Source organism: Bidens hawaiensis, unplaced genomic scaffold (assembly GCF_021521415.1).
Source record: "Bidens hawaiensis isolate Kalapana, Puna unplaced genomic scaffold, B.hawaiensis_p1.1 tig00023990_1, whole genome shotgun sequence".
In the NCBI taxonomy this organism is placed as follows: Eukaryota; Viridiplantae; Streptophyta; class Magnoliopsida; order Asterales; family Asteraceae; genus Bidens; species Bidens hawaiensis.
In genome coordinates, this window is record NW_027493771.1 from 141,844 (window position 1) to 213,932 (window position 72,089).

General features: G+C 38.4%; 2 protein-coding genes across 3 annotated transcripts; both read right to left on the bottom strand.

Annotated features, from left to right (window-relative positions):
- Positions 1-13,236: 13,236 nt before the first annotated feature.
- LOC143568436 (putative calcium-transporting ATPase 11, plasma membrane-type) lies at positions 13,237-25,307 on the bottom strand. Of its 2 annotated transcripts, XM_077054594.1 has the most exons (7): positions 25,131-25,307; positions 20,041-20,095; positions 16,922-18,840; positions 16,110-16,265; positions 15,849-16,020; positions 14,180-14,478; positions 13,237-13,660 (listed from the first exon to the last, which is right to left on the bottom strand). In XM_077054594.1, exons 1-7 carry the CDS (start codon positions 25,305-25,307, stop codon positions 13,364-13,366), a joined length of 3,075 nt encoding a protein of 1,024 aa, XP_076910709.1. In that variant the 3' UTR covers positions 13,237-13,363. The 2 variants fall into 2 exon arrangements, with proteins under 2 accessions (XP_076910709.1, XP_076910710.1); XM_077054595.1 differs by lacking the exon at positions 20,041-20,095 and having other exon boundaries at positions 13,240-13,660; positions 25,131-25,258.
- A 25,882-nt stretch (positions 25,308-51,189) lies between these two features.
- Positions 51,190-52,580, bottom strand: LOC143568434 (zeatin O-glucosyltransferase-like). The gene has a single exon (XM_077054592.1). The coding sequence runs from the start codon at positions 52,576-52,578 to the stop codon at positions 51,190-51,192; it is 1,389 nt and encodes a 462-aa protein (XP_076910707.1). The 5' UTR covers positions 52,579-52,580.
- Positions 52,581-72,089: the final 19,509 nt, after the last annotated feature.

Below are 72,089 nucleotides of genomic sequence, written 5' to 3' on the forward strand. Positions count from 1 at the left end.
TAGTTTACTCATATATGGGTTTCGGGCGTGTTGTGGGAACCTTCACATCGTCGGAAATACCCGGCGGCTTCATCCTCCGACAAAATGGTTGGTTGTAGGGAACCGTCGTGGTCAGTGGTTGCAGCTGCGGCAGTACGGTGGTGAATATGTGGTGCAGAGAGAAAGATGGAGTGGAGAGAAGGGGTTGTTGTTGGTGGTTTAGAGAGAGAGAGGGAAAGAGAGAGAGAGAGAGAGAGAGTTAAAAGAGTTTTTGGGTTTTATTTTACTTTTATTTATTAAATAACGTGTAAAATGACAATACTACCCTCATGTGCTTTGCACATGTTCAGATTTAACAAGAAAAATTAACTGGGTTAGTGACAAAGGACATAACGTGAAACAAATTTGAAACATGATGTATGTATTTTGTTATTTCTTTCATTAAAGGACGTCTAATGAAAATCAGGTCAAACGTAAATGACGTATTTTGCCATTTTGTCTAATATTAATATTTTAATATTATTATAATCTCAATACTAAACTGGGCTATATATATAATCTGGGTATAGCTGGAACGCCTAGAAAGTGTCAATAGGCTTAGGTTGTGATGTTGCTCAATGTCTAATACTTAAAACCGAACTTGGCTCGGTTTCCCCGTTTTCCCAACTGGGCCAAGTTGTTCGTTTATGCGTTCAGAAAACAGTTATGGGGAAGTAAGCTTGTGTAAATGTGTTGGTCGATAAAATGATTAAGTTATAAAGAAAGATCACATATTGGGGTTCTGGATTCGCTATGGGCCCGTTTCCGTTTATTCAGTTTGATTTGAGGAGAAACGCGCACAATCTATCCAGATTGTCCAGGTTTCTCATAAAAAAGTTCGTTTTCACTTAATTAATCCAAAAATATGATTTTTTATCACTCCCGGTGTTCTGATAATACTGCAGATTCGTTAATCACGAACTTGCCGGTTTTTATCAGAATTGAGTTTGTTTAATATTCAAATTAGCATAATTAATTAACCGTTAATCATTAAATTATGAAAATTTAGTCACTTATCAAATAAAATATGTATATTTTTATAAAAATATTTCTGGAATTAATTATTGATTTATTAATTTATAAAAATTCATTTTATCAGCTATATTTAGCCTGAAAATCGTCCGTTTATCCCAAACGATTTCCAAAATTTCCACAAAAATTCCTGAATGCTCAAATTATATCCCAAAAGCATCTGCGTCAATTACAGAATGTAACAACCTTGTCCAATATTCTTTTCGGGCCAAATTCGGCTATAAAACTCATACGAACGCATATGCACAAAACACACTTAGACTTTTCCAAATGCTTCCAAATTTCATATGTGATAATATACCAAATCTGAGTTCTCAACAAAATTTCATATTTTTTGAATCATTTTAACTATTTTTCCCAATTAAACGGCCCAGTTCGGTAATAAATTCGCCAAATATTCTCGGATGGTCGAAAAAATACCAAATTTGAACAGGGACTCAATGATATTGTCCCTGAAAAATTTCAAGACCTAACAATATGCACATCACAACCTTAACCTAAACATCCCGTAATCACGTGTTTCGGTATTACCTTAGCGGGTTTAGCTCGTTTTTGCCTTTCTAATCAAGGTTTCAAGCTCTTGTGCTTCTATACAGGCTAAATACAAGTCCTATATCATAAACCAAGCAAATTTTCATCAACATAACAGCCCTTGACTTAGGGTTTCGGCTAGGATGTAAAAACGAACTTTTGAACCGTAAAAATGCCGTTTCAACCCTCTAATCCGTGTTTATGGCCAAAAAAACTATCAGACCAGGTTCCTAACCATGTGTATGATCAAAACATGTTTTTGGACCATTTTTAGGATTTTTGCATGGTTAGGAATGATTTTTGGTAATCAAACTATGTTTATATGATATTAAACATAATCAAAACAAGTTAAAAATAATAAAATACCTAAGGATGCTTGAAAGTTTGCTGAAGAAATTAGATGAGGAATTCCAGATTTGTGAGAATGAGTGTGTAAAAAGATCTTGTGGTTATTAAATAATAAACTAACTTAAGGGTGAAGTTTCCCCTATGTTGCGGCCGGACAAAAATTGGGCCCTCCTTGGGCCCATTTTGGCCCAATCATCTGGTTTTACATGCCCACAAGCCCAAGTCCAATTTTATTTCGGGTTCGGTTTTTGGCGCGAAAATTATATCGGGTACGAAAAACAGAGCGAAAATATTGGTGCATGATGTCAGTAGTTCAGTGTCGAGTGTCTGTAATCGTGTTAGTTAGATTTGAGTTTTGTATGTAAGCGAAGTTACTAACAAGTTCGCTTATATAGGCGAACTTGTTAGTCAAGCGAAGTTAGGGACAACTTCGCCTGAACATGCCAGGCGAAATTGTCGTGTCTATATAAGCCATTTGTATACGGCTTATTCATAGAAGTTAATACAATCAGAGTTTATTCGTGTATTTCGAGTCAGAGAGTTTTATCCAGTGATCATAGTATCACGTGTTTACGGTTGGAATACAACGTGTGTTTGGTTATCGTATCGTGTGTTAGTTCGTATTGTTTTCTATACTCGTATCGTCTTACGTAGGGATTCCGCACCTACGTAGTACGCGATATCTCGTGTAGATCCGGCTGGGAACCTACAATTGGTATCAGAGCTTTTGCTCGATTGTGTGGTTCGGGATTATCACGCGGGTATAGAAATCGTTCCGTTCGACTATTCGCGGGACGAGTTTTCTGAGCTTTTGTGCTATACTCTCCTCCTACAATCTTAAACAACCCATAACACCTTCACAAACCTCGAAAAACCCAGAAATCTAATCTGCAGAAACTTCGTGTTCATCAGGCGAAGTTGCCGTCACTGTTAGTAGGGTTTCGGTGAAGATATAAGGTTAAGCGAAGTTATCCACAACTTCGCCTACCTCTTCAAGTTCGCTTACCTCAAGCGAAGTTACCCACAACTTCGCCTACCTCCCAAGTTCGCTCAACTTAGGCGAAGTTATTCTCAAGTTCGCCAATCAGGCGAATTTAAAAAAGTGAGCGAAGTTACAAATTCACGCGAAGTTAAGTCTTAAGCGAAGTTATTCACAACTTCGCCTACAGAGCTGTTTGAAAATAAAATTTTTGATTTTCGGATTTCTTTGAGTTTTGAGAAAGATGTCTTCGATAAACATTACTGAACTGGTAAAGATGGAATTAGAAGCGGGGTCGGCTACAAAGGCACCTAAGATGCTTAAGAAAACTGATTATGTAGCATGGAAAGATCGTTTTGAACAATATGTCAAGTATCAAGATGCCAAGATGTGGGTGTGCATACAAGATGGTTACATTCCACCTACTGCTGAGTATGAGGGTCGTGATCAAATCAAGAAATACAAAGAGATGGAAGAAGAGGAGAAGAAAATGTATGAGGCAGAAAGCAAAGCTCATGCAGCAATTACAATGGCTCTTCCACAAGAGATACTCCACACCTTCCGAAAGTATAAAACTGCTAGAGAGCTTTGGGAAGCACTTGAGAACCGGTTTGAGGGCAATGTGGGAATCCGTGCATCGAAAATTAAACTTCTAAAAACCCAATTCTCGGTCTTCAAGTATCTGAAAAATGAATCACTTGATGATATCATCACTAGATATTATCATCTGATGACTGAACTCAGCAACTATTCAATTGCTTACAAAGAAGATGAGATAGTTGAAAAGCTTCTTGATGCTCTCCCACCGAAATGGGAGATGTATACTGTGTTGATGAGAGAAGATAAAGACTTTGCTGACTATGACCTGGAGACAGCAGTTAACAAGCTAAGAACGTTTGAACTGAATATGGTACGAAAGGAGACACCTACCGATCAGGTTCAAGATCCGGGTATGTATGGTGCAAAGGTTAACTCTGGATCAAGTTTGAAAACTGAATCATTTGCTTATTACTCTAAGGGAGAGTCAGGCGCTAGCTCAACACATGAAGGACATGTATCTCTCAACATGAACGGTGATGTGTGCTTTGTAGCTGGAGGATCAAATGCTTCTCAACCTCAAGCGAATAAGAGTAGTTTTAACCCAAGTGTTTCAAACAACAACTACTCGAAGATGCCCATGAGTGTTAAATCTGCTGAACAGCAGTTTGCTCTCTATGCATCTTTTATTGCTTCGTATGAGAACTACATTCAGGGTAAGATTGTTGATCCTGCAATTTTGGATGAAGATTATGATCAGATCGATGCTGATGATCTGGAGGAGATGGATATGCAGTGGCAGATGGCTATGATTGTCAGAAGGGTGAAAAGGTTCATGAAGAAGACTGGCAGGAAGTTTGTCGGAGAGAGGCCAGGGTTTGATAAGTCGAAGGTACGCTGTTACAACTGTCAGCAGAATGGCCACTTTGCAAAAGAATGCAAAAATGAACGTGTAGAACGCAGTCAAAACAGATCTACACAGCAAACTGGTAGTGGTAATGACGATAGAGCCATGATTTCCAGACAGAATGAGGAGTATAACTGGAATCTGCATGTTGAAGAAGTATTTGAACAGACAAATTTGGCAAAAATCGAAACTGCAGATAGTGAGAAGGGAACTGGCGAAAATGAAGCTTACATGGCAGATGTAGCAGACCAGCTCTCCGAGGTAAGTATCGAACTCCCTTGTACTAAGTGTGAACATCTGTCTAAACAACTGACAACTATAACTGATCAGTTTGTTAGTTTGGATGCGCAATTTAAAACTTTAAAAGAAGATCATCATTTCACTAAAGCTAGAGAAAATAGTTACAAAGTAAAAATTAAAGCTAGTGAGAAAGATATTAAAAGTCTTAAAGCAAAGCTTGCTGAAAAAATTCAAGTGATTGATCTTAGCTATGAGGTTCTAGAAGAGAAAACCAAACTAATAGCTGAAAGGGGAAAACAGATAGCTGATCACCAGGTAAAAGTGGTGGAACTTAACAGGAAACTGGAGCAATTCAGAAATTCCTCCGCTATACTTGATCACCTCGTTAGTGATCAAGGTTCCCCAAAAAGGGGAGGAATTGGTTATCATGAAGTTCCACCACCTTTCAATCATAATTACACTTATGACCCTAGTAATCAGAAATCTGTTGATGTTGACTATGGTCAGACAGTTCCAGTTCAAGTTACTACTAAAGAACCAGAAGTTAGTAAGCCTGTTGCAAGTATTAAGATTTCTGCTCCGAGTCCTGTCTCATCTAACTCAGAAAAGTCCTCTGAGTCGTGTGAGACAAAACAAGAGGAAGTGTTACCGAAAAGTGGAGAGAAAAATAAAACACCTGAAAAGAAGTCTCCACTAAACCCGTATGTCCCACCATATGTGAGACAAACGGGCAGTAATACAGCCTCAACATCAAAGACAACTATTGATAATAAAATTGAACACAGGAGTTGTTTTAGATGTAATCAAATAGGACACCTTGTTGCTGATTGCCCTCTGAAGCAGAAATTCAGAGGTGTGAGGACTTCAAAATCTGAGAAAAGAACTAACGGTAATCAATAAAATGGTAAAAATGAAAACCCATCAAATTTCAGAAAATGGACTAATTCAGGTTTTCAAAAAAATAGATCTCAGTTTTACACTGCTAATAACCAAACCTTAAATAATAATTCTTTTAATTCACGAAGGTTTGGATGGCCTCATAGTCAATCCACAAGAAGGTATCCTGTTATGACTCACATAAATTATTATGATACTAACTTTGGACAGCCAAGGTACGGAATGTATCGACCCAAGACCAATCGGTCTTGGGTCCCCAGATTTTAATCATCTGCTTTAATCGTGCAGGAACAGTTGAACAGGGCTGCCAACAATCAATGGGTTGTGGGTTATGGTCTGAATTTCTCACTTACTCCTATTTGCATTGATAACACTGCTGCTATCTCAGTAACTAACAATCCCGTGAAGCACAGTAAAACTAAACATATTGACATACGTCATCATTTTATACGGGATTGTGCTGAGAAGAAGCTGATTGAGCTCGAAAAGGTTGACACGTTAGATAATTTCACTGACTTGTTCACGAAAGCTTTTGACAAGACTAGATTTCAAAACCTTGTTGAGCTGAATGGGATGATCAATCCTGAGTAACCAAGTCATATGTTTGTGTTTAAAAAAAAAAAAAACGTCACTATCGTTTAGAATTATGTCGGTTGCCTCAGTTTGAAGGACATGTCTTCAGATATGTTTGGTCCTCATTTCTACTTGTAGAATATGAGGATAGCCATTAACCAGATGACTGGAAGTGACCGGGGCGGTTTATGATGAGTTTTCATTCTTTCGCTGAAAATTAGTCGATCATACTTAGTTAGAAGGACACATACTAGTATGTGGTCGGTCCAGCTGATCCATTGGATCTTCGGGATAGCCGTTTCCCTGAAGACTTTGATTTGGTCGGGGCGAGTGATGTTAAAATTTTTCTTTAAGAGAGATGAAATTATTTTTCAAGTCTACTACTTCGTAAGAAGTTACTTTACTATGATTAACAGAAAATTGATCCAACCTTGGAAAATGATAGATATACTGATTCTGTGTGCTTAACTAGTGAAGTTATTAGGCCTAAAAGACTTTAGAACAGTCATTGTATGTCATGGTAGCTTTTTATGGTGCGTAAAAGTAGAAGTGATACTAACTAAATCTACTCGATTTTATGTGGAAACTCCTTAAGAGTTGTGCATGTCTTCATACATATCTTTCCGAATGATAGGCAGAAAAGCGATTACCCAGTCATACACGAGCCCGTGAGTGTTCTGATTCCCGTGAAGATAGAGTGTCAAGACGCTGCAGTGATCCAGATTCGGGACTTGCAGTTATTTTCTACTTGAAGTTGTGTATATACATGTTTGGTTAAAAAAAAAAAAATTCTAGAGTTCATAATGATAATGATTATCAATCAAGACACAAGAAGGTGAACGGGAAACAGAGTCTAAGATCGAAGAGCAATTACTACTTAATCAGACACTACGGGTCGAGGTCAATTCGGGGTGACTTGGGGAAAGCCAAATACGCCTTGAGAATAGATAGGAGGCATCATAATCTCTGAGTTGTTGCCCACTTAAGTTTTTGAGCTTAATTGAACCTAACTCGTATCACAGAAACGATGAAAACCATTTTAAGTAGATTACCTGCTTACAACCTGTTTCTTTATGTCATAATACAGCTGAACACGGATCTGTGTGACAGTTACGGAATTAGTATGATTCCTATTCGGATCTTTTCTAAAACATGGTAGTCCCTGTCGAGACTGAAATTTGATCCCGTGTACTTTAATTTTTCAAATTTTTGTTACTTTTGTATTTGTTTGATTTTATACCTGGTTACTTGGTCTTGATCGTATCATTTAACGCTTTAAAGGATGTTTTTTAAAACTTTATTGAAAATTGTTAAAAGTGTAGGGGTTTGTTTTGTAAATACAGGCGAACTTGTTCATAACTTCGCCTGGAATAGGCGAAGTTATCGATAACTTCGCATGTACTAACTTTGACCCTATATAAAGGAATTTAAAGGTCAAACAGTTTCATTATTTCAAAATCTCAGCGAACTTATCCCCTGAACTTCAGCGAACTTATCGATATCACAAATCTGTTTTTGTTACTTCGATTCTAATCAGATTAAAGGTGTGTAGGGTTTATAGTATCGTATAATCAATGTTTTTGAGGTTGATCATCGGTCTTTTCGACTCGATTCTCGACCTCGTCTTTCGTAACCTTAAACACCCGATTTCAAACTTGTTTTTACGTGATAGTAAACTACTTGAACGTCTAAAACTTCATAAAATCATGTATTTCGGAGTCCTCGATCTCCGAAATCATCATCTACACGTCGTTCAAAATCCCTAACTGTTGCCGATTCAAATTCGGCGAAGTTACAGTTTAGGCGAAGTTATCCGTAACTTCGCCTGAGGTTTAACTTCGCCTGATTATTGATTTTGAAACAGTTTATGAGGTGATGTTGTGATTAGGCGAAGTTATCAGTAACTTCGCCTGGACCATTTTACTTAACTATTATCAGACGAAGTTCAAGTTGAAGCGAAGTTGTTTCCCAACTTCGCCCCACCTTTAACTTCGCCTATACAGAATTGATCACAACTTCGCTCATGGTAACAGGCGAACTTGTGATTCGCTTTGACGTTTATCTAACTTAACCTGTTTGTTGCAGATATGGCTGCTGTTGCTGGAGCAGGTGGTGCAGGCGGTGATGACGGAGGTGATCACCAGAGACAGTTCTTCCCGGGTCACAACATGTACATAACATTAGACCCGGAGGCGAGCGGAGTTGATGATTTCCGCGAAATCATCACATTTCTTTTACGCTCGAGGATATTCCACGCGATTACAACAACTCTGCCAATATCCTTGCCCAATATTGAGGATTTCTGGCAGACAGTGGAATACGACTGTAGAGTCGAGCCCCCGGTGATGCGCGCAACAGTCAACAATCAGATTGTTCAGTTCTCTTCTGAACAAATCCGGGCGGCTTTACGATTTGGGAACGAGACAAGGGATGACCCAACCGAGTTTGTAGCTCCTTTCTGTGATGGAGCGTTTTTGAGGATGGGATACTCTGGTCCCTTGGGGGATACGCAGAGGAGGAAAGGCTTTTTACTTGACCAGTGGCGCTTTCTCATGCATGTTATGATCGTTTGCATGTCAGGGAGAAAGGCGGGCACTGATGGCATGGGCGCGACCATGCAGTCAGCGATGACTGCTCTGATATACAACAAGCGATTCAGCTTTAGTCAGATGGTCTTTTATGAGATTGATCGTCAACGAAGAGCGATGGCGCGTGAGCGATTCATCATGTATCCAAGATTCCTTCAAATGATCTTGAATCATGTTGCTCCAACACTTCCTCAGCGCCGTCCGATCCGATATGTAGAGAGTGTGAACAAACGGATCTTCGCCCAATGTAGATCCTCCAGTGCGAGGAGCAAACCTGAGCTCCGTCCTCGACATACTCCACTCTTTGGGTACTTAATCAACCCGGGGTATGTGCCTGCTCGAGGGGACGAGTTTAGGGACCCGGCACCACAATAGGCAGGAGCACCTCAAGCTATACCTGCTGCTCCTGTTGTGTCACCGGAGGAGAACGTGGACCTTGATGCAGAATTTGGTGGTCAAGGCTTCTTTGATATGGATCGGGTGGATCCAGAGGAAAACATACAGGTCTCGGTAGCCCAAGTGTCGACTGTGAATGTTACTAGGACAGCTGCTACGGTGGCTGGTTCTGATTCTGATGATGAAGTGGCAGAGGCAAGAAGGATTATGGTAACTCGAGAAAGACTACATGGGAAAAGAAAGAGAACAGATAATGACAGCGAGTCAGATTATGAGGAAGAGGTACAACAGTTGATCCGGAGGTCAAGAAGGGAACGGATAGGTGCAGGATCAGGAGCCGGTGAGAGCTCTAGGGTGGTACGTTTCACTCCACCAGCACTATCCGGTATGACAATGGTTCCCTCATCCCTACAGGTTACAAGGCCAAGCGCTACGGGTGTTCCCGTGGTGGCTTCCTCGTCTACTTTTGGCCTCCCACCCACTACCTTCCAACTTTCGACTCCTGAGATCGTTTCATTGCCGCCTCCGACCGTTACTCCATCGGAGGTCGTGGCACAATTTATAGAGTCGACTGTTGTGGCCACTGCAGGGCTATCGGTGACGATACCACCTGCGGTTACGTCTATTTCTACTTCTGAGGTCCCGGTGACATCGGAAATCCCTCCTCAGTACACTCAAGATTTATCGCATATGAGGTTCGATTTCGATGCAACCCTATCAGACTCTGAACGAATAGCAGCACTGGAACGGGTCGTGGCAGAGCAGTCAAGGATTAATCTTATCCAGACCCAGGCTATTCAGCGCCTAGTTACAGAGAATCAGATGCAGTCGTCCCTGCTGGTACAACATGGTAAAATCATAGATGCTTTCAAGGAGTTCTTGGCATCTCAGGGGGAGACGAGCTGTAAAGGCGACGAGTTGAGGACCAAGAGACGAAATGATAGAGACGATGATCCCAATGCATCGAAAGATGCAGGTGGTGAGTTGCCAAGAACTGATCAAGCTCTTGGAACTTCCACAACTCAGGGGGAGTCGACATCTGCAGCTGGTGGTGATGATGTGGTGGTGGTGGACATAGAGGAGATGGATGATGTTTTGGTTGGTGACGATGATGTACTACCGAGTGATGTGATAGAGAAAATTGGTGAAGAGATTGTGATTGATACAGAGATAGAATAGGGAGAGATAGTAGAGGAGAATGTGGAGCATGAGATACCGCAAGTCGAGAACGTAGATATGAGTCAACAGATTGGGAATGATGAGTCTGAATGGGAAGAGCAGCCTAGATGGAAGGAAGGCTATGCTCAGTGGTTCGTCAAAACGAAGAAACCGGCGGTTCCTACAATGTTTAAGAAGAGTTACAACATTAAAGGCTATGCTGAAGCGAAGAAAGGAATTATTTGCTGGATATATGATGAGCAGTTGAGGCTCTTCGTGATTAAAAGGTATGACGGTGTTCAGTACTTTAGAAGGATGTTAAGATCGTTGAATACACTGTCAGAATGTGAAGTGAAAGATTTAGCCAGATTGGGATTGATAAACAGAAGTGACGATAATATGGCTAGAGTCATTGGGAAAATTGTGTGGAAAGAGAGTATAAAAGAGAAGAAATTTGAGCTGTTGAAGCCACAAAAGGGAAAACTTGTTGAAGACAAGGATAGAGGTTTGAGAGCTGATGGAAAGCCTTGGATGATTATGAAGTATAAACCGATCCGGTGTTTGAAAGAAGTACCGATGAAGCTAATGCCCAAGGATGTGCTTAATGACCTGAAGTGGTGGTTTGTAGATTGTGAGACAGCTGAGGCAGTGATGGAAGACGAAGATGAACAAGAGCTGCTTAGAGTGTACGATCCGATGCACTTGGTAAACTTATCGCAAGCTGATTTGCAGGTGTTGAATGACAAGAATATATTTTATATTCCTGCTTGGAAAGACGAAGCAATGAAATATCAAAGAGTTGTCTCGGTTTGTGTTCGAGAAGGAGTGCATGCTTGAGGATAGAATATTGAAGATTACAAGACACGTGTTTGAAGCTAAAGAGATGAAGCTACTGCCAAGGGGGAGTCTGTTGGTGCATGATGTCAGTATTTCAGTGTCGAGTGTCTGTAATCGTGTTAGTTAGATTTGAGTTTTGTATGTAAGCGAAGTTACTAACAAGTTCGCTTATATAGGCGAACTTGTTAGTCAAGCGAAGTTAGGGACAACTTCGCCTGAACATGCCAGGCGAAGTTGTCGTGTCTATATAAGCCATTTGTATACGGCTTATTCATAGAAGTTAATACAATCAGAGTTTATTCGTGTATTTCGAGTCAGAGAGTTTTATCCAGTGATCATAGTATCACGTGTTTACGGTTGGAATACAACGTGTGTTTGGTTATCGTATCGTGTGTTAGTTCGTATTGTTTTCTATACTCGTAACGTCTTACGTAGGGATTCCGCACCTACGTAGTACGCGATATCTCGTGTAGATCCGGCTGGGAACCTACAGAAAACGAGTGTTTTTCGGCTATTTTTGTATAAATTTATAAAAACATATTATACGTTTGTAAAATTCGAAAATATTTTCACGGATTGCTTAAATCATTTCAAATAAGTGTTTGGTAAGTCTTTTTCGGCTTAACGTATGATACAATGCTTGGTTTTTAACTATCTTTCGCATTTAAATCTATAGTGGGTAGTTAAACGAGCATATTTTCGTTTAACTTGTTTGCTATCAAACTAAGGCCATAATACTAATATATTAGCTTCTATTAATCGTATATCACTACAGATGCCCTCCCCCCCCCCCCCGGGATATCTGGGTCATAACCCGACCCGTTCGGTTAGTCGTTCGTTCGTTACGTAAAAAGCGTTTATATGCTTAATCGATAAATACGTACTGAGGTGTACCTTGTTTTGGTTCAAATGTCCCAGGAACATTGTTTTACAATCTTATATAGGGATAAAAGTATCAATATATGTTTCATTGTCATCTCTATTTGTAACTAACTTATAGGGATTAATTACTAGCAAATAAAAAGGTGAATATGAACTAAATAGCATTGTTCATTCGTTTTACTTGATTCATAGTTATATGTATATCTTTAATTGTAAATTTATTTCAAAGTTACACAAAAATTCACAAAAACCACTCACTTATATAAAAAGGTTTAACTGTTTGAAACTTATTTAACTTAATCACTTATATGTAATTGTGTTATTATTTATACACATAACAAGTTAAAAGATAATTAAATATAAACATGTGATATTAAATAAAAGAAAATTACAAATGCTCTATGTATATAATTTAATCCTCTCGGGCTCTCTTCATGTTTAACTACAAAAGCTCTCTCAAAGTCAAGAAAAAGCCATAGCACGCAAAGGATGTACCGATAACATCACGAAAGTGTCGTGTATCGGTTGAAATTGGAATTCATGGTCGGGTTAAGTATCCAATGCCTGAAGTGTAACTTATAAACAGGATCAACTAGAAGCATCAGCCTCGCAACCTTATGTATTAAACATGCATGGACTATCCAACCACTAGACCATATTACACGATAATGACGCCTACAATTTGAGGACACATATAACCTATTACAATTTTAAAGAACTTATTTAACTAAAACCACATAGAGATTTATAAACCATAAACAAGAACTCAACATTTATGAAAATGTCAGAGAGAAATCAGAAAGGACTGTTAATTAAGAAAAGTTTAATCAAATGAGAAGTGAGGAACTCTTTGAATAATAACACAATTTTTATTCCTTGTTTTAGGGAAACAAGCCTTGGTGCAATTGTAATGTAACCTAGTAACCTACTCAACTCCCTTGTTTATTATTCAATGCTACTTTTTCTTACCACTTTTCTTCTACTTTCTTGGTGCTAGATATCTGATATAGTGTTTTCAGTTTTTAATTTATTACAACAGATATATCAATTAGGAGTATAATCACATACAATAAACGACCGACACACAGCTGGTTCATAACATCAACGGTTCAGCGGTTCACCCGCCTATATAGATTTTTTTTCTCTCTCACATCTATCCAACTTCCACTGTGGTAACCATAAAACATGGCTACCATCTACACAGATATATAATAACCAAAGGTGCTTTGTCCTTGCGATATCAAGGTGTTGGGCTTTGTCTTTTCAAATGTCGAGGGTTCAAGCCTCTTGGTTATCAAAAGAAGTTGTAATTTAGGAGTAGAGTTAGAGAGTCTGTGAGTTGCCGTTTAAAAAGAAAAAACCTACACAGATAAGGATTCAGAAGTTATATTTTCATGGCGTGACAAATTGAAGCAAGGTTGTGTTCTCTTTCACATTTCATCAAACATTTTCTTCTGGACCACCAGAGAGGCTCACATAACCACTATGATGCTGCCTTTCAACAGGAATGCACTTCAAAACAACTGCAATGGGCATGCTCACAAAACCTATTGCAATGCTGAGCAACCACAGGTCCCAATCTAGGGGCACAGTGCTTGCAAAAGTACCAAGAAACTCCACGATGATGATTTGGAAAACAACGGTCGAGAGCATCACACCGATGAAGACCCAACTGCTCAACATTCCACGAAAAATGTTTATCTCGTTGATATCTCGGCTGTTTACTTCGTTAAATACCTACAAAAGGAAGTTGTGCCGAAAAAGATTTTTTGTTAAAATATATTTTATACTATCTTATTGTTACAAGTATAATTTAATAGAGCAATTTATGAGGTCTTTATGCATTTGAATATAATTCATATCAAGTATCAACTATTTTGATATGTAACTTTATAAGTTTTTCAATTTTAAACACTTGAAAAACTTTTTGAAAGAAAAATTATTTAAAAGGTTTATGAATTAAAAGAGCATTTTGGACAACTTTCATCCATATAAGCGGCTTTTTAGCGTGTCAACTGTGTCGGGTTCACGGGTTGAACTATTAAACCCGAACAAGACCCATATATTTATCCGTGTCAAAGACACACTAAAATCATGTAACCGACCTGTTTAACCCATTAAGAAAATGAGTCAAACGGGTGGTCAGTCAACCATTTTAATTAAATGGGTCAAACTAAACACAACCCCTTTAATCCAACAGGTAAAATACGGTAACTCAAAGTAGTTTCTAGACCTTTTAAATTATAAAAACTATACCTGACAGAAAACAAAGGTGATGAATATGAAAGTATTGAGAATAGCAGTTGCATTATCTCCATGCAAATTCAAAATGGGCTTCCCAGCAAAATTCAACACAAATAGCACAGCCATCTGGTAAACACTTTGACCAATAATATTCCTCCACATGGTCTTTGTGATGAAACTTTCGGTTCGCATAACCGGCTGTCTCTTCATTAGCCCGTCATTTGGCGGTTCAGTAGCCAGCGCTAATGCACCCAAAGTGTCCATGATCAGGTTCACCCATAGCAATTGCACAGCAGTTAGGGGAGCAGACCCTGAAAAACAGCACATAAAAGTGTTTCGGGTCAACTTAACACCACCGAGTTGCTGACCAATTATCCGGCCCATCCATTAGGGGTGTGCATGAATCGGTTTGAGTAGGGAACCAAACCAAAAACCAATAACTCGGCTTATGATTTGGGTTATATTATTAAATTCTTTTAAATTAACCAGCGTTTAAAATAAAAAAAATGAAATTCCATAAATTTGTTTCAGTTCGGTTCGGTTTTTAGGAAAAATAATGAATTTAGTTTTAAATCTTTTTGTTAATTAATAATTAACTGGGTTAGATCCCGTGTTACACACGGACAGAAAATATATAAAACTTCATATATATATATATATATGTGTGTATGTGTGTGTGTGTGCGCGCGCGTGCGTGTTTGTTACATACATTTTAACGAATTGTAAACGTCAGATAATCTAGCATTATTATTATTATAAGGTATCACATTGTTATTTTAATTAAAAGAACCCCAAATATAAAGACAAATAGAGAAAATAACAATTTAAAATCACAATTCTAAGTCATGCCACATATTTCTAACTTATACCATGAAACAAAAAAGACATATTAGTTAAAACTTCATCATCTACTGAAGTCATATGTAAGTCATGTGTTATAAAAACTATTTTTATTGAAATTATAAAACATTTAAGTACATAACATAAAAAATGCTAAAAATATAACTATAACAATGAGATATAATTATAATTGTTATTAAATCGCGCGTTTAATAAAGCCACAATATAATCCAAACCTCATGACTTAAACCCTCATTTCAATCCAAACATCCAGTCCAAACGTTCATAAATAATTTCCCAAAATCCAAAAAAAAAAATAATAAATAACAAAGTCTCAAAATTAAAAAAATAACAAATGAAAACAATTAATTGTCTTAGTACTCAATAAATGATGATTATAACAATTTATTTTGAAACTTTCTTCAACTTAGGAGTTAATGTTTAAAATTAATGTTCAAATTAACATGTGGAAATTATATAAATGGAAAATTGATGAGTTGGAAGCCTATGTGGACATGCTAGTTGAATGTCATGTGAAAACCTTGTATTGCTTTAATAGTATAGTAAGATTGATTATTATACATTTGGGATAAAGTATTTAGGTAACACTATCTATTAAATTCTTTTAAATTACTTACATTTAAAATAAAAGTTGAAAACCAATAAATTTGGCTCGCTTCGGATTTTCCTGTCACATTTACATGCAAAACCAAAACCGAACCAAAATTCGGTTTTAAGAAAATATAAAACCAAAGGGTCGGTTTTTGTTTGGGTTTGTTATTTCGGCTTTTCCGATTACAAATAGGATTTTTCGGTTTCATGCAGATAAAGAACAACGCACCTGTGATGCATGCAGAAACAAAGTTTATCATCAAAGCAACTATATTAACTGTTAACTGAAACTGCACAAACTTTTGAATGTTTATGTAAACTGCACGTCCCCATTCGGCTACTTTAACAATTGTTGCAAAATCATCATCCATGACAATGACGTCAGCTTGTTCTTTAGCAACCTATGGATGCATGACACGTGGCGTACCAGATTCAGAATTTAATATCTGAATCATTTGAAACAGAAAATAAGAGATACCAAGTTACCAACCTCTGTTCCTGCTATCCCCATTGCGAATCCGATATCTGATTCATGCAACGCGGGTGCATCGTTTGTCCCATCACCAGTAACTGCAACTACCTCGGATAAAGCCCTCAAGTTCTTAACTAACTCCAACTTGTCTGTTGGTGATGATCTGGCCATGACCTGTACATGTGGAAAAGCAGTTAAAAGTTCGGTGGCGGCAGTTAGATAACTCGGTTGGGCTGACCTGTTAACCCGTTGTTTGTCAAAATGGATTTGGATTGAAAACAGGTTACTTTATAGTATGGATGCCAACAGGTCGGGCTGACCAGCAAACCATTTTTTTTTGTCAAAATGGATTCGGGTTGGAAAGGATTACTTTCTAGCATGGGTGCAAATGGGTCGGTCTGGCCCACTAACCCCTTTTTGTCAAAATTGATTCGGGTTGAAAATGGGTTACTTTCTAGTACGGGTTACTTTCTCTTTTGTTATAAGGTTCAAACGGGTCCACAGGGGGGGGGGGGGGGGTGACCCACTCAACCTTTTTCTTGTCAAAATGGATTCAGGCTCACTTAGTTGTCATTCTTGGAAAAAGTTAAGGTTATTACAGAAAAACAATATTAGTTAATATAACTACCAAAATTTAGGAGGCCGTATGCTTTAAAATAGACTTGGGCCTTTTAGCCCATTCAACCCATTTAGAATATTTTAAACCCGTTAGAGATAAAACACAGACCAAATTGGCCCATTCTGTAAATGGGTAAAATTTGCTTCTGCTATAATCCAGTTTCCATCATAAATACTTTTAACTATTTTTGTGATATAATAATGTTTTGTACCTGAATCAATGGTGCAAGGCTCCTCTTTTCTTGATCAGTTTTATTTCTAAACTCAGGTCCTTCAATAGCAACACCATTATCACAAAGTATACCACATTCTTTCGCTATGGCTCTAGTCGTATTTATATTATCACCCGTAACCATACGCACAGTAATACCAGCTGCCGAACACGTCTTAACTGCCTTTTTTACCCCTGGTCTAAGCGGATCCTTAATACCCACAACCGCAATCAAAGTATACCCCAAAGCAGGAATGCCTTTTTGCACATCAAACTCTCCTTCCACATCAACATAAGCCAAACAAAGAGTTCTTAAAGCCTGATCCGCAAACTCGTTAATCACTTTTGTAACGGCCTTTGCTTTTTCTTCAGTCATTTCAACCAGTTCCAGACTCTCATCTATTATCTTGTCACACATTTGCAATACTATTTCTGACGCACCTTTGCAAAATGCGCGTATTTGCCCATTTGGTAAACGGGTAATAACCGACATATTCTTTTTCTTAGAATTAAACGGCTCCATTTTTAGTAGTTTAATCTCACTACGAACGGTACCAAAATCACCACCTAAAAGCAAACCAAATTCCAATATTGCTGATTCAGTTGGAGTGCCCAAAATGGAAGTTTGACCATTTGCACCTTTGACCACTTCAGACCCTGTACATTCAAATATACACTGTAAAAGAACGGTTGACACGTTTTCGTGTAACGGTAAACGTTCTTTAACAACTTGTATTTGACCAGATACCCATATCTTATCAACCACCATATGATTGGTTGTTAAAGTCCCGGTTTTATCCGTGCATATGCAAGTAGAGGAACCCATCGTTTCACAAGCAGATAAATGTCTCACGAGTGCTTTATCATCCATTAATTTCTTCATTGCAAATGCAAGACTTAACGTGACAGCTAACGGTAATCCTTCTGGTACTGCAACAACAATAATTGTAACCGCAGTCGCAAAATAGTCAAGAATACTCAACGCATCACTCATAGTCCAGCTCGAAAAATTATTTCGCATCGCTTTGTCCACAAGAAACCTCACAATCAACACGAGAAAAGTCAACACTGCAAACACTAACCCGATCTTACCAATAATCGTAGCCACACCGTTTAACTTCACTTGCAATGGGGTCTCGTTTTCCCCTTCGTCACTTAACGTTTCCATTAACTTTTCCCATTCGGTTCGCATACCAACCGCTGCAATGAGCATTTTAGCCGAGCCATCCTGCACTTTGGTCCCACCGAGAACAAATGGTTTTTTCTCGTCTATATGCACAGCTTCACTTTCACCGGTTAAACTCGATTCATCAATTAACAAACTGTAACCGGATATGAATATACCATCAGCAGGAACTTGATCACCAATGGATAAATGAACAATATCTCCAACAACTAAGTCATAAATTGAAACCTTTTTTCGACACCCATCACGCGTTACTTGACACGAAATCTTTTTCTTCTCTTTGTCTAAATCTTTAAACTGTAAAGATTGTCTGTAGTCACTCACAGCAGTAACTGTAACTACTAATAAAATACTTAACAATATTCCTAACCCATCATATAATCCATCTGGAAAGCCTTCAGTTGCGAGGCCGACACCGATTGATACGGCACCACAAACCATAAGGATGATTAGGGTTAGATCATGAAGAGCTTCCCATACAAACATGAAGAAGTTTTTGGAGGGTTTTTCAGTGTATTTGTTGACACCATAAGTTTCTTGTCTACTGGCCAACTCTGTTGACTTGACTCCTTCATCTATGTTGACTTGTACTGCTTCTGCAACTCCTTTGACTCCACCAAGGGATCTTAAGATTTTCACACGGTAGTTTTGGACCATGGAAGCAAGTTTGTCTGGATTATTGTGGAAGTCGGAAACTTTTGCATCTTCTGGATGGTGGTTTGCAGAATGACCAGCTGTGAATGCAGTTTTCAGGTATTAAGACCATATACTTCACGAAACATGGCATTATCATAAGTTAATGACTTTAAATTTGCATAAAAGAAAACATCTTAATGGGAGTCCTAATGCTATACAACAAGTGAACTTGCCTTCTAACTTATACATCTTTAAATATGTATATACGAATGTAATATCAGGCATTTGGGCGTATCATATGAAACTATGAAAGTATTTAGACTCAAATAATTAAAGATCAGTTTATGATTAGAGTTGAGTTATGTTACTTACTAGTGTAATTGGATTGTTTAAGGGTGCTAGAAGAAAATTATCCCTACTTTAAGGTAAAGACATCCTAATCATTAAAGGGGGAAAATGTGTTCACTGATCAAACTTAAAAGAGAATGTAGCAATGGTAAGCATTTCTTTGAAATTTTAGTTTATATGGGCTATGAGTAACTTTTGTGGATGAGTAAATTGGTTACAATTCTCAAAACTCCATTAATGATGTACATGCTATGTATGAATGTTTGGGATTTTTGGGTAATCTAGTGACATGTTATACCAAAGATAATGGGTAAATTTAGTCTGGCAAGTTGTAGCCTGGAGGATGTATCTTCAGTTGAAGTGAACATATGCATAGTGACCATAGGTCAAAATTTGGAATGAAGGACTTAAAGCTGAATGTAGGTGTTAAAGTATTGATAGAATGTAGTTGTTAAGGTATTGATATGAGTCCCAACAACCATCATAGATGTCTAAGAAGTTGATTATGGTTCGAATTAGTTGGAATGATCAACCGGTGGTGATATGCGTTGATATGCTTAAGACTTGTATAATAGATGTGAAAATGTACGTGATCACTCATGTATGTTATGATGCATACTCCATTTAGCATTAGCTAATAAGTTATTAATAATATACTTTCAGGTTAAATGCTTAAAATGAGAGCTAGATCATCAAGTCTTGGGTGAATCATCAAACATATAAAACTTGAGAAATGTCGGTTGTGGTTACAAAATATTAATCTAAGTCGTGTAGATACTTGAACTGCCATGTTTTAAGCGTAGTTGTGATTAACGTAACTTTTATGTTTGACATTATGTAAGTTGAGTAGCGTGTCCACGTGTTCAATATTTCGCAAAAGTTGGATCAATCTCTACAGTAAAAAATCTTTATCGAGTCATAAAAATGCAGGTGTTACAAACGTAGCATACCATCAATAAACCGCAATGCTGCTCTCATAGCCAGGAAGGTAACCCGAAGACTTTCCTGACAAAGGTGAGACATGAAAGAAATGAGAGAAAACATAATTACATTGCTACTTAGGATTAGTAAAAAGTAAACTAGAGTGAAATGATGAATCAAACGTATTGAAATGTTTATTTCTTAAATTATTTTATTCAACAAGCAGGTCACCTAACTGGCTAACTATCTGAACTATTATTATATAAGGTAAATGACTGAATGTCGGTGCCACAGATTGTTTATGTGAAAATTACCTTTGACTTTAAATGCAACTATTTCCACCTACTGACCAAAGTTATTCATTGCTGTGATGGCAAAATGTTAGTAGGTGTGTTAGTGTGGGTTTCATGCTTCGCAGAATCGAATCTCATGGTGGTTACTTGTATATCATTTGTATTTTTGTTTTGTCTATGTTTTGTTTTTTAAATTTCGGTGCCATAGTTAACGGAACCGAAACCGACCAAATTCACGTGGATTCACTGCCGCTACATCTGGACCGACGACACTCAAGTTTTATTTTACAAAATGGATGTTTTTTTGTTTTATTTACTGTTTGAATTCTGGTCCGAAACCATTAGAATTCGCGTCGACACCCAGGACCTACAACGCTCAAGTTTTCCGATGCTCGGGTTTTACCGTTCGAATAAACGACGTTTTAACAATTTTATTTATTTATATGTTAATCTTGTTATATGTTAACAAGCCACTTGCGGCACCTAAGTGGTCTCCCCTGTTTTCTTTTTAATTAAATAATTTAGTTTCTTTTATTTTTTAGTTATTAGTTTATTACTACTACTAGTAACTAGCTGAATTCGTATCGGTTCGCGGCTGCAATGCGTTGGTAATTATTATTTTTAGTTCGTCGCAGTTTTTTTTTAATGCCATCACCTTCGATACCAATCAAATTTGCGTTGGTTCGCAGCCCCCATCCCAGATTTTTGTTCACAGTGGGTTTTGCTGATTAATTAATTTATTTTTTTTGTTTTGTTTCGGTGCCGTAAACTGAAACTGACCAAATTCGTGTCGGTGCGCCACCGCAATGCACGATTTTTTATAAGCCCGGCACAAAGCGCCGGTTTAGTACCTAGTTACTATTAAAATCACTACTAAAGGTATTTTATAATCATTTTTGGAACATAAAATTTAAAATTTAACAAAATACAATTAAAACAAATCTCAAAATATTAAAGTTTTGATGCTCCCCTGTCCACTTACTTTTCCAACTCACTTTCTGCATTTTCTGTAATTGAATCAACTAATAGTTGAATGTGACAGGACCATGTTAGTGGTGCTTAAAGTGAATGAAATTTCTATGAAACTCCTCATATACACAAGTACACAACTGATTAAAATTACAAAAGGACCATTTGGGATGGTTGTTGATGTCATCATGTGACAACATGAAAATTCAACATATTTGATGGATTTGTTCTACCAAATTCTATCCATAGAAAGAAATGGTAAAATCTTTTTTAAATTTTGAAGAAAATAAAAACTACAAGCTTTTTGTTGGTCCAGATGCTGGTGGGTCCCAACCCAACATGCAAGAAACCATGCCGGTAATATTATATCTATAAAAGTTGGTTGCTAATATAAAAATACGAACCATTTGACTTTAACTGTAAAGATTCGTTTTTTCATTAAAATAAAAATAGAAAAAACATATACCGTCACACAAAAAACCAAGAAAAGAATATTAAAAAATGTACACAAAAAATGACTAGATCTCTAATTATATTTTGAACAAGTCCAAGGAAACAACGATATTGAGACAATGATTTTTTTTTTCTATGGATTCCATAATAACCACGAAAATATAGCAAAGTTGATAGCGAGATATCATTCAGTCGTAACCAAGAGATCAAAAGTTTGAATTTTACAATTTATATATTATGTTGAGTACGATAAATTCTCAAAATGTAATACATATGATGTCCCAAATAATCCCATAAAACTCCATGGTCTGGAGCAAGTGGAAAAATTGCCCTAAAATATTAAAGTTAATACAAGATAGTAAAATATATAAAATGTATATAACCTTTTTCAATTATTTGGGCTTCTCAAGAAAGTAGACCTGGCGATTGCCCACTTTGCCCCATCCTTGTGGCTAGAGGTGTACAAAACCACTTTCATTTTTTCAAACCAAGCTGGATTGGGTTTTGCATGGTCAAAACCTAAAACTTGTCAAACTGACCAAACCGATTCCGTTTAAAACCGGTTTGAGGCGATTCGGTTCAGTTTTAAAACCGGTTTGATTGTGAAATGAACGAACTAGTATACAAACCGGCGGTTCGATTCGGCTTTTAGATATGAGCTGGTCTGGCTCGGTTTTAGGTTAACCGGTTCCAAACCGGTTTTTTTTGTACACCTCTACTTGAGGCGGCCATACAAAATTTAGCATAAAGCCACTGAAAAAATAACGGTAAAATTAAGTAAATTCACCCGGACACATTATTATCGAGTCAAATGTTTTTCTTTTAAAATATATAAAAACAAGGGAACCTTTTATCGTAAATACTTTGTGAAATAAAATTATAATCACCAAAGAATCGTGTTGCTAAAGGAATCTTAGTATACATAAAGTTGGCTTGCACCTTATTTTCAAAAGCTGTATTTATTTGGTTCCTTTTGCAAGTGACGAAAAATACATGTAACTGTATGACGATAAAGAATTAACGCTCTTTCAACGCGTATTCGCTTTAAAATTTAAATAAATATATCCCCACTTTTTTTTCTTTGATTACCTTTTTGCTTTACAAGTTAATCAGTCAATTAAAAGTTGTTAAATATTTTTTGTGTATGTTCACAACTGGGTTTGATCTTTCTTAATTTTTTAACTAAGTTTTTTTTTCTTATAATTTAACGTTTAAAAAGTTATAAAATCGTTTGAGTCTTTTATTCACTTTGTTAGTTGACTTCTAAATCTCCGTTGTATTTTAAAAGTCGTTTTTAAAATATACGATACTTTCATAAAAATTTTATAGGACGTTTTGTTATTTAGCTTTACGGTTTTTGTCTTTACTAAAATGTTTCATATTTTTATAGAGCGTTTTGTCTTTCATAAATTATTATATAGTCTATATATAGTCTTTTTAAATACTTTTTCTAAAGTTTACACAAATACAAATGTGAAAAGTAAGACTAGAAACCATTTTTAAGACAAAAAGATTAGTCTAATTAATGATTAAGTGATTTAAAACAAATATAAAAAAATAAGGTGTAAAAGGCGAACTAGATTAAGATTAACTAACAAGTAAGAGTGAAAACTTTCTTTTTCTGTAACTCATGAAATCGTTATTAAAAACCTCACTACACTCTATCAATACATTACTAATCAACAGAATCAGATAAATCACGAAACCATTAAAATCAAGGATCGAAGCTAAAAAATAATTTGATTGATAAAGAGATGTAAAATAGACTAAAAGAAATTAGTGGAGTATAATGGGTCCCTAAAAGCAAGGTGTCTTTTCTGTATCAGTAATTTTTATATGCTGAATTATTGTGTATCCTCAATAATGTCTACCACTTGACCACATAAACATAAAGTAATCACAAAATACCCATTGTCAATGAAGTTTTGGGCATAATTTGTAGAGATGGCAATATGAGCGGGTTGGGTTGGATTTGGGTGATGGGTTAGGATGAGTTTGGGTCAGGATGGGTATGGGTCAGGATGGATTTTTAAAATAGAGAGTCAGGATGGGTATGGGCAAGATAGGTAAAGTTAATCCATCTTGACCCAAGTAAAGGTTAAAATGTAAAGGGTTTCAAAAACCCCACAAAAAAATATTCAAAAAATTTAATAAAAAATTAATAACTCAAAATATAAATCAAAAACGTAAAGTGAAAAATAACTAAAATGTCATCGCCGTTGTCCTCGATTCATAAAAAAAAAAAAAAAAACTTGTTTTTGTCTCGGTTCAGGCTCGTTTTTTTTTTCGTTCATTTTTACTTTTTTTCGTTTTGGTATCTATTCGGTTTCAATGTTTTCGGATTTTGTTCGGTTTCAATCTCCCGGTTTCATTCGGTTTAGGATGGATATGGGTCAAGATGGGTAAAGTTAACCCCTATCTTGAACTAAGTTAAGGTTAAAATACAAAGGGTTCAAAAACCTCTAAAAAAATATGCAAAAAAATTAATAAAAAAATAATAACTCAAAATATAAATTGAAAACGTAAAAAGTAAAATAACTAAAATGTTTTCCCCGTCTTCCTCGTTCATAAAAAAAAAAAAAAAACCTCGGTTTTGTCTCGGTCCAGGTTCAGTTTTTCATTTTTTTTTGCTTCAGTTTTGCTTTTTTCCATTTCGATCGGTTTCGGTATATGTTCGGTTTCAACGATTTCTTGGTTTCTATTCGATTCCGTGGGTTTTGTTTGAAATAAAATTGGATAAAACTTGTTTTAGTTTATTCTAACCCATAAACAAACCCATTCTAACCTATAACCAAAAGTCACTAGCATTTTCTCAACCCATCTTGACCTTCTTGTAAAATTCTTTTGATCCATCCTAACCTATCTCAATTTTAAAAGTTATCCAAATTGACCCAAAACAACCCAAATGGATTTGTTTTGCCACCCTTAAAGAGCAATAATCATCTAAATCCTATTCAAATATGTTGGCTAACAAAATAATGTTCCCTAAATTATCTCTGCTACAATAACATAATAATTTTTTTTTAAACGACAATATTTATACATTGTAAGGTTTGTACCCCTAACCTTCCTTTTAACACCCTAAACATCTTATAATCCATCAAAATAGGAATAATAATAATAATAATAATAATAATAATAATAATAATAATAATAATAATGAAAGTAAAGAAAACAAATGGAAAATCAATTACCAAAAGGCGTTTTCAGTTTTCAACCAGAAATGAGTAACGTTAACGCCGTTAATTAATCGTTAACTGGTAGTGGGAGTGTAGGACCAGCTCACAGTGATCAAACTGATAAACTTTACTAATTTAATTTCACACACAGAAACTAATCAAATCACAGATCTGAAATCAATACACGAGTGCATTTGAAGGTGAAGGAAGATGAAGTGAGTTAACCTTGATTTTACACAATCTGTCATTGTGAAGAGATCTCCTTTTGAGGTCGGCTACATGCCGGAACCTTCGGCGGCTGTTTTTGACGAGCGTGACGGCCTTCCGCCAGTTGCGGAGGGCGTCCTCCGACGGATGCTTGTGCGGAACATGAAACTCCTCCGGTAGATAGCTTTCCACCATTGTTGCAGGTTCCTCGTTGACTAGGATCGGAGCTTATGAGAGCGGATGGATGCAGTGGCGGATCCAGGAATTTTTTTAGGTGGTGCACAACTTTTAGATTCTTCAATTTAATAGAGTCGAGTATAAAAAAATCCGGGTCGGTTTGAGATTCGGGTCGGTTCGATGGATCGGGCAAAGTTCATTACGTAATAAAAACACGATAAAATAATAAAAGGGACACCGTCATTAAAGTTCATCTATGTCATCTCATTATACTTTTAGTGGGCTAAATTTAATTGAAATCCGTGGATAATTTGAAATGATTTCATACACTATGACACTGAATTTATATATTTGATTAATAACATTATTGCTCCCTTTGTTGTTGAATTAGTCTATTCCATCAACATAACTTTTCAATCTGACACGTTTTTAAAATATCTCAACATAATGTTTACATACTACTTGGAACTTTGATGATGATGTATTATATGGATATTGTAAAAGTAAGGGAAGAGAGCGGTTTCAGGTTCAAGGCTTGATGATGATTGTCAACATCTACCAAACTGTAGGTCCTAATGTTACTAGGCTTTTCAACATAAGTATATTTTTTTTCTAATACTTCCATTGCGTTATCTACAACTTGTGGTACGGGTAAAAGAGCTCATGGTATGACTAGATTACCATTGCACTATCTAACACCTATGACCCCCTGCGTGTTGCGTGCGCGGGTAAAGAAACTTGTTAACAAACTAAAAACTAACAATCTAACAAACTAAAACTAAATTTAATAAATAACTTAGCAATTAAGTAGTTAACAATCAAGAACAATTAGCATTTAACAATAAATGTAAACTTACCTTCAAAGTGGGAGGATTCGAGCAATCGAGCTTCGAGGAAGAGTAGAAGGCATGATGAGTGTATTGATCGGCTGGAAAAGTGGCGGTGGTGCCGCGGTGGTCGGAGAACGGCTGAATGGGGACGGCTAGTAGGTTTGAAGAGGGTCAGGGAGGGAGGCGCTGTTTTTTTGTGGTGTCTTTGTATTTTTATTATAAAAGCCTAATTATTATAAGGTTTGAGTTAGTAAAAAAAAAGTCCAAAAATTTAAGTTGGAAACCAGAATTGAACCTGTGACCTCCAGGTTTCAAAACCACCTGTTTACCGGCTGGACCAAGGCTTTGATTATAAATTAAGTGGTTCCTTCCTAATTTATAAGGTGGTTCCTTTAATATTTTCTATATATAAATTCACTATTATTTCGAAACTCGGGTGGTTCCGGGGAACCACCCATTAACACTGTAGATCCGCCCCTGGATGGATGGATGGAGAAGACACAAGTGGAGGAAGGATTTAAGCATTAAAAGGGCAGGGTCCCACGTATTTAATTACAAGAAAAATGTACGTGAAGAGGTAGGTCCCAGCAGAGCCCAGTTGGACCCGCAAGACTCACCTTGAAAAGGGACGTCTGCAGTTGGACCCGCAAGACTCACCTTAAAAGGGGACGCCTGCGCAAAGACCAACTGGATCCGCAGGACCCACCACGCTCAGAGAGACGACGTCCTTACGCGCAGTACGCAAGCTGTTCCAGCATGAAAAGCCTCCCAATGGTGACGTACTCCGCCTGTTCCCGCAGCTGCGGATACTAGCCATCAGGGAAGGCTACCCGCACTAACAGCAAGGCTACACGCACAAGGCACTAACTCTCAAATAATTCAGTAATGTCACATGAATAAGGAATGAGCAAGCCGGGAATACTCCCGCCCAAAGCCGGGAATACTCCCGCCCAAAGCCGGGAATACTCCCGCCCAAATGAGCCAGTCCGTACGCTACTGGAGGATCTTTTGTACTGTACCTGCCAAGGTATAGTACAAAAGATCTGACCAAAGCAGCGACAGCTCACTGACAACAGTACGACGAGCAGCACGCTCTAGTACTTAATGTCACTATCAGCCGCTGCCTACTCACCAACCCCTGTCGTAGCACGTACATAGCCTGCAGTTGGTGGAAAAGGAATAGTACACAGCCGGCCTGGTCACTATCAGTCGCTGCCTACCCACCAACCACCAGCATGGCACGTGCGTAGCCCACAGTTGGTAGAAAAGGAATATTGTACAGCCGGCTGTACCTTCTTGGACACCTACCTTCGGCTATAAATACTCCAACACCTTGGAACGGTATCATATCTTAATATCTGATTATCATATCTTATCTCATATATCTGCTCTAGTCATTTCTCTTAATATACACTTATATTCAAGAGCAATCTAGTCTGATTCTCACGCCGGAGGGTGGTCATAAGGAGGTACCCCCCCTTCTCAGTGACGAGCTCACGGTGTCTGTTTTGCAGGTCATCGGAAGAACAACCATCTTTGCCGGACCTAGCCCTCGTGAGAAACATCTATTTAACCCCCAGATTATCCGTAGTCTGCCCGGGGTCGATTAGTGTTTCTTCATTGGCGCCATCCGTGCATAAAAGCTAGAACTTATTATTTTTCAGTTTTTTCAAAACTTCTGGAAAGATGGTTAACGTTACTCCGGTCCCAAGGCCAGCGAGTGACCAAGAAACCCCGGTAATCACAACACCAGCTACTGGGAGGAACACCGGCGAGTACACAAATTTTATGAACACTACCCCGGTTACTCAAGCCGGGGCAAGTGCAGTAAATTTTACGAACACTACCCCGGTTACCCAAGCGGGGGCAAGTGCAGTAAACAATCATCCCCTGGGATTCATTAATACCCAGGCGGAAAGACAACAGACGAGGCTCCCCCGCCAAACACTTGATCAAGTTAAAGCAAGGGCGGAAGCACGTCAGAAGGAATTCCATGCTGAGTTGGACGAACGCTTACGTTCACTCCAACAGGCTGACGAATTCGGAAGCACTCGACAACAGCTCAACATGAGCAATGAGTGCGAGTCCTCGGACGATGATCGGGAGGAATCCGACAGTGACGCAAACCCTCGCCATAGGGCGAAAGGGAAGCGTAACGAAACGGACTTCCAACCGAGAAGGAATTTTGGAGAAACCTTCAAACAAAGGAACGCGGGGGGAAACTCACGTGACTTCTCCAAAACCTTTAGACCAACTGCTGCAAATGCGGGAACATCCAAGTTTGCAAGGGACATTGCAGAAGCAATCGCCCCGAAGAGTGCCAAGCAGATGCCCAACATCGGCACTTATGATGGTATATCCGACCCAGACGATCACTTGAACAGATTCATAGCGGGGGCAACCGTCAGCAACTGGACGGAACCCACGTGGTGTTATAGGTTCCAGATGACGCTGGTTGGAGCGGCTAGAGCGTGGTTTGACTGCCTACCGGTCCACCACATCTACGATTGGGCGGACTTCCAACACAAGTTCAGCCAACACTTCAGTCAACAGAGGAAATATACTGAAGAGCAGTGGACGATCCTCAACTGCGTTAGCGAGGAGGATGAATCTTTACTAGACTTAATCATTCGCTTTAACTCGAAAAAGCTGAGTCTGGGCACCATAAGCGAAGATCTTGTTCGCGCCGCTTTCATCCAGGGCGCCGAATACCCAGAGCTTATCCGCACGTTGACGGGTAAAGACGGCATGCCATCCACATGGGATGCCATCATGACGGCGGCCAAGCGCTTTGCCGAAACGGAGAAGCAACTGGGTAGGGATCTCCCCCAAAGTACAAACCTCTACACGCAAGGGACTAGGGAAAACAACGTCCGGACCGCCCGGCAAAACAAAAGGAGGAAGCTAGGCATTTGGCAGTCAAGGGTAAACTTTGACACCTCATCCAGCTCTCGCTCTTTAGTAGGCGGAAGGGATAACACGCACCCATCAAGCCGACACCCCCGGTGGACGCCGCTCACCAAAAGCGTCACGGAGATATTTGCCACTGAGAAACTCCCATGGCCAAAAGCTCCAACTGTCCGGCACCGACCTGACGCGGATCAGAGCAAATCCTGTGACTTCCACGGGACAAAGGGTCACACCACTGAGAAGTGTATATCCTTGAGGGATATTGTTGAAACATTCGTCAAGGATGGAAAACTTACATACCTTGTGGCATCAATCAAGAATGGAGGGAAGAATGACAACCGATACAAAAGCAACAGACGAAAGCCCGTTGACATCAGCATCCACATGGTTCATAGTAACATCAGAGGAAGAAAAAGACGGACGACAGAACCATGCGCATGGAAGGAAGCTGAGGTGCGCTTCCCGCGAGTGCCAGGAGGACCCAGCAAAGAAGGCCCTATCGTCATCAAAAACCAGCTGGGGCACTACATCACTTCCCGCACTCTTGTTGACAACGGCGCCTCGTCAACGGTTATATACAGGCAGTTCTTCGACAAGCTAGACGACGAAGACAAGGAACGCCTGGAAACGGTCTACGCCTCGATGGAAGGGTTTGACGGCAGCACAAACACCCCCCTGGGTATCCTATCCTTCCCCGTCATTCTCACAGACGGGAAACACTCCCGCACAGAAGACGTGGACTTTGTCGTAATGAGGAAGCCACACCACACATACGACATTCTCTTCGGGAGAGACGGGATGGCAAGATTCAATGCCGTGGTATCTTCAATCCACGGCATGATGGGATGGCCAACAGCTGAGGGCGTAGCGATGGTCACCGGTATTCCCCAGGTATGCATCGCATCTGTCTCATCAACACCCAAACCAAATATGGCTAAACCAACCATCACCGAACCAGAAGAATGGGCCTTCAATGGCAAATACCCTGACCAGGTTGTTACCATTGGCCCAACAGTCACTGATCCTACGCGCACCTTACTCAAACGCTTACTACAGAAAAACGCTGACATCTTCGCGTGGACACCAGCTGACATGACTGGTGTACCCCGAAGTAAGGCAGAGCATAAGCTCAAGTGTGACCCGGCTTTTACGCCTGTCATACAAAAGCGCAGAGTAATGGGGCGGAACAAGCTAACGCGTGTAGAACCCAAGTCAAGGAACTCCTTGACGCGGGCATCGTACGCGTTAGCAGATATCAAACATGGGTTGCAAATCCCGTCATGGTACCGAAGTCTAACAAACAATGGCGCATGTGCATAGATTTCAAAGACTTGAACAAAGCATGCCCCAAAGATTGTTACCCGTTACCCGAAATTGATCTTAAGGTAGATTCGTTAGCACCGTTTCGCCTTAAATGATTTCTTGACGCGTATATGGGGTACCATCAAATCCACATGGCCATTGACGATCAGGACAAAACCACATTTCGGACGCCCGATGGCACATTTTGTTATCAAATGATGCCATTCGGACTTAAGAATGCTGGGTTCACATACCAACGCCTGATGGACAAAGAGTTTCATGCCCAAATTGGGAGGAACTTGGAAGTCTACATGGATGACATGGTCATCAAAAGCCCTGACCAAAAAACGATGTTGAAAGACATCGAAGAAACTTTTAACACGCTCAGAAAGATAAACATGAAGCTCAACCCGAGCAAGTGTTCCTTTGTGATGGAAAAAGGGAAGTTCTTATGAGTCATTGTTACTAAAGATGGCTTCAGAGCGAACCCTGAAAAGGTCGAAGCCATTATCAAAATGGAATCACCTACTACCATCAAGCAAGCTCAGACACTGAATGGACGCCTAGTCGCACTTAACCGCTTTTTGGCAAACCATGCGGATAGGTCGTTCCCATTCGTGTCAACGCTGAGAAACTGTTTAAAGAAAACGCACTTCCGCTGGACACCAGAAGCGGAAGCAGCTTTTCAGGAAATCCGGTCACGCTTGATCGAACTCCCAACGCTCACAGCACCAGAAGCGGGGAGGAGTTAATTCTATACCTCTCCGCCACAGATAGAGCAACCGGGGCCGTCCTGCTAGTCAAGCGAAAAGGCATCCAGATGCCAATCTACTATGTTAGCCGTGTCTTAACAGACGTAGAAACCCGGTACTCTACCCTGGAAAAATTAGTCTTAGCACTTGTACAGGCTTCACGCAGGCTAAGACGATACTTCCAAGGTCACCCAATCACCATTCTCACCAACTTCAAACTCGCAAACGTTCTAGGCAAACCCGAATTGTCGGGACGCCTAGCCAAATGGGCAATAGAATTGGGAGAATACGCGATAAAGTATAAGCCGAGGCCAGCCATAAAAGGCCAGGTCTGGGCCGATTTTATTGCAGAAGTCCCCGCTTCGCGGGAGAAAAAGTGCCAGGACGAGGCTCAACCCTCTCCAGCACAGGACATCGATGATGTCTGGCGACTCTACACTGATGGAGCAGCCAGCAACGAGGGCTCAGGCGCAGGGTTGAAACTAACCAACCCAGCAGGCCAAGAATACACTTACGCTATTCGACTGGATTTTCCAAGTACAAATAACGAAGCGGAGTATGAAGCATTATTGGCCGGGCTGAGAATTGCGCGTAAGATGGGAGTGAAAAACTTGGAAGCCCACGTGGATTCCATGTTAGTAGCCAACCAGATAAACGGGACGTACACGGCCATGAACGACACAATGGCCCTGTACCTCGCACAAGCAAAAACCCTTATGCGCGATTTTAACGATTGTAAAGTCATACACGTCAAGCGTAGCGAAAACAAATCTGCGGATGCGTTAAGCAAGCTTGCGTCATTGGCCTTCACCCACTTGGGAAAAGACATCCGCATTGAACTCCTTGGAGCACCATCAGTCCCACACAAGGAAGTCTGTGTCATCCAAACCGGCACAGGAACGTGGATGACACCAATAATAAATTACCTTGCGGCGGGTATACTACCAGAGTCAAAAACACATGCAAGAAAACTACGCTGTAAAGCACTGAACTATCAACTCATCGATGACTTCCTTTACAGACGTAACTTTCTTGGCCCACTCCTAAGATGCGTGGACAACCAAGATGCTGACTACCTCCTAAGGGAAGTACACGAGGGCATCTGTGGAGTACACGCAGGTCCACGCGCTGTCGTAGCTAAGCTAAACAACGCAGGATACTTTTGGCCGAGGATGCATACGGATGCGCTGGCGTACATCAGAAAGTGTAGATCTTGCCAGCTCCACGCACCTAACACGCATCGCCCGAAGAATGAACTTGTTCCAGTCACCTCCTCATGGCCATTTCAGAAATGGGCCATCGATGTGACAGGCCCATTTCCCACAGCAGCTGGGAACGTTCAGTTTCTAGTGGTGGCCATCGATTACTTCACCAAGTGGATAGAAGCAAAACCATTAGCCCAAACAACCGCAAAACATATCAAAAAATTTATTTGGGAATTTATTATTTGTCGTTTCGGACTTCCACAGAATTTGGTGAGCGATAACGGCACCAACTTTGCTGACAAGAAGCTACAACAGTGGCTGAATGAACTTCAAATCACCCACACCTTTACCTCAGTGGCGCACCCACAGGGTAATGGTGAGGTGGAAAGAGCAAATAAGAGCATCGTCGACGGCATAAAGAAAAGACTCCTGGAACACAGATCCGGCTGGGTGGACGAAGTTCCACACGTCCTTTGGGCAAACAGAACAATGAAAAAGGCAAGCACGGGAGAAACCCCGTTCAGCCTCACTTATGGCACTGAAGCCATGGTCCCGGTCAAAATTGGTCTACCCTCACCAAGGGTCATGATTCAACCAGAAGACAATAATGCAGAAAGACGGTTAGACCTCATGCTAACCGAAGAACGCAGAGACTTAGCCGCAGCGCGTGAAGAGAATTACAAGCGACAAATGCAAAAGTACTACAACACGCGGGTAAAACTCTGCAACTTCAATGTAGGAGACTACATATTGCGTAACAACGAGGCTTCGAACCAAGAGCGCCCAGGAAAGCTGGCCCCGGTCTGGGAAGGTCCATACATTATCAAAGAAGTCTTGGGAAAGGGCGCATACCGGCTCGAGAGGCTCGATGGCACTCCCGTCCCAAGAACATGGAATTGAGCTCAATTACGCAAATGTTACATGTAGATTAATTCCAAACTTATAAAGAAACGGCCTGGAGCCACTTCTAATGGAAATGATTCTCCTTTATCACATTGTGTTGATCGCTTTACATTTATACTTATGAACTTTCCGGACGGATATGCCGGTATTCACCGCATAAATATGGAAAGAAGTCGTTGCGTGTGGACGGCGGCAAAACCCGCATAAACACAAAAAACGGCAAAAGTTTCTAAGGAAAAGATGAGGAAAACCTTCACGCATGTCAGTTATAGGTAAAGTTTGGTCATCCCACTAAATGAAAGTGACGGTCCTACCCGCACAACCATGATAGAGGAAACTGAACATTAACCTATTGACAACCGCGCGTCGAAAGGTTAACTTATTCAAAACACTTGGAAAATTGCTAAGTTAAACTAAAATATGCATGAGCAAGTCATATAACGTTTATAACGCAAGTCAAAAAGATTCAAAAGTAAGCGGGACTATACCCCCTTACCTTGACAACCAAGTAACTATAAGACAGGTGCGGGTACAGTGTCAAGGCAAAACCCTTCACATACTTAGCACCCGAAGGGAATTGAAGCCAAGAATACCTTGGCAACCAAGTAACTATAAGACAGGTGCGGGTACAGTGTCAAGGCAAAACCCTTCACATACTTAGCACCTGCAGGGAATTGAAGCCAAGAATACCTTGGAAGTAAAGTAACTATAAGACGAGTGCGGGTACAATGTCAACGAAAAACCCTTCACATACTTAGCACTCGCAGGGAATTGAAACCAAGAAGGATCTTCTGGGCCATGCTTGCGGAAACGAAAATAACATCCCCGCATAGCGGGAACGTTGAGAACTAGATTGTTTGAAGCTCCAAGATGGAATTGGTTGTTTAACATAATTGATCACTATGTTTAAAACTACCAAAACCTCATGGAGAATCTACACAAGTGGAACTCAACGCTCCTGACTTGCGAGGAGGTTACAGACCTACCCGCATCATACCCAAAGATCAAGCAGAAAAGTCGGGAATTTCTGCACGTGACATTAGGACTTCCGCTGGAAGAATCCCAATGGGAAACCTTAAAACTAAACCCCTTTTCAAAACCCCTTGCTTAAGTCCAAAAGTTCACCTCACTTATTAACAATTCATGAGAAGAACATTGGACTGGGGGGACTTGAAGAGGTAGGTCCCAGCAAAGCCCAGTTGGACCCGCAAGACTCACCTTGAAAAGGGACGTCTGCGCAGTTGGACCCGCAAGACTCACCTTAAAAAGGGACGTCTGCGCAAAGACCAACTGGATCCGCAGGACCCACCACGCTCAGAGAGACGACGTCCTTACGCGCAGTACGCAAGCTGTTCCCGCAAGAAAAGCCTCCCAATGGTGACGTACTCCGCCTGTTCCCGCAGCTGCGGATACTAGACATCAGGGAAGGCTACCAGCACTAACAGCAAGGCTACACGCACAAGGCACTAACTCTCAAATAATTCAGTAATGTCACCTGAAGAAGGAATGAGCAAGCCGGGAATACTCCCGCCCAAATGAGCCAGTCCGTACGCTACTGGAGGATCTTTTGTACTGTACCTGCCAAGGTATAGTACAAAAGATCTGACCAAAGCAGCGACAGCTCACTGACAACAGTACGACGAGCAGCACGCTCTAGTACTTAATGTCACTATCAGCCGTTGCCTACTCACCAACCCCTGTCGTAGCACGTACATAGCCTGCAGTTGGTGGAAAAGGAATAGTACACAGCCGGCCTGGTCACTATCAGCCGCTGCCTACCCACCAACCACCAGCATGGCACGTGCGTAGCCCACAGTTGGTAGAAAAGGAATATTATACAGCCGGCTGTACCTTCTTGGACACCTACCTTCGGCTATAAATACTCCAACACCTTGGAACGGTATCATATCTTAATATCTGATTATCATATCTTATCTCATATATCTGCTCTAGTCATTTCTCTTAATATACACTTATATTCAAGAGCAATCTAGTCTGATTCTCACGCCGGAGGGTGGTCACAAGGAGGTACCCCCCCTTCTCAGTGACGAGCTCACGGTGTCTGTTTTGCAGGTCATCAGAAGAATAACCATCTTTGCCGGACCTAACCCTCGTGGGAAACATCTATTTAACCCCCAGATTATCCGTAGTCTGCCCGGGGTCGATTAGTGTTTCTTCGGTACGAATTAGCATTTAGCCATAGCCACCCATGGATGGACATCAAGAGTCAAATATTTGATATTTTAATTTGCTAGTAGATCTACGCTAAATCAGTAAATCCAATTTAAGGTGATAACTTTCTTTGTTGGGACCAATAAAGTGAAAATCACTTTTGTTATTGAGAATTGAAAGGTTTTTAGTATCGAATAATGGAGTTTTAAATTATTCGAATCAAATAATTCGAAACCTTTATTTTTTTCTAGTATTTGTATTTGATTAAAAGTTGAATTATTCGATTCGAATTCATATTCATATTATACGTCATATTCGAAATTCTATTTGATTCGTATTTGAAAATGCTAACGGGGTTAAACTCCGTTATAAAAAAGTTTGATGGATGAAAATATGTTAAAAGACAAAGTTTTGACAGTCTTGATACATTTCTTAAGTTGGACTTAGAGTCAACCGGTAAGTCAACATTGAGATTATTAAAATCCAATATACCCTATATTTATTGTATTAAATCATAGCCCCTTACCTTTAAAAGGTCTTATGAGGATTTTTCAAATGGTTGCTTGAGTTTGGATGCATACAAATAACGGGTCTCTTAAAAAAAATTCTCATAATTAATTTTCAACGGGAGAGATACGAAACGTTTATAGTGGTCTCACTTTACCCATCTTCTGATCTCAATAGAAGGGGGTGGTAATTATGTTTTTCTGTTTCGATGTAATCTAAACTTTTCTTTAATAAGACCGTTAACCAAATACTATTTAGGATGTGTCTTCTGCTCAACGTTTCTCTTCAAATATAGAACACCAAATCGAGCAATTATTTAGGTAAAGTATACAACTACGTTTGTGATTTAAGATTCAAATATAAAGCATTTTGTTGAATAAGTATGAAATGTCACCCCCAAAATAAAAGATGGAAAATGGAGTATGAAGTACTCACCTTCAAGTAGTAAACTTGAAAGATGATAATTTGGAGATTTGTCGGAACAAGGAGTTTAACGCACAATGCCTAAAAAGAAAAGAAGTGTTGAATTTAGAAAGGTTGTCTTGAAGGTCTTTAAACAAAATAAATGTTGAGAAATGTAAATAATTAAAGTTCAAGGTTTAAAATGTAACTATTTAAGAATTTATAATAATAACCCTTTAAAAATGTAAGTTTGCTCGAAACCGGATTAAAGTATCTAACCGTAATATTTACTCAACCTATGTTAAGTAATAAGGTGGGTAAAATGCAAGAATGCAAATCCCTTTGGAATAAAGATACTAAAACAGTTTTTTTTATCGAGTGTTTGGGTTGTCGGTTCGGGTCTTGATAATTGGTCAAACCCAAAGTCAACTTTCCAAAATATTGAATGTTATGAGATAACTCAATAAAATTTAATAAGACTTAACCAAGTATGTAGTTCCATTGTTTTAGAACTAATTGTGACATCTGCCCAATCCGACCCGACCAAGGTACCCGTTTTCGAATCCGATTCTTTTCATGATTTAAAATTTGATTATTAATCTTTGTAAATTTAACATTAAATAAATTATATATATATATATATATATATATATATTTTTATATTACTTACTAATAATAATAATTTCCTTTCCGCCGTCCCGCCTCTTTTCTCTCTTGTCGCCGTCCCGCCCCTTTCTCTCTTGTCGCCGTCCCGCCTCCCTTTTTCTCTCTTGTCGCCGTCCCACCCCTCTGCTTAACCTTTAAGCCTGGAACCCCCCCTTTTTCTCTTAACTCTTTGCTTGTCCTTTGGTTCTTCCCGCCTAAGGATGTCTGCGCAGCTCCACGCGCCAGACTCCTTACAAGGAAGCCTGCGTGAAGACCAGTTGTTCCTGCGATACGCGAGGCGAACTGTTCCCGCGACGCGCTAAGGATTATAGTTCTTCCCGCGGCGCGCTAAGGATTATAGTTCTTCCCGCGGCGCGCTAAGGATTATAGTTCTTCCCGCGGCGCGCTAAGGATTGTCCTTTGTCTGCCTTCGCCCTCGCGCGCGCGCTCAAGCCTTCTCGCGCTAGACCTTAAGTCTTTTCTTCAGTTTAGGTCAGCCTGTATGCTTTTGAAATATCTTATCTTTTGTTTGAGCTCTAGGTCAGTTCCGACATCTGTCCGAAAAGCCACTTTCGGCGCAGCATGCGCACCAATCCTATTGGTTGACAGAAAAAGTGACTGACATTATCTTTTGAAATCTTCTTTTGCATGTCTTGAACAGTGCTTTATCTGACACCTCCCATGCTTTGATCTGTAACCTGTCAGCTTTTCCCCATCCCCTGCAGCTGCCGGCATATCTTTTGATATCTTTTGCTTTTGGTTTCTTGTACTTTTTAATATCTTTTGCTTGTTTTGATAAGATCTTTTCCCCTTTTCAAGGGATTGTGTTCCCTTGGGTATTCCTATAAATTAAGCTAACTGCTTGTAACACTACACACACTACACTTAAACACTCCCCAAATCTCTCTCCCTTTGCTCTCTGCCGAAGATCGCCGCTCCTCTCTTTGCCTCCGTCTTCTCTTCTGTTCTGCCCAGAATCTCGGTAAATATAAATATATATATTTTAATTTGTTTAACTAACAAAAATCGATACTTACTGCATATATTTAAGACACAAAAACCAATCGTTAAACCAATAACCTCTTATTTATAGGTTAACTTGTGCTTGTTTAAAAGTTGATTCTTGCATTATCTTTCTTCGCGCCGTTTGCAAGTGAGTAATCTCGTACTTAATCCCCTTTTATTTTTAACGTTTTGGGATGTTCATGTGTTCATACAACTTGAGTCTTAAACTTGTTTATGAAATTTATGTGCGCAAAACCCCATGTGTTATGGACGTTTACTTGGCTGTTTATTTGTATGTGTGAATCATTAACCGCTTTGTTCGGCCTATTCCGAAGTTTTCATGGATCCATTAGATGAACACGGGAGACCTATCGTTTACGGTTTTCTTGTTTTGTTTACACATGCACGTATGATTTCTCGTTTTTGTGCTCGATTGGGAGCACGGATTGAACTATGAGCTATGATCTAAGGCTTGATCACAATCTGATTACACCCTATGTTAAACCCCAGTTAAGCACATGTTGCGCGCAGTGTTTGTTATTATCTATTTATATCTATTAAACTTGATTTCTCACCGACACGCAAGTGTTGACGTTTTATTTTAACACATGTTCAGGTTTGCTGTAGCTGCTTTTGGGAATCTCAAGGACACGTAGGATGTTTTCCTTTTCTTTGGACCTAGATTAAAATGTAACAAGACAATTTATGTTATTTGAATATTTTAAGTTATGATATGATTTATGTTACTTTACGATTCGTGTTCTGCGTGTGCGCAATGAAAATGTATTTATTAAATATTGACACCCAAATAGTGTCACGAGTAATGAAACAATACGTGGCGCCCCGATGTATAATCCGCCATCGGTCGGGGTGTTACAGATTGGTATCAGAGCTCCGTGACTTTAGGATAGGTGGTTAGACAACGACCTAGAATACCTAAGAGTCCCTTCTCGCGCATGAGAAATATCTCATGTTTGCGCGCTAATTGTTAATTACTCGATATTTATAAAATATGCTTGCGCATACGCAGCACATGATTTCATGTTTATTTCGCGATCTTTCGATTTTTATTGTTAACTTTCAATTTATTCCTTTACTTACACATTCGTTTGTTGTTGGGACTTAACATTGAAAATCCGAAAAGTCATGGTGATACATGAATAGTTGATTTTCAATCCCCATTAACTTTATTTTTTAAATTGAAGATTTGAAAAGTCATGGTGATACATGAATTGTCAATCTCCAATATTCATTTACTCGATATTTTAAATTGAGAATTCGGAAAGTCATGGTGATGCATGAATTGTTGATTTTCAATTCGAATTCATTACCTGTGTTAAGTTTGCATTTAAATTCATATTTTACTTCAAAATTTGATAGCATTTAACTCCGCGAAACAAGCTTTACGACGATATAACTTGCGCTAAAACGATTTCCCATACCAAGATATTAACAAAAATTAAAACTTTTATAGAATGCCTCCGCTATCTCGCCGTTATCAGAGGAGAGAAGCCGCGCGCAGACGTAGGCAGCAACGTTCCCAGGAAATGGCCGCCGCGATAGCCCAAGCCTTAAACCAAAATAATACCAACCCCTCCGGATACAATATTAAATCCTTTAATGCGGGTAACCCTCCGAAATTCACAGGGCTTGAAGGAGCCACCGTAATGCTCCAATGGCTCGAGAAAATTGAGAACACCTTCCTCTATACCCAATGCCCTCCAGACCGACGAACCTTATACGCCTCAAGTGTCCTAGAATCAAGGGCGCTTACTTGGTGGAACGGAGTAGCTCACGCGCGTGGCGCAGAGGCTGCTTCTAGCATGCTCTGGGAGGAATTCAAGGAACTTTTGACTAGAGAATTCTGCCCTCCCAACGAAATAAAGCGCCTTGAGGAGGAATTCTGGAACTTGAAGCAGTACAGTGGCGAAGCGCGCGAGTACGCTACGCGCTTCCATGAACTAAGTTTGCTTGTCCCGCACCTAGTTACCCCTTCCCGCCGAGCTATCGAGAAGTTTCTTGGGGGTCTCCCCATGGAAATTCAAGATTCTGTATGGGCCAGGAACCCAGCAACCCTCTCTGACGCCATCGAGTTGGCCGCTGTGCTCAAAGACAACCATGTCAGGGCAGGAACCCTGTTCCTGCGAGGAGCCGAAAAGACTAAACTCACCAAGACTGTCCCAGAACCAATAGAAACCAAGCCAGAACCCTCAAACCGTAACAACCTCAAGCGTAGGCGCAGACCCAATCATCAAACCTACGCGCTTACCAACCCGCTCGTTGTCCAGCAACCCGCCTACCAACCTCTAGTACACGCTCCTAACCCACTGTCAACTTACCCAACACCCCCTGTAGTCCATAACTATGCCTTAACCAATCCCGCACTCCCTACCCCGTCAACTAAGAAACCTTACACAGGAAACCAACCCTTTTGCCCAACCTGTAGACTTCACCATCCAACTCAAGTCCCGTGCCGACAATGTAACCGATGTGGCCGTACTGGTCACACTGCTGAGAACTGTAGAGTCCTTCCCGCCAACCCAATCGCGCAAACATCACCAACTTACCCGCTAAACCCACAACCAACATACTCTAATCCACGACCCAGGTCGTGCTATAACTGCGGTGACCCCAGTCATTTCCGGAACGCGTGCCCGAGACTGCAAGTACAAATTACGCAAGCTAATCCGGTTAACCAAATTTCAAACCAAGTGACGCGCGGACGAGCTTTTAATATAACCGCGCACCAAGCGCAAGCGAATAATGACGTGGTTAATGGTACATTTTTACTTAACGGACAATATGCATCTATACTTTTTGATACTGGCGCCGATAGAAGTTGTATTTCTCGCGCATTTGAACAAAAACTTGAGCGACCGCGAGTAAACTTAAACGAAAACTTTTCAGTTGAATTGGCTAATGGTGAAACTATTTTAATAAACTCCGTAATCAAAGATTGCACGCTTAACCTTAATGAACATGATTTTCTAATCGACCTCATTCCCATGCCTCTTGGAAGCTTTGATGTGATTATTGGAATGGACTGGCTCTCGCAAAATCGCGCCGAAGTAATCTGCGCCAAGAAGTTGATTCGCATTCCTCGGGAAAATGGTCAAGATCTTCATATCTACGGCGAGAAACCATCTAACGGTCTTAAACTTATGTCATGCTCCGAAGCCCGAAGACTTTTGCGAAAGAATTGTGTCGCATTCTTAGCTCATGTGGTCAAACCCGATGAAGGAAAGAAGAAACTTTCTGAAATCCCCATCGTGCGTGACTTTCCTGAAGTCTTCCCCGATGATCTTTCTGGTTTACCTCCCGCTCGGGAAGTCGAGTTTCGTGTTGATCTTGTCCCTGGTGCATCCCCCGTAGCCAAATCTCCTTATCGACTTGCACCCGCTGAAATGCAAGAATTAGCAAGTCAACTTCAAGAGTTGACCGATAAAGGATTCATTCGCCCTTGCTCTTCGCCATGGGGTGCTCCGGTGTTGTTCGTTAAAAAGAAAGACGGTTCGTTTCGCATGTGTATCGATTACCGCGAGCTGAACAAGCTCACCATTAAGAACCGGTATCCCTTACCGCGTATTGACGACCTCTTTGACCAACTCCAAGGTGCCTCTTGTTTCTCCAAAATCGATCTCCGTTCTGGCTATCACCAGTTGCGTATCCGCGAAGAAGATATTCCCAAGACTGCTTTTGGAACCCGCTACGGTCATTTTGAATTCTTGGTCATGCCCTTCGGTTTAACCAACGCACCCGCTGTTTTCATGGATCTAATGAACCGAGTGTGTAGATCTTTCTTGGACCGATTCGTGATCGTGTTTATCGATGACGTTCTGGTGTATTCCAAAACCAAGGCCGAGCATGAGCAACATCTTCAGTTGGTGTTGCAAAAGCTTCGAACCGAACAACTCTATGCCAAACTCTCCAAGTGTGAATTCTGGTCGGATGAAGTACAGTTTCTTGGTCATGTTGTAAACAAGATGGGTATTCATGTCGACCCATCCAAAATTGAAGCAATCAAGAACTGGATTACACCGTCCACTCCTACCGAAATCCGTTCCTTTTTGGGCTTAGCTGGTTACTACCGGCGATTCATTTCGAATTTCTCAAAAATCGCCTTGCCTTTAACAGCATTAACGCACAAAGGCAAACCGTATATTTGGGGCTCGAAGCAAGAAGAAGCTTTTCAAACGCTCAAACAATTGTTGTGCGAAGCTCCTGTTCTAGCGTTACCTGAGGGTACTGACGACTTTGTCGTTTATTGCGATGCCTCCAACCAAGGTCTCGGTTGTGTACTTATGCAACGAGGCAAGGTTATCGCTTACGCGTCTAGGCAACTCAAAATTCATGAAAAGAATTATACGACTCAAGACCTCGAACTTGGTGCAGTTGTATTTGCCTTAAAAATCTGGAGACACTACCTCTATGGGACTAAGTGCATCATTTACACCGACCATAAAAGCCTTCAGCACATTTTTGATCAAAAGGAACTTAACATGAGACAACGCCGATGGAACGAACTCATCAGCGATTACGATTGTGAGATCCGATATCACCCTGGAAAGGCTAATGTGGTAGCCGATGCGCTCAGCCGAAAACCCAGCCAACTCAACTGTATCTTGCCGCGCACGCAGCTTCACTTTGCGCTGATCCAAAACGATCTTGAATCGCGCAGCGCGCATCGATCAGCAAAGGCAACCTACGCGCCGAGTTAGCGTGTGGTGCAGAAGTACATCTAGTCCCTAACCTGCATGGAATTCTCTGTTATCTCAATCGCATCTGGATCCCCAATGATGAGAATCTTCGCTCTGTCATACTGAGTGAAGCACACAAAACCCGGTATTCCGTTCGTCCTGGTGCTGACAAAATGTACAAAGATTTGCGCCTTTCTTATTGGTGGCCTGGTATGAAAAAGGATATTGCTGTGTTCGTAGCTAAATGCCTAACTTGTTCTAAGGTAAAAGCTGAACATCAACGCCCATCTGGTTTGCTCGAACAACCTGAAATTCCTACGTGGAAATGGGAAAATATAGCAATGGACTTTATCACCAAGTTACCCTTGACCGCAAGCAAACATGATAGCATTTGGGTAATAGTGGATCGATTGACCAAGTCTGCCCACTTTCTGCCCATCCGTGAAACCTACCGTGTTGAACAACTTGCGCATCTCTATTTTAAGGAAATTGTCTGCCGTCATGGTACTCCCTTGAGCATCATATCCGATCGCGATGGCCGTTTTATATCTCGCTTTTGGAAATCTCTCCAATCTGCGTTAGGAACTCGTTTGGACATGAGTACTGCATATCATCCTCAGACTGACGGACAGTCTGAGCGAACCATTCAAACCCTTGAGGATATGCTTCGATCTTGTGTTCTTGATTTTGGAGGTAATTGGGATTCACATCTACCTCTGATAGAGTTCTCTTATAATAATAGCTATCATTCCAGCATCGGTATGGCCCCATTTGAAGCACTTTACGGTCGAAAGTGCCGTTCACCGATTTGTTGGAACGAAGTGGGTGAGGTTCAAATCACAGGACCCGAACTAGTTCAAGAGACAACCGATAAAATCGCCAAGATCCGTGATCATCTGCTGACTGCCAGAAGCCGACAGAAGAGTTACACAGATCGCAGGCGGAAGCCTCTCGAATTTCTAGTTGGTGATCTTGTTCTCCTCAAAGTGTCGCCCTGGAAGGGTGTTGTCCGCTTTGGGAAGAAAGGTAAGCTTGCACCTCGTTACGTTGGTCCGTTCAAGATTCTTGCGAGGGTGGGAAAAGTTGCCTACAAGCTTGACCTGCCGCCCGCGCTCAGCAATGTGCACCCAACTTTCCATGTATCCAATCTCAAGAAATGTTTAGCTGACGAGAACCTCCACATACCACTTGATGAAGTTCAAGTTGATGAGTCTATGCATTTCGTTGAGAAGCCTGTCGAGATTATGGATCGCGAGGTGAAGCAAACCAAGCGCAGTCGCATCCCTATTGTTAAAGTTCGTTGGCAGTCCAAGCGCGGAGCCGAGTTCACTTGGGAAAGGGAAGATCAGATGAAGATCAAGTACCCGCACCTTTTCTCTGCGCATCCTACTTCGAGATAAATTTCGGGACGAAATTTCTTAAAGTAGGGGAGACTGTGACATCTGCCCAATCCGACCCGACCCAGGTACCCGTTTTCGAATCCGATTCTTTTCATGATTTAAAATTTGATTATTAATCTTTGTAAATTTAACATTAAATAAATTATATATATATATATATATATTTTTATATTACTTACTAATAATAATAATTTCCTTTCCGCCGTCCCGCCTCTTTTCTCTCTTGTCGCCGTCCCGCCCCTTTCTCTCTTGTCGCCGTCCCGCCTCCCTTTTTCTCTCTTGTCGCCGTCCCGCCCCTCTGCTTAACCTTTAAGCCTGGAACCCCCCCTTTTTCTCTTAACTCTTTGCTTGTCCTTTGGTTCTTCCCGCCTAAGGATGTCTGCGCATCTCCACGCTCCAGACTCCTTACAAGGAAGCCTGCGTGAAGACCAGTTGTTCCTGCGATACGCGAGGCGAACTGTTCCCGCGACGCGCTAAGGATTATAGTTCTTCCCGCGGCGCGCTAAGGATTATAGTTCTTCCCGCGGCGCGCTAAGGATTATAGTTCTTCCCGCGGCGCGCTAAGGATTGTCCTTTGTCTGCCTTCGCCCTCGCGCGCAGCGCTCAAGCCTTCTCGCGCTAGACCTTAAGTCTTTTCTTCAGTTTAGGTCAGCCTGTATGCTTTTGAAATATCTTATCTTTTGTTTGAGCTCTAGGTCAGTTCCGACATCTGTCCGAAAAGCCACTTTCGGCGCAGCATGCGCACCAATCCTATTGGTTGACAGAAAAAGTGACTGACATTATCTTTTGAAATCTTCTTTTGCATGTCTTGAACAGTGCTTTATCTGACACCTCCCATGCTTTGATCTGTAACCTGTCAGCTTTTCCCCATCCCCTGCAGCTGCCGGCATATCTTTTGATATCTTTTGCTTTTGGTTTCTTGTACTTTTTAATATCTTTTGCTTGTTTTGATAAGATCTTTTCCCCTTTTCAAGGGATTGTGTTCCCTTGGGTATTCCTATAAATTAAGCTAATTGCTTGTAACACTACACACACTACACTTAAACACTCCCCAAATCTCTCTCCCTTTGCTCTCTGCCGAAGATCGCCGCTCCTCTCTTTGCCTCCGTCTTCTCTTCTGTTCTGCCCAGAATCTCGGTAAATATAAATATATATATTTTAATTTGTTTAACTAACAAAAATCGATACTTACTGCATATATTTAAGACACAAAAACCAATCGTTAAACCAATAACCTCTTATTTATAGGTTAACTTGTGCTTGTTTAAAAGTTGATTCTTGCATTATCTTTCTTCGCGCCGTTTGCAAGTGAGTAATCTCGTACTTAATCCCCTTTTATTTTTAACGTTTTGGGATGTTCATGTGTTCATACAACTTGAGTCTTAAACTTGTTTATGAAATTTATGTGCGCAAAACCCCATGTGTTATGGACGTTTACTTGGCTGTTTATTTGTATGTGTGAATCATTAACCGCTTTGTTCGGCCTATTCCGAAGTTTTCATGGATCCATTAGATGAACACGGGAGACCTATCGTTTACGGTTTTCTTGTTTTGTTTACACATGCACGTATGATTTCTCGTTTCTGTGCTCGATTGGGAGCACGGATTGAACTATGAGCTATGAACTAAGGCTTGATCACAATCTGATTACACCCTATGTTAAACCCCAGTTAAGCACATGTTGCGCGCAGTGTTTGTTATTATCTATTTATATCTATTAAACTTGATTTCTCACCGACACGCAAGTGTTGACGTTTTATTTTAACACATGTTCAGGTTTGCTGTAGCTGCTTTTGGGAATCTCAAGGACACGTAGGATGTTTTCCTTTTCTTTGGACCTAGATTAAAATGTAACAAGACAATTTATGTTATTTGAATATTTTAAGTTATGATATGATTTATGTTACTTTACGATTCGTGTTCTGCGCGTGCGCAATGAAAATGTATTTATTAAATATTGACACCCAAATAATGTCACGAGTAATGAAACAATACGTGGCGCCCCGATGTATAATCCGCCATCGGTCGGGGTGTTACACTAATAACGCACGTTAAGCGAGTGTTCGGTTTTGTCGGTCCAAACTTTGTTATGAGATCAAGTTGGATCCAACATTTCCAAGTACTTAAGAAAATATTTAAAAATCAATTTGTAACTATTTTTAAAGAAATATACAAGTCTTGATGGCTAAAAAAAACACACTTGTGTGTCTTAAGCGAGTAAGAATCGGTTTGGTTTCCACATGTCCAACCACTAAAGAACTTGTATAATAATGTACAAATAAAAAATAATAAAAAATACTTTAAGTTTTACAACCAAAAGTTAACAATAAAGTCTTTAAACAAAAGTTCGGTTTTCGGTTTGAATCGTGTTTTGGGTTAAGACCGAGGTAAGATTCTACAAACCCATAACCATAGAATTTGTAAAAATGATTTTAGAAACTTAGATCTAACAATAAGCATGTTTAAACAATTATTTAACAAAACTAGTAACAAAGTTCGGTTTACGGTTTAGAGCTATTTAAACCGAAGCATAGATTCTTAAAAACCCATAACCATGGAACTTGTAAACATGACCAACAAACTAAAATAAGCAAGATTAATATGTATGAACAAGTTATATAGATGTATATATATCAAGGACACGAAGTCCTCCATGAAGCCTTGCCTTATGAGGTCCGAAACCTCACCGACCGGAATCGGAGAAGTAACTACCAAAGGTAAACAAGGGGTGTATATTATATATATGTTGCACAACCATAAACAAGTATTAATAAGGCTACATAAACTAGTTAAGATGAAAGACTAAAAACCTTCAAGAACACTTAAGAAGATAACCTTGAATCTTTGATGTTTGAGAGAGTTTTTTTTTTTTTTTTTGAGTTGTAGCAAGGGAAAATGAAGAGGAAAGGTGGTGTATATATAGGGTAATGTTGGTGGTCAAATATGGGTGTGAGACACAAGAGTTTTCGTGCAAAATGGATCAGGACAAAAACACAAAACAAAAAAAATAAATAAATAAATAATAATAAAAATAAAAATAAGATGTTTTCAAGACCCAACAAGTGTGAAACAATATTGTAACATAAATCCATCATTTTGATTATAACATAAGCTTCGGTTTACAAATCGGGTCGGTTTACATAATAAACAAATACAAAAACGAATACAAACAAGACCCGAAATTGACGAATGTCACACAAGTTGCCAAGCATGAAGTTGGTCTTGCAGTCCACAAGTGCTTATAATCAGACCCAAAACTAAAATAAGCCCAGCTGGCCAATAACAAATAAAACCTAGCAAATTTACATCAGCAATGAACAACCCTAGCTGCTAACAGCCATCAGCCGCCACCCATGGTGGGCCCGCCAGAGAACCGATCTTCGGCCAGTCAGACGCCGCCGCCGCCATACTCCATCATCCCAGATCATGTCAACCTTAACCTCAAACCAACCCTAGTTAATGGCGCCGCTACCGATGGCTAGAAAAACATTCCACATGAGAAAAGCCGGTATCTACCGGAAAACTGAGTTCCAGCCACACCACCCTTCAATTTCAGATGATATGCTGCCACTGCCGCCGTGTGATCATGAAGTCACATAGCTGGAAAAATGTTCACCAGGAAAAGAGATCCAGTGACATCACCTGCTACACTTCACTGGCGTACCCAAATCCGGAAAACCGTTCATCGAACAACCTTGTTTTAGTCACTACAGCCGCCATAATAACAAATCCACCGGTGACCCACCTGCCGAAAAAAAAGCCACCACCGCAGCTGCTGCCTCTAGCTCACTATTTTGCAACAATCAGAGAGAACCGAAACTCACCAAGCTGAATATCGAAGTTTAATTTGTACATCTCCAATCTTTGGAATCGTCACCGGAGAATAACCGTAGGCTCGTCGGAATTTCGGCGCATGGCGAAACCGTCCTGAAACGCCGGATCTACAAAGACGAAATCTAGCACGGTTATTTCCAACTTTATTTCCAAAATCTTTAACTTGATTTTCAAAACTTCAACAAGCCTTTAAGAAATTAACGTCTCGATTCGGGTAATCACGGAAATAGAACCTGAATATCAAGAACAAAGTTGAATCAGCTAATTCAAACCCGCTCTAATACCATTTGTAGTTCGCAAAACGTCGGATCCGACAAACGAACGGATTTAGTTCTTGATAAGCGATCGGGACGGGTGCGGTATAAACAAACGATCGAACATATAATGTAAAGATAAAAATAAGATAAAGAGTAAACGATCTCGTATCGGTATAAAAGATTCATAACATTTAACGAATAGATCACATCCAAGGTGAGCTCCTATTGCGTGGTTGCTTTCACACTAGAACACACACACACACACACATAAACATGAAATACAAGTCCTTGTTTATAGCCTAACATAAATATTTTAGAAGATCTCCTCCCTATTGAAGTTAAACGAGTGCACCAAAGCTCTCGTGTCGTATCCGGATTTCTCGCTCACTTGATTTGCCAGACTATAATATATTTAATGGGTTTCGTTCTTTTGATATCGTAAGTCATATTTTGACCTTACAGGGTCGGAGAGGGGACAAGAGTTTAAGTTAATGGAGGTTACCCTAAACTTATTACAAACTGAAACCATAAACTTCAAACTTGTAACTTTTAAACTTTATACTTCAAAAGTGTTATTCTACCCAAACTACATGTACTTATATCTGGTTAACTATAATTTTTTATTACCCAGCTTCATTTTTTTTGCCTTATTTTTTTTATATATATTTATTTTTTTAAGCCAAAACTATCACTCTATGAGCATTCATATCCTCATTATCATTTTCTACTTCATAATAATTTAACCAAAAATCATAATTTTAATAATTAATCTCCCATTTTAATAACTTATCACATTTCTACTCCCATTGTTGTCTTTAAAATTTATTAACAAACATTTATTTTGCTATATTTCTTGTTTTTAAACATTGATAATAAATTGATAGATGATGAATACTAGTTTTTTATATATAAAAGTTATCCTTTATAATTTAAGGTTGGGATAGAAAAATTGTGGATGAAATGGAGTGAGATTTTAGAAAAAAATCTAAAAATTTAAAGATAAAGAAGGAAATGATGGATACTCTCAAACCAGAATCGTAAAACACCGCCCATATAATAGTGTAAAGTGTAAACACCCAAAATCTATCACATTATCACATCATTCAAAAATGTCTACCATGTTACTAATGCTACTAAGACTTCACGCCACGCAATAGGCATTGTTGAGGGGGAGAAAGGGCGGTTAGAGGGGGAACACCACCGGAGGGCGCGGAGTGTGATGGCGCCGAGAGGACGACCGACGCAGAAAGAAGGTGGAGGGGGGCCCCACCCCAACGGATAAAAAACAATCCGTTAAATAATAATAATAATAGTAATAATAATAATAATAATAATAAATTTAACCATCTTCACATCAAAAACAAATTAACCATGAATCCTAACTAGAACCCAAACCCAAACCCGAACACGAGCTCGAGCTCAAACCCGAACCCAAACCCAAACCCGTGGGATCCGAGTTGTATGTGGTGGGCTGGTTTGCTCGCAAATAACGTCGACCTTAGCAACCCGTTCTATGCAAATCAACAACGACCGATGATTCCTCCACCCATGCAACCGTTTAACCCCGATATGTTCTTTCGGTCGCCAATGCCGTATACGTCCTCGCAAGTACCACAAACCCAAATACCCGAAACACAAATACCCGACACCCAAATACCCGGAACATAAGTACCCGAAACGCAAGTCTGACGTCCAAAAAGAAGTCATAAAAAAAAGAACCCGGATGACGTTCAAACAACTAAAAAGCGCGAAAGAAAAAGTGGGAAGCGGACGAGGAAATGGCGTTAGCGTTAGCGTGGATCAACTCTTCCGAAGACTCGATTCAAGGTATATTATAAAAATATTTATATGTTTTCCATGTTATATTTTTTTGTTTACTAATATTAAGCTTTTATATGTATCGAAGGTGACGGCAAACATTCACCGGAGTTTTAGGTAGAAATACGCACCAAGTTCTTTGCTTTAATGGGTCGAGGTGAGTATCGCGGGAATGATTCCGTCTACAACAAATGGAAGGCATTACGCACAAAAATAACCGACTTCACAACCGTTCACACCCGCGTTATTAACAATAGGAAAAGCGGCATGAGCGATGCCGACGTGTTATAGGCTTGCTTAAAACAATACAATGCCCTTTATGGTAAAGATTTCAATGTGATGGAAATTTGGAGATAATGCATAAGCTCGCCAAAGTGGCATCCGGTCCTGACATCATCATCACCGCGAACGTCCACACGGTCAAAGACAACGTCTACTTCGTCCAATCAATCGCCGTCTCAGCCAATGTCCGATGGTCGTTGTCAACTTAATCTAAACGAGTTGGATCTGGAATTTATTTTTGATGAACCGGATGAGTTTCCATGGCCGGTAGGAAGAGATAAAGCCAAGGTGGCTAGAGATGGAGAATCTTCGTCCAGAACCACATCCTCTATGAGTTCCGACGTGAGCTCTCGTTTTGACAACTTGGAGCTGAGGCTAGCCGAGATTGCCAACGCTAAAAAACAAAAACAGGAGGACTTCATGAGAATGCACGAAGAAAGAACGGCGATGCATGAACAACGACAAAAGGTTCACTTGGAGTGGAAGCAAGAAAAGGAATTCAAGCTCCTCACAAAATTTCTATCGCATCTAGATCCTGTGACGCGGGCAGTGATGAAAAAAGAAAAGTAAAGATATTGGCCAAATATGCAAACGATGACGAGGACGACGAATATTAGTTATATTTTTATTTTTTGTATTTGTATGGTTTTTATTTTTATTTTTTTATTTGTATGTTTTTTATTTTTATTTATATTTAAATCTTATTACTGTATTATTATTTAATATATTATTTAAAGGGCTTGGAAGCCCCTCACCATAGAGGGGTATAAGGCCTAGGACTTCGATACCCCCAACGCCCACGTGACGCTAACGTAACACTGTAGAGGGACTTTGAAGCCCCCACCATAGCATACAGCCTGATGATAGCATTACATTCATTGGCAAAATAATATCCAACGACATAAAATTACTAGCGAAACAATATTGGACAAATATAAAGTCCCAACAATTATTGCCATGTTCCATGAATAGCCGCAGACTACCTACGAAGATAAGCAATGAGTGAGTCTAATTCTTTTCGACTAACACCACCTTCCGCTAGAGACGCCCGCAACTTACCACCCAATTTCGCCGCCGTCTCCCTTATCACCGCCCCTTCCTTCGAATCCATCAACTCTCTAACAACCTTCTCCACCATCACCGACGTTAGCAACTCATCTCGACACGCCCATTCCCTCATCATCAATGCGATCCTTAAAACTTCCACCAATAAAAAAGCATTGCGTGGTTGGTCCGTATGGATTGGCCACGTAGCAACCGCAACTCCACTTGTCATAGCCTCCATACACGAGTTCCACCCACAATGACTCACAAACCCACCAACCGACAAATGTCCTAAAATCTCAACTTGTGGGGCCCACTCTCTAACAACCAACCCTCTCCCCTCCACCCTATCCTCAAACCCTTCGGGTAACGCCACCCGCCTACCCGCCTCATTCCCGAACACATCCCCTTTATCTGCATCCCGCAACACCCACAAAAATCTTTGCTCACTTTTCTCTAATCCCACCGCAAGCTCTTGGATTTGCGACTCGGTAAACGTTGTGGTGGTGCCAAAAGAAACGTAAATAACCGATTTTTCAGGTTGTTTGTCTAGCCATTTCAAGCAGGGGTGGCGGTGGCCCGAGTCAGAGATCCAATCCGAGACACCGGATTGGATCTCGACCGGGTTGAACGGTCCCACCGCCCAATGGTTTTCCCCGCATATGTTATCCCTCTCGAGGGATTCAAGAAACTCCCCTTCGATGACTCTCGACGAGTCGTATAAGTTTCCCACATGAAACGTTTGGTGCGAGTATTGAAGATTAATAAACTCCATGAACTCTCGGCTCACGGTTTCGGTAGAAGGTGGCAGCCGAGGCATCATCTCCGGCGGAAACGGTAGCGGTTTCCCAAGCCTATCTAACAGGAAACAATAAGTATAGAAAACCGAAAGAGCTCGAAAAACATAAGTCTCAGCGTTGGGTATATCTTTCACGTCTTGAACCATGTATGACATTGCAGAGTCATGCACGACGGCCACTCTATTGCATGTTTTCGCAATAGAGCGGACGAAGTCGGTGACGGGGCCGCGAAGAAGAAGGGATGAGTCAAACAACGACTGGAGATGAGTAGGGAAGTGGTTTTTGGCGTCAGGAACCGTTGTTGTGTTGACGGTTTGAATAGGATCGGGGAGGTCGTGGAATTGGATGATATTGTTCGGGTTCCAGCCGTGGAGGCGGAGGCGGGCTTGGCGGTTGTGGGAGGCGGTGCAGACGAAGTGGATGGGGATATTGTAGGCGGAGATGAGGCGAGAGAGGTGGAGGAGCTGGTTGAGGTGGCCTTGGGCGACGAAGGGCACCATAACGACCACCACATCTGAAGTCATTGTAAAGTTTTTCAAAGTGAGTAGGATTGTGGATCATAAATAAAGGAACCACCAACCAACGTTATATTGGTTGTATCTTATTGTCTTGTTCCAAATTATGTGATGCTTTTTGCTTTCTCATTTTTTTTAGGGTGACGTTTGATAGTTTAGCTATGAGGCCATGTTCAGTGGGGGTTTACAAATTGGAAAATAAGTGTTATCTGACATCCAGTTAGTAAAGAAAGAATTTTTGTTTTAGAGGTATAACGGTGTTGTATCTTAATATATATATCTTACTAATATATTAAAGCAACATAATGTGTGTACATGGCATTATTCTAGGGCCTCCACCTAGATGCCCTGTGTGTAATTTCCATTTTTATCTATTCCTCCTTTAAACTCAATAGAAAAACACGGACCTGTATTCATTTTTTATAACCCGTGACCCAATTTTCTTGATATATGACCCGCTTTGTTTTCTAATTCAATCTTCATATTTAAACCCACATTATAAACCTAATCCATCAGTCAATATTCTTCAATATTCTTTTTCTTCTTCTTCTTCTTCTTCTTCTTCTTCTTCTTCACAGGCCGATCGACTTCCTTGAATGACCTTCATAATCAGCGGCGATCTTCAATAGACAAGTCCGATCACCATTTATTTAATCATGACTACTCAATTTTCTAAGGTATGATCGATTTGATTTCATCAATATTATGTACCTTGAATATTTGATTTTGATCCAAATATAATTATAAACACTAAATCGATTTGGATATCCAGATTATGAACCCTACATATTCGACTTCGATTCAACTTAACTATAAGTATTGAATTGATTCGTATTAATCAATAGTTCGAGCCCTAAATTGTGGATATGATGATTGTTATGTTCTTCTTTATTTTATTATTTTTTTCTTTTACATAATTTGTAAATTTAGGATTTGATATGATAATATTGAGATCTGCAAGTTTTTTGATAATTTTAGGTGAAAAACTATCTAAACATAATATGAAATGAAACTTTATTATGATTAAACATGTAATTATATATGTTGACCAATAGTTATATCTAAAATTTAAATTTAGTTATCTACTTTTTATTTTGACCAAAAATATTCTTTTTATATATGCAAATCTGTTTGAATTTATTTTTTTGCAAAATATGTTGACCATTAATTAATTTACCAGCTATGATATTTTTAAAATTTTCTAAAATTGAATTTTTCAAACATATTTTAACCATTAATTAATCTTCCTGTTATGATAAAAAAATATACAATCAAATAGTTAATTTGTATTGATTATATTTAATTGTATTTTGGCCTTACTTAAAATGTTTTTCATAACACAGTTTGAAAACTATTACACATCGGACATTTCGATCAATCAGAATATACAATCCTTTAATTAAGATTTGTATTTTTAATAAAAAAAAGTTCCAAAAATAAGTCGCATTCATTTTAACTATATAAGACATCAGTAAGTCTTTTATTTTTCTCACCGGCCCCCTCCATTTCAAACTATCTATGCACTGCAATTCATCCTTCTTATTCAACATCCATGGTTTGTTATTTCATATTTTGTTACTACGATTTTATATACATTATACTGACTAGATTTGTTTATATCAGTTGACAAATAGGACCATTGGACAATCGGTAGCTGTTACTTGTAATGAATCAGTACTAATTTCTTTTATAGTGATGATATCATGCAAGTAGGCAATTTTAACATCGAACTTACTAAAAATGAAAATAATAGTACAATAATAATAAGATTTGTAATTTCATTCAAGATGTTTGGTGAAAATAAACATAATTGGGTTTAAAAAGTTTGTAAGAGATCTGATTTCTATACTCTCGGAGTAGATATGCTGCATGAGATTTGATTTTCCATGGATATAATTAATTTTAATCATGTCTCTTTGTGTGAGACAAGTAATACATGTCAAAGGGAAAATATGAAACTCAAAATTACGGGTTATTTTGGGTAATTTCGAAAATTAATTATTTTTACTTTCATTCATGAATTGATATTTGTTACTAGAGATTACTAGATATTTGTTTTTCTTTATGTTACTAATTTACTTGCTTTCCATATGGAGGTTATTTAAGTTTGTTTATGGAGGTTAGTAAAGTTAGTTTATTTTTGTTGATATTATTTGCGTAAATCATTTTAATGTTTGTGCTTTTGCACGTAACTGTTGATTAATATACTTCTAAGGGGTGACACCAAGGTATCTGCAAAAGGCCTTAAAGGATCTGCTAGGATAGATGAGATGCAACATAATCAGAGTGCACATGTCAATATCACATAAATAGTACCAATATAGATATGTACATTGGTTGTTGCAAGCCAGGTGCCAATATCACATAAAATCATGATCCACGCATTTTTTAAATCCTTTCCGAAATATATATCATCAATCCTCTTATAAATAACCGCATAATTGTTTGCGCATTCATCGTTCTCCTCTAAACATATCAAGTAATTGTTCTTTTATTTTCTATGCATATTTCATTTCCTTTTATTAATGCTTGCTTTCTTGAATTCGAAAGTGAAGGTTTTAGCTTTATTATCTTCTAATGTTTTATATGTTCATTTTTGAGTCTTTGGTTATCGATTCAAATAATTGGAAATGGTCTAAGGGGTTGAAAATAAAGAGTTTTAAGGTAAGGAGCATTTGGGCCAATCTATAATATATGAATATAAAGAGTTTTGAGGTAAGAGGCATTTTAGCCATTTTATAAGCTAATTTTGACTTTTTGGTCCAAGTTTTTTTTTTCAACTTTGACTTTTGTATAAGTTCGACATTTTTAGTCAATTTTCGCTTTTTAGTCAGGTTTGGCTTTTTCACTAGCAAGGTTGACCGTTTTTAGAGGTAATATGCTTTTTAAATTTTCAAGTCTTAGACTCCATCCATGTTCAAGCATTACTTAGAAAATGCAAGTTTTTCTTTTAATTATTTACTTTTTATATTGTAGCTAATGCTTATATTTTTTTTCTAATGTATGTGTGGTTTGAAATCACATAATGTTAATTTTTTTTTCTGTTTTAGTTAATATGTATGAGACCAGACATTTTGGATGTTGATTTCATTAAATGATTAAGTTTTAATTAATATATATTTTTTGTACTCATGACATAAGTAATAAAGATACTTTAACTTTTCATTTATCTCTGTTAGTCTTTGTATGTTTTTTGTATTTGAATTAAAATAATAATGTAATGTCTTATAAGTTATAACTCATGAAAAATTATCCTTATATATATATATGACATTTGCATTTCATTAAATTTATAATATACATATATATTATGTTTTAATTATTTTTCACCCGTGTGTAACACGGGTACTATCCTATATATATATATATATAAAGGAGGAGGATCAAGAGAAAACTCATCTTTAGAGAGAAAACTTTAAAACTCCTAAAGAATTATTTTTAAATAAAAATAAAAAAATATTTTCAAAATTCTGTTTTTGCCATTATTCTTATATTTTCTTACCCTTCACTCGAAAAAAATAAAAAATAAATAAAAAAATTTAAAAAAATAAAAAAAAAACCGTTGTAATGCACATACGTATTATTGTGCGAAACCGTTGTATTACACACGTACATTACTGTGTATTTTTAAGTTTAATAGTGTTTAGTTGCATATATTCAATATTTGTGTATTATATATGTGTAGCAGTGTTGTATTATATGAAAATAAAATAATAAAATAAAAGTCGATTTAGTGTACATGTGCGTTAATGTTGTATTACACATACGTACTAATGTGTATTCGATGTGCGTATTAGTCTTATATTGCATATATATACAATAGTGTTTATCAAATATGTGCAATAGTGTTGTATTCTATGCAATACAAACACTTTTGCATATATGCAATGCACACTGTTACACATGTGCACTACACCAACGAGGTTACCAACAATTTTTTATATTTGAACCAATAAAAACATATAAGAATAATGGAAAAAAAAAGAAACTTAAAAAAAAATTTTTAAAAAGTTAAAAATAGCTTTTTAGGGGTTTTTAGAAGTTTTTAAGTTTTCTCTTTAAGAATAGTTTTCACTGGATCCCACCCATATATATATATAGAGAGAGAGAGAGAGAAGGAGAGAGAGAGAGTTAGGTTAAAATAAAAACCCACTTGAGTTGTGAAAACTCTAGAAACTCATTTTCAACCACATGTTTTTAACTAAAGATTAAATCTTGTGATCCACAGTTAAAGTTAATAAAAAATATAAAAGTTAATTTACATTTTCTCTCTCCTGAAAACATATATAAAAATTAGTAAAAAAATGTAAAAGAAATAGCAAAACATTTTTTTTAAGTTTTCACAACTTGAGTTGTGAAAACTCTAGAAACATTTTTTTTTTGTATTTAGGTTTTTGTTTTTAATCGTTTTGCTATTTTTATATTTTGTAATGATTTGTTTATTTTTTTAACGTAGCTTTGTTTTAGTTTAATACGTATATAGTAGTTTGTTACGTTAGTTATTTTTATTTAACTTTAGGGCTCTTTCAATTGAGATGTGTAGGTTTCTTAGATTTTTAACGAACGAGCATAAACGAACACGAATATGCTGATTTTTTTTATAAAACGAAAGAACATGAAAACAAATATTTGTCCTATGAAAAAGGGCCGGTTAATGTAGGTTACGATGGTGGTTGATGCACGAGAGGGGAGGTTGATGATGGCGGGTGGTAATCATAAGTAAACCAGTGATGGAGAAGATAGATCGACGACAAGGAATATGCAGATTAGAGAAATTATATTAAGATTTGATGTTAAAAGGGTTTCACAAATAAATGATATCTTATAACTCGTTTAATGGTCATCCGGGTTTGGTGAGACCCATGACCCGTGAAAATTATTGCTTGATGATTAAGGAGTTTCACAAATAATTGAGATGTTATAACCTGTTTAAAAGTTATCCGGGTTTGGTGAGACCCATGACCTGCGAAAATTATTATTTGATGATGAAAGGTTTTATAAATAAATGAGATGTTATAATTCGCTTAAGTATTATCCGGGTTTGGTAAGACCCATACTCGCGAATTCGGGTTAAATGCATAAGAAGCCACCATTCATGAATGAAGCAATCTGGTGGACCGAGAGGGGGTGGGGAGCAACCACATCGCGACACTTAGAATTTTCATGTAAGCAATAATATATATTGATAGATGTATTGTTGTTTTAATAGTTTCATTAATTACGAAGATTGGCATGTAATTTTAAAGAGTGTTTTCCAGCCTACCAACTGTTTTGGAGTACCGTTTCAAACTAAGTTTTTTATTAATTGACTCGTATCCTCATTCCGCTTAAAAGACCTAAACCACAGGACCATCCATGTAATTAACTAAAATAGTAAAACATAGTTCGATAGACAACGGGAAACTAACATTATGTTGTCATAAAGCTAGGAACGATCATAGGGGCCGGTTTTTGAGACTTAGAGCTAGGTGTTGGATAATAGAAAAATAAGTTAATGATCATAAATATCATTTTGTCTTTATACCGGATATGTCAAGGAAATAAAGTTGTCAAGGAATGAATATGTGCACACGAGAACTCTAGGTACCGGTTTGGTCTAATAAGATGTCTTTTAACAACTTGGATGATATCTTACCCGACATACCTTAATGTCAACATATATTAATATCAAATGGTAGACTTTTTACTTTGCTAGGTTTCATAAGATGTATCAAGAAAACTATGGATTTTATTTTTAAACTAGTAGGTTTAATTTAAAAAAAATGGTTTTTAGGTATCTGACAATGAAGTAAATATGATTTATGTGTTTAGCCATCTGATATGGCTGGATTGAATTCCTCTCTCCTAATGACAATCCACGTAGGTGATGATGTGTAACTCTATGGTGACTGGATCAGTCATCTTAGATGGCTAGATCCAACTTTATTCCCTTACATATTATTCTGACACGTGACACCACCATATGAGACCAGTCATTTGAGTTAGCCGAATTCATTTCCAATCATGCCAACCTCTCACGGGTGTATCGTTAGTGTAACATAATTAATATGTCAATTCTCAGCAGTCAAACGACTATGTAATCTTACTAAATATATTTTATTTATATACTGTTTATAATTATCCTAATAAATAAATAAAAAAAGGTGTTCATTGGAGCATGGAGTGTGGTATAACCGTCGTTATATTAATTATAATGTTATTATTATATCTATATGTTATTATATTATTTTTAATATAGACGATATGATATTATCTATATACTTTTTTTAATGTTGTATAACCATCGTTATATTAATTATAATGTTGTTCGTTTAACAGGTAAATACCAAATTGTTTTAAAACCCTTGATGGTGAATGATATTCAATGACCTCCCAGAAAATGAGATGGCACTCGCTACGCCAACTACCCTCCCCGTCTTTGCACGATGCAGGTAAATGCCCCACACGAATTTCAACAGATCTCTAGATAAATTGTTAAACAAACAATATTATAATTAATATAACGATGGTTATCAACACTAAATAAAAGTATATAGTTAATATCATATCGTCATATTAAAAGTAATATAATAACATATAGATACATAATAACATTATAGTTAATATAACGACGGTTATACAAAACTCCATGCTCCAATGAACACTTTTTTTATTATTAGGATAATTATAAATAGTATATAAAATATATTTAGTAAGTTTAGATTGTCGTTTGATTGGTGAGAATTGACATACTAATTATGTTATACCGACGATACACCCGTGAGAGGTTGTCATGATTGGAAATGAATTCAGCTATCTCAAATGGCTGGTCTCATATGGTAGTGTCACATGTCAGAATAATATGTAAGGGAATAAAGTTGGATCTAGCCATCTCAGATGGCTGATCTAGTCACCATACATTTACACGTCGTCGCCTACGTGGATTGCTATTAGGAGAGAAGAATTCAATCCAGCCATCTCAGATGGCTGGATACCTAAATCCCATTTGCTCAATTGTCAAATACCTAAAAGTCATTTTCTTTATATTAAACCTACTACTTTAATTAATAAAAAAAATCAAAAACTATGATTATCGGTGTGCATTTTTGACATGATATGAGGTTTTGGGTTTGAGTTAGTTTAAATGGGTTGAGTCAATTTCGGATCGGCAAGCACATTTGCCTAAGCTGGTCGTGCTCGTATTAACCCAACGCTCATGAGTTGACTTGTTTAATCTGCCTGTTAACTTTTTTTTAATCATTTTAAAATGTTTGTTTTTTAATAACTCTATATGCATATTTTTATGACGAAATTCAAGTTGAAAAAAAAATGGCTTATAAGTTTAAAGATAATTCCTTAAAAATAAAAATAGCATGTAAATTTCAAATTTCAAATTATTGACAAAAATCGGGTTAAGCAGGTCGTGTGCTTGTCAGTACACAAGTCCACTTGTCGCGTTCGAGCTCCTGCATATAATATGACTTTTCGATTCCTATCTGGTTGAAACCTCCCGCATGCGAATATGACCACTTAATGATCCTTATTTCTAGCACAATGATGATTTCACTTTAGTATTTGTTCAAACTTAAAATTATTACCAGAGGGTTGAGGCTTTACTAGTTTTAAAATTCGGTGGTGGTTGGATCAACGTATCACATTCCCAGTTAATAGAATATTACTAGGAGTCTTCAGCATCGGTGAGCGTGTTCACCTTCTTGATCCTCGGGATGTTCCTTCTTTATTCCTCCGCTAAACTGTATACTGTATGCAACTCATCAAAGTGCAACAGTGAGCTAAAAGGATATTGACGGAAGCAAAAGTCATGAAAGGCTGTTTGGGCTCGCTATTACGGGGTCAATGGTTCTCGTGATTTACAACAATTTAGCGATTTATGTTAAAGCATGCCTATCTAAACTTAAGTAATAATTTGAATGACTACGCTTAGGCTTGATTCCCACTTGTTTTGGTCACTCGGTGCCGTGTTTAATTAATTTTTAAATGAATGAAGTTTATTATGATTGAGATTATTTTGACTAGATCTATTGACTTTCAAACATAGTTTCACCTCACTTTAATCATTATTTTATGAACTAGTCAAACTTGTATTCTAGCTAAGGGTGAGCAGAAAACCGAATTAACCGAACCGAAACTGAATTAACTGAAAAAACCGAACCGAAGCATTAACCGACGGTTAATTTTTGTTTTTTTGGAAAAAAACCGAATTTTTGGTTTCGGTTCGGTTTTCCATTTTTAAAAAACCGAAAAAACGAACCGAACCGATATATGTTCTTACTTAAATATTAATACAATTATATATGTTTTTTTAGATATTATGACCGGAAACAACACCAAAAGGATCTATCGTTGATAATGATGAAGATTGTGAAGATGATGAAGATTAGGAGTAAACTTTGAAAATAAATAAGATGAAGAATGAAAATTGGAACTAAACTTTTAGTGTTTTTTGATTAAGAACTTCGTTGAATTTTAAGCTCTAGTACTCTTGCAAGTTTGTATTCGTTTGTTTCCACGTAACAAATGTCTATTTTTGTGTTTTGAATCTAATATGCATTTTCATTATTTTGGAATTTTTTTGCAACATCTACAGTCTACACACACCAAAAAAAACAGATTATAACCGAACTGAAATCGAAAAAAACTGAAAAACCAAAAACCGATCGGTTTGTGTATTCGAAAAACTGACTTTTCGGTTTTTGGTTTAGGTTTCGGTTTCACTTAATCCTTTTTGTTTATTTTAATAAACATTTTATGTTAAAAAAAAACGTTATTACCAAAAAGAAAATAACGAGTTTGATCATTATTTACACTTAAGTTTTTATTGTTTGCTTTTCCAGTTTCCTTGATGGTGTAGATGTCTTTAGCATCAAAATTGAAGATGGTAAAATGAATGTTTGAATATTAAATCACTATATGTAATTAGCTTACGCGAGAGGCAGTATTATGAAAAATATGGGTTATAACTTATAATATGTAACCCTTCATTTATAAACAAGGCCTTTATTCTCTGTGTCTTCCTCAATTACAACCTCTTCATAAAATCAACTTATCTGCTACACAAACTTAATCAACGGCTTGGCATAAAAGGTTTGGTCGTCCACATCAACGTCGTTTTAACTTCATCTTCTTTGGTTTTTTCATTGAAAGATAAAAGATAATTTTGGGATACTTTGTTCTCTTGCTACTCCATGTTGCAAGTGAGAATATGTACATAACGTTTTAAGCTTAACAAAGACGATTCTAGCTAGAATACTATTGTATAGTTTCACTAAACGTGTTTTAGCTCGTAAGACGTGTTCCTGAGTTTACTTAAGAAGGGAAAGGAAAGTTTATCTTTGAGTTAATGGTCATTTTCGTCCTTGCGGTTTGTTACTTTTGCCACTTCAGTCCAAAGTTTGAAATTTTGTCAATTTAGTCCCTATAGTTTTAAACATTAGCCAATTACGTCCCCTCGTCTAACGGCATCCAACTATGCCGTTAGTTTAAGGGGTATTTTTGTCTTTCTCCTATTTATTTTTAGTTAATGGTCAGTTTCGTCCCTGTGGGTTTAATATTTTTGCTATTTCAGTCCAAAAGTTTGAAATTTTGTTAATTTTATGTTTTTTTTGTTGTCTATAGCCCTTAAAAGCATAATCCAATCCCAAAACCATCGAGCATCGACCAAAACAGGTTTACATTTACTCTGTCGATGACAATAATCATACCCCCCTCGTATTTAGTTTCTAGACATTTTCTAAACTCTTCCCCATGGTGGAATTCATTGGTAAAGTAGTCAAGGTAATTCCTAAAACCGTACTATACCGATAAAACTAAAATCGTTTCTTTGGTTAATGCATAATGGTTACGGTTTAGAGATTAACATATCGTAGCAAATATCTTGGACGAAATCAACATCAGGAGATCGAATATCCCACATTTTCATGTTTGCTCAAGAAATCGATACACTAGATCACATGTGTGTTCTTTAAATCGTTGTGTTATTCTTGAATTCTTCATATCGACTACAATTCTAGGGTTGAATTCGACGAATCCAATAACAAGACCACGATTGAAGAACACACATGCGATTTAGTGTATCGATTTCTTAATCAAACATTGAAATGCGTGATATTTGACCTCCTGATGTTGATTTCGACCCAGATGTGTGCTACGATATGTTAATCTCTAAACTCTAACTATTATGCATTAATCAGATAAACCATTTTAGTTTTTTCGGTATAATTTGGTTTTAGGGAATTACCCTGACCACTTTACCAATGAATTCCATCATGGACTGAAGTAGCAAAAAAAAAAAACAAATAAATTAAGCATAAAATTGACAAAATTTCAAACTTTGAACTGAAGTAACAAAAGTATCAAACCACAGGGACGAAACTGACCGTTAACCAAAAATAAATATGAGAAAGACAACAATACCCCTTAAACTAACGGCATAGTTGGATGCCATTAGACGGGGGCGTAATTGGCTAATATTTAAAACTATAAAGACTAAATTAATAAAATTTCAAACTTTAGACTAAAGTGGCGAAAGTAGCAAACCACAGGAACGAAAATAATCATTAACTCTTTACCTTTCATTTCCTTTCTTTTCTTTTATTTCTCCTTTCTGTTTTTCTTTTCTTTCTTTCCATTTCCTTTCGATTTGAAAGGTCTTTTATTTCCTTCTTTCTTTCTCACATTTTCTTTTCCTTTACTCTCCTAAATGAAACTCTAGAATACAAAATATGATGACTTTTCTTTTCTTTCGTTTAACAAAAACTCTGGAACACAATTCATCTTTTTTTCTTTTTTATTTTAAATGAGACTCGGAACACAAAATTAAAGACAACCAATATATTCTAGATATAATATAGGATTATAGGATTCTTAATGTGTACTCAAAGTGAAAATATGGTGCATATGTACCAAGACTTTGTGATAAGATAGAAGTCCTTTTCAAGGTCAACTTCATTTATGTTTCTTGGAAATGTAACTTCGTATAGATTAAGTGGGTATGGATTACGTAATGATTGATTATAATCTCTTCTTTTTTCTTAATTAATTCACTTTTTTTCTTTGTTTTTCTAAGGCCCAAAAGAATAATACATACTTGCACAATTCATTAAGCCAACACGAGCACGATACTCATTATTCGTTAATATGTGTTCACGCATGTATGCTAACACATGTTCTTGTGTTCAGTACGTAACATAACGTTTCCAAGTCCTAACAGATGTGTACTGAGGGTGAAATTTCTAAGGTACCCGGGAGAGAGAATGCAACTTAAATAAAAAAGAGGAGGTATGTTAGACACGCTCATACCATAGGGCTTCTTGTCTACTGATTATATATATCATGGTATTTAAAATTATATATATTTCTATGAGGTTGACGATTCGAGTCTTATAATGGACACTTGTGTAGATTAGGAGTAAGTTTATAGGTTGTGTGTGTATGTGTATTTGTCATTATAAAAAAGAAATTAGACATTCTCGTTTTTAACGTATGACAAACTTTTATAAACACCAATACTATTATTTTGGAGTTATAATTAAATAAAATGTTTCTGATGGGTTTCAAACTAGATCTTTGATGTTCCAACAAGATTTGTAAATCTATTTGTTCACATGACCATTAGTCAAATATAAATGATTGTTGATCCTAAAGTTAAGGTATACCTGATACAGAAATAACATGTGGTAGTCAATGTTGAGCTTCAAAAAATCATATACGATCATTCTTATTATTAAAACTTGTTAATCTTTTACTAAACATGTTCATCATGGATCCAACGTACACATGATCCAAGATCCAATGGTTATTAATGATAAAGTGGACAATTATAAAAGTCCACATGGCATGTATTTGATGTTAGGATAAAACAGTGGCAATCCCACATTCTCACTAAAGATGGTAATTTATTTTAAGCTAATTTTCTTACTCTTTTTTGGATTTGAATGTAGCACCTCTGAATGATTAAGATGTTTGTCTTTGTCGATGCACATTCATTTGTATTACTGGATCTGTTGATAAAAACTTTATCCACACATACCTACCTTGTAGAGAGGTTATCAACGAGATAACCTCTTGAGTGGGTTTCGTTTCTAAACAGGCGAAAATTTAGAACATACTAGCATATCTTGATAAAAAGTAATAAAGGATTGTTTGACAATCTTGTGCTAAACCATTAAGAGGTTTGACTGATTAAGAGGTAACATTTGAATCATTTAGCATATCTTTAAAACTTAACAATTAAGAGGCTTTATTAACGATTAAGAAGTGGTTTTTTAGTGAACCAAGCGCACTCTACTTTTGACTAACTCAAAGTGACCTTTTAATAAAAATTATATTAAGATGCTACCAAATAACCCTTAAGTATTTTAATAAAAATAAATTACTAATTATCAATGTATTTAGTCTTAAAGAGAAACCTATAGGGTTGTGACAAATACATGTGGTATGGCTCCCACAGTCTCTAGGGATTCCATACCATCACATGTGACCTCTCTTTTTGTTTCCCACTTTCACATCCTAGAAATTTTTTTTAGCAAATTTCTTGCTGGCATTTGGGTTAAGTGCTTATCTTTTCGTTTTTAGAACTAAATTATAAAAAAGTCAATTGTTTATAATTTATTATCCAGGGAATATGGCTTTAACTTGTGAGTGGTAATTAAATACTTAGTTAATTAAATAAATATTTGTTGTAACATCATGGTATTTAACATACTTAATAACTTCCAGGAGTGTAATAAAATAGAGAATGGGAGAGTAATGGGGAATGTATGTAGGTGAAATAATAAAGTGCTTTTGTTAATAGCTATGACAAGTTAAGAGTGATATGCTAATTGATCTCCTTATCTTCATTAACTCGTATGTACAATTCTAAAACTTATATGATAAAATGGTCTCATGTTTAATAGTTGCGTCTATAAAACAATAATGTTATCTATATAGCGGAATTGAATCGAAAGAACACACGAAAAACACTCAACCCCTAGATATAAATCTTATTAAATCAATCACGGAAACATGAAATTGATTTAGGGTTTAGGGTTATAGAACATGAACGAAAACGAAACGAATAACAACTTGAATTACAGAAAATGTAAACAAACTGCAATAGATTGAGAGTGGCCTTTGTGATGAGCTTGAGAGCCTTTTAACCTCATTCTGAATCAACCAACAACCAAGTTTTGTATTTGTCACATTACGCCCCTCTACTTTCTAAGTTGTAAGAAAGCAACTCAAACTTCAATCTAATTCTAACACACTTAAATGAACTATCAGGCTATCATCAAATTACCCCTAAAGTTTTTAATTTCACTATTTAACTGTTTTTGACAAACTTAACGGTAAAGTGTTTCAATCTAATTTTAGTACATTAAATTAATGTAATTGTAAGATGTCATGTTACCCATAAAATTTTGTCAAAACTTTTACATATGTCATGAGTTAATCTTTTTTTGAAAAGGCGGTATTTTATAAAAATAAATAAAAACAGTCCTAGCAAATAGCTAGAACAAAAAAACATAAAACATTACAAATACAATAGAGGGTTCTTAAGCCACTCGATCCTAGAAATATTACATTTACGATTTCTGCTACTATACCATAAGAACGAGAAATTTAAAATTTCATCAAATATCGTTTCTTTGTTATGCCGATTCTTCTCAAATACCAAGTCATTTCTGAATCTCCAAATAATCCACCAAGTGACAAATATAATCATCCCGATCATATCTTTCTTATGAGTTTGGACTCTTAAAGTGTCCCACCAAGACATCAGCTCAATCGGAGCCAAAGAGGAAGACAACGGTAGGCCAAGCCAAGAAGCAACAAGACCCCAAATCCGATTAGCCACCGAGCACATACCGAAAACATGGTGAATAGACTCCTCATGATCATTACAGATAGGACATAAAGAACTCGGAATGTCTATACCCTTACTCACCAGATTGACTCTCATAGGAAGTCTCTTAAGTAACACCCTCCAAGCATAAATATTAACTTTTCTAGGAAGAAATTTGAACCATATTGTCTTTCGAGCCCACGAAGGAAGAATAAATTCATCAATAACCTTCCTTACACCCTTAACCGTGAAGTCTGTCATATCCCCAAAACTCCAAATTCATCTATCTTGAGAATCCGTTAAACTTACATGTCCTAACTCCACCATCAAATTATCAAATTGTTCACTTTCTCTCCCCCCTCTAATCTCTCTTCTCCAATTCCAAGAACCACCGTCTGCCCTTTGATTAACAAAACATTGCTTTTCCATTTCCAACGCATAAAGGCGAGGATATTTGACCGCCAACGTACTACTTGTCCCCCAACAGTCTAACCAAAATCTAGTTTCTTGACCATTTCCTATCTTTTTTTGAACAGCCGAAAGAGGAATTACTTCTAAATCGTGTAGTTTATTAAATGAGTTACACATAGACGACCACACACCCGACCCTAACCCACTATTTTCACGATAGTTAGGATTCATTTCAACTCCATATATGGCTTTGATCAACTTAACCCACACACAATTGCTATCTGAAACAAACCTCCAACGCCACTTTTGTAAAAGAGCCTTGTTAAATGCCTCCAAGGAACCAATCTCGATACCTCCTTTCTCTTTAGAGGCCAACACTTGTTTCCAAGACACCCAATGAATTTTTCTTTCGTCATTTTTAAAACCCCAAAAGAACCGAGACCGAATTCTTTCCAAAACCTTCAAAACACTTGGAGGCACAACGAATAGGGAAAAGAAATAAATTCCCAAGGCTCCAAGGACCGAAGTGTTTAAAAGAGCTCTAGCTCCAATAGATAATAAATTCGACTTCCAAACCGAAAGACGAGTTTTGAATTTATCTATGATAACCTTCCAATCTTCAACCCTTTTCATACTCGAACCAACCGTAAACCCAAATAGGTGAAGGGAATTTTAGCCGGAAGACAACCTGTCGAAGAAGCACGTAAAACCACCTCCTCATATGGGACCCCCACTCCATATAAATTAGATTTGAATAAATTTAACTTTAAACCTGAAGCCAAATAAAAACAATTCAAGATCTGAACAATACCATTTATATTTGCCTCCGACCATTCCCCCAGACATATAGCGTCGTCAGCATAAAATAGATGAGATATCCGCCCTCCATTTCTACCAATTCGAGCTCCTTTAAAAATACCCGCTTCAATAGCATCCTCCATGGCCACATGTAACCCTTCCATAGCTATTAAAAAAAGAAACGGAGATAAAGGATCACCTTGACGTAAACCTCGATGCATCTCGAATTCCAAAGTCGGGCTTCCATTAACAAGAATTGACATACGAGCCGATCCCAAACACGCTTTAATCCAAGAAATCCATTTCATTTGAAAGCCCATGTGTTCCATCATCTTAAACAAAAAATTCCACGATAAAGAGTCATACGCTTTTTCGAAATCAATTTTGAATATCATCAATTTTTTATTCCGCTTTTTGAACCACTCAACCACTTCATTCATAATTAACGAACCATCTAAAATTTGCCTTCCTTTTATGAAAGCGGTTTGTTCCGGGCTAATAATTGAAGGAATGACCTTACTTACTCGATTTGCCAAAATTTTAGCTACCACTTTATAAACAGCTCCGATAAGGCTAATAGGACGAAAATCTTTGACAAGAACCGGACTTTGCACCTTAGGAATCAATGTAACAAAAGCGGAGAGTTAATCTAAAATACTAACTATGATAAAATATGAAAATTGAAACAAAAAGGACACCTTTATAAAAATTTCTAGTATGAATTTTAAACTATTTGTAAGTAGTGACAAATGTAAGAGGTAAATTTTGTATTTTGTCAAAAATCTATTAGTTTTTTTTATTGATAGATTGAAGATTTAAGGAAAGGTCACTTTTCCTTTTCTAAAGATAAAAAATTAATTCGAACAAAAAGGGTAAAGTGACATCGTAGTCTGCTCTCATCGGAGCGTGGATTTTGTGTATTTTCAAGTAAAGAGAAACGGACCCCATGTGGTGGTGACATGTCAGAAGTTGGATAAACCAAGGAAAATAAACACCCCACGATGCAAAATTTAACATATATTTTATACAAAGACCTTACTCTTGTTATCATCAACCAATAGTCCAATATCATGAAAAAACAAAAATTTCCAAAGTTCCTTGTAGGATTTAAACTTGTCACTTTCATTTTGAAAGGGCAGATACAACACCACTAGATCATTACTTTATTAGATCATAGATTTAATATCATGAAATTAGTTATTTTAATTCTTTTTACTTTTTTTACGGCTAACGAATAAATTTTACGGCATCCAAGGTAACCTAATGGTAAAATGCGACCTCATATAGCGTTGGGTAGCACAGGCCTGACATCTCCATTTCTAAGAAAAACTCGCCGCCGCCTAAAGGTCCAATATTGTAAAACCTGGTTGCAATCGAATCCGGCAAAGCTAGAAGCTAAAAAGACTTGAATTTTTGCAGTTTTGTTCAACTTTTTTAAAATATAATTTACAAATTATTGCAAGAAAGGTACAATGTATTATTTAAATTTATATAGCTTAAGGTGCAGGTTTGGCCTTAAAACATTTACACACTTTGATCTTAAAATATATAAGGATGAGCAAGCAATCATGTATGGCATCCCAAACCGTTAGCCATGTGAAACGCCACCACGCCCCTTGTCACATCAGACAAAGAGACCTGCCATCCGTTACGCACAGGGCATTTTTGAGGCGTGCGAGACGAAAGTGTGAAACGAGAGCCGGACTTGATAAAAGCTTTCTAAAAAGTTTGATATTTAAAGTTCAAAACATGAGTACACTATATGTTTTTAGGTATATACCGGTGTGTATATTTGGTTAATTGCTAGCATGCTACACTGCTCTAAAATCTATTTGCTAACGCCTTTGAATACCTTGCTAGTTTTTATGTTCTATCTTTACTGTTTATGAAAGTAAAGAATGAGTTATAGTGCTAATCGTTGTTTAGTTTATGCTTTGAAAATATAAGTACATAATAAAAATGATCCTGCTATTTGTTTAATCTAGCAGACTCCATGATAATAACTAATACAATAATAATGACGAATATTCCTAACCCAAGTTGATAATTTGAAAGTGTATTATTAAAATGTTAAATAATTATAATTATTTTAATCAATTTTTAATCTTTATTTTTTTGAGCAATCCTAGGATAAACATACTGAAGAGGTATGTACCCGCCTCAACACCGAGCAAGGCGGGTCAACCCACAAGATATAAACAAGAAGCTTGAAATCAAGACATTATGAAGGCACAAAGCCAAAACCTACGCGCATGGCGCATATCACATATGCTCACGCATATCACATATGTTCATGCATCATATGCCCAGGCACCACACATGCTCAGGCATCATATGCCCAGGCACACATATGCTCGCGCATCACATATGCTCACGCATATCACATATGCGCGTGGCGCATCAGCGCGCGGCGCATATCACATCTGCGCATGAAACATCTGCGCGTGAGAATAAAGAGAAGACCTCGCGCATCCTCAGGATTGGCGCATATCACACATGCACATAATCAACCTCGTCCTTATCCAAATCAGGATTAGGGCAACCTTGATTGTGCACGTCAGACAACCTTCCAGAAGGTATATTTTTAAGGAATAAGAATATGCTGATGTTGACAGCTGCCAAATGAAGGGTGGACAACTCAGCATAAACCATGTGCTACCACGTGATTACAACCAATGAAAAAGCACCAGGTGTCCCCAAGGACACGTGGCGCCAAGCAATTGGAGGAGGCCAACAAAACCCTAATTGGGTCTGAGCCCAATCAGTGGAAACCCTAGCACTATAAATACAGCATCAACTCCACAAGGAAACATCATCGAATATCACCTGACAACATACAATCACAGAGTATTCAGCTATTAAGCAATACACTCTAAATTCCTTACTCTCACATATTATTATCTTCTCCCACAAATACTTATTCTTACACCGGAGGGTTACCCCAAAGAGGACCCCTCTATCCCTTTCTGAGGGGTAAGTTGACGGTGCTGTTCATTTTGTAGGTGGAAGAACCCAGATCCAAGAGAAACCATCGGTGAAATAGCATAATCACACCCGAGGAAAGTAGATCGTCTACCAGTGAGTCGATCCACGCTTCTTCATTGGCGCCATCCACTGTTACAACGGCAATCAGATCTCATCAGATCTATATAAAAAAAAAATCACCATGGTTTCTGGCGTTCATAACGTTGATCAAGTTCTGGAGGATATTGAACGTGAGGATGTTAATGAGGGACAGCAGTTTCTGAGGGGGCCGCGTGATTCTACGCGCACCACCAGTAACCGTCCCTTCATCACAACTCCTCACGGCCAGACTGAAACTCCTCCAGACGATCTCACGTTACAAAATCTTGCCGGCGCGAAACAAAAAGGACCAATGGGTCCAGAAGATGAAACAAATGATCCTAAAGAATGGCTCATAAACGAGCAGCGGCATCTAATGGACAAGTACAATGAGATGGTCAAACAGAAAAAGCTAGCCGACTTAACACAAAGGCAAGCGCTTGATAAGCAAACTGTTCATGGAACAAAAAGGCCGCGCGCGCCGGAAGAAGGACATTCTGTTCACACTGCACACACTGAGTTCAGTGATGAAGAAGTGCACAGCATGAGGAAGACGCGAGATACTCATGCAGGAGGCTCACAGCTCCGCGCGCCTGTGAACATGGCGCCTGGAGCCAGAGCCGATCTGGATCTGCACATGCCGTACAGCCCACCAGTTAGAGGGCAAGTGGACGTAACCACACCGTATAGACCAGCCATCTTAGTGAAACATTCAAAGTTCACTGAGCGCATCGCGAAGGCTCCCATCCAGCACAAAACCAAGATGCCAAGTGGTTTGGGTAAATATGACGGCACAACAGATCCAGACGATTTCTTGCAAGGTTTTTACAACACGAGAAACCTAGAGAGCTGGACGATGCCAACATGGTGTCACATGTTTGCTCGCTGCCTAACGGGCGCGGTGCGTGTCTGGTTTGAAAGCTTGCCTACTGGGCAAATCGATGGGTTCGAGGAACTATTGGAAAAATTCCAAGCTCACTTCGTACAACAGCGCAGACACACGCGCGACCCTGATGACATCATGCACTGCGTGCGCAGGAATGATGAAACGATTGAAGACTACATCACTCGTTTCAATCAGGAGTCTCTGGCAATCGGAGGTATAACTGAGCAACTCCTGCGCGTGGCCTTTATACAAGGCGCGCGCAGTGATCAACTCCGCCGAGCACTCGTAAGTAGAGATGGCATGCCCACCACGTGGGCCAAGTTAATGGAAGCATCGCGAGTTTTCGCGAGGAATGAAAAACAAATTGCCCAAGATAGGGCAAGAGAAAGAGCGCATCAAGCTGAGTCACCGCGCAGCAAAGAAAAGAGGGGCAAACAGAACTCTGTATGGTCCAGGTTGCAATCAACCAGTTTTTCTTCCACAGAAAAGCAGGCGCAACCAAGATCACCCCAGCCCCAAAAAGATGTTCGTAATCGC

Bases quoted from the DNA above. Each gene is read 5' to 3' on its own strand.
- LOC143568434 (XM_077054592.1), bottom strand. From the start codon at position 52,578: ATGACTTCAGATGTGGTGGTCGTTATGGTGCCCTTCGTCGCCCAAGGC.
- LOC143568436 (XM_077054594.1), bottom strand. From the start codon at position 25,307: ATGGTGGAAAGCTATCTACCGGAGGAGTTTCATGTTCCGCACAAGCAT. The intron at 14,479-15,848 runs GTGCGTTGTTCT...GCTGTTTTTCAG, and splicing joins TGTTTCTGCATGCATCACAG to GGTCTGCTCCCCTAACTGCT. The intron at 13,661-14,179 runs GTATAGTTTTTA...TTCCTTTTGTAG, and splicing joins TCACCTTTGTTTTCTGTCAG to GTATTTAACGAAGTAAACAG.